The 67,505-nt window shown below is 37.6% G+C and overlaps 5 protein-coding genes across 5 annotated transcripts; 2 read left to right on the top strand and 3 right to left on the bottom strand.

Annotated features, from left to right (window-relative positions):
* Nucleotides 1-22,488: 22,488 nt before the first annotated feature.
* LOC140819500 (probable inactive receptor kinase At1g48480) lies at nt 22,489-25,653 on the top strand. The gene is made up of 2 exons (XM_073179620.1): nt 22,489-24,008; nt 24,759-25,653. Exons 1-2 carry the CDS (start codon nt 22,640-22,642, stop codon nt 25,367-25,369), a joined length of 1,980 nt encoding a protein of 659 aa, XP_073035721.1. The 5' UTR covers nt 22,489-22,639; the 3' UTR covers nt 25,370-25,653.
* Nucleotides 25,654-35,194: 9,541 nt separating this feature from the next.
* LOC140819272 (uncharacterized) lies at nt 35,195-40,435 on the top strand. Its single transcript, XM_073179279.1, has one exon. It carries the CDS (start codon nt 35,195-35,197, stop codon nt 40,433-40,435), a length of 5,241 nt encoding a protein of 1,746 aa, XP_073035380.1.
* Nucleotides 40,436-41,451: 1,016 nt separating this feature from the next.
* LOC140819937 (uncharacterized) lies at nt 41,452-44,003 on the bottom strand. Its single transcript, XM_073180213.1, has 3 exons — nt 43,057-44,003; nt 42,381-42,961; nt 41,452-42,294 (listed from the first exon to the last, which is right to left on the bottom strand). The coding sequence occupies exons 1-3, from the start codon at nt 43,949-43,951 to the stop codon at nt 41,776-41,778; spliced, it is 1,995 nt and encodes a 664-aa protein (XP_073036314.1). The 5' UTR covers nt 43,952-44,003; the 3' UTR covers nt 41,452-41,775.
* A 3,094-nt stretch (nt 44,004-47,097) lies between these two features.
* Nucleotides 47,098-49,674, bottom strand: LOC140820090 (protein indeterminate-domain 14-like). The gene is made up of 3 exons (XM_073180408.1): nt 49,248-49,674; nt 48,704-49,103; nt 47,098-48,124 (listed from the first exon to the last, which is right to left on the bottom strand). The coding sequence occupies exons 1-3, from the start codon at nt 49,348-49,350 to the stop codon at nt 47,347-47,349; spliced, it is 1,281 nt and encodes a 426-aa protein (XP_073036509.1). The 5' UTR covers nt 49,351-49,674; the 3' UTR covers nt 47,098-47,346.
* Nucleotides 49,675-64,564: 14,890 nt separating this feature from the next.
* On the bottom strand, nt 64,565-66,938 carry LOC140819532 (protein BASIC PENTACYSTEINE2-like). The gene is made up of 2 exons (XM_073179662.1): nt 66,800-66,938; nt 64,565-66,422 (listed from the first exon to the last, which is right to left on the bottom strand). Exon 2 carries the CDS (start codon nt 66,420-66,422, stop codon nt 65,484-65,486), a length of 939 nt encoding a protein of 312 aa, XP_073035763.1. The 5' UTR covers nt 66,800-66,938; the 3' UTR covers nt 64,565-65,483.
* Nucleotides 66,939-67,505: the final 567 nt, after the last annotated feature.

The following is a 67,505-nucleotide window of genomic DNA, read 5'->3' as shown; positions in this document are numbered from 1 at the left end:
ACGGATCGAATGAATTCATATTTATAATAAAAAAATAATAGTTTTTCATAAATCAAATTAAATTACATGTTTGTTTTATAAAATTGATTTACGAGACTCTTTAATACATTTTTTTGTGAATTAATAAAATAAATAATTTATTTATTCATAGGCATGTTTGAGCTATGGTTGACTTAGATGAGTTGTAGTAGCCCGAATTCCAAATTGGGTAATTAACGGAGTAATGGTGATTAAGAAGGTTTAAGGTGTAATTTTGGCTATGGTCATGATCGGACGGACCGAAGAGGGTTCGGAAGCACCGAAGAGTTCGGACGATCCGAAGTGTAGTTCGGTGAATCCGATCATAGGTGTCAAGTGTTGATCGACACGTCATTTTCCATGCATGTTCGGACGGTCCGAAGTGTATGATCGGAGGATCCGATCATGAGCTGTCAAGAGCCAATGGACACGTAGCGTTCGGACGTTCCGAAGTGTTGTTCGGAGGATCCGAACATGGCCTATAAATAGTGCTCGGATTTCTCATTTGTGACTTGCCAATTCATGATTTTGCCTCATAGTTGAGAGGATTTGGAAGGTTTCTAGGGTTAGTTGTTGGTCGAGCGATAGCCAAGAGCTGCCAGGAGTAGTAGCGTAGCGGCGCCTGAGTTTCAAGGCAATCGACATCAAAGGGCTGTCGAAGGACGAAGGTAAACCCTAAACCTTTGGTAGTACTAGGGAGTACTGGTTTTGCTAGTCGAGCATGGTAGTATTGATTGAGTATGCTTTTGATGCGTAGGCTTGTGCTAGACCTGATTAGCGGTGTTGCGTAAGGCTAGGCTTGCTGTGATAGAGGTACGAAAGTACTATCCGAGATATCTTGGTTGAGTATACATTCATATATGTGTTGCATGAGTATTTGCTGCATTGTTATATGTCATATGATGCATGCTATTATGTCACGAGTTATGATGCATATTGCATATCATGTTGAGCCGTATCTCCTTCGAGATAGCCTTTACTGTTGAGCTGTATCTCTTTCGAGATAAGCTATATCTTGGGGCCGCTCAGCCCTGTCTTGTGGACGCATGGACACCGAGAGTACACAGTGGCCGACGGGTCGGGAGGGCTTCGGTGGTCCGGGACATTTTAGGTCCACGTCTGTCTTGTAGTGGATGCAGTGACCCAGAGGTTGGACCGCGCGGCACTATCCACTTGGCGCCTCTAGACTGAGCATTTTGAGATCCTTTGTGATTCCTGTTTCTTGACTACCCTGGTATCATATCATAGCATGTGCATTTCATATAGGTTTGTATACTCATACTTTTGTACTGGGCGTTCTTATCGCTCACGTCCTCGGTTTTGTTTATTCTTGGACACCCCATTCCCACGGGGCAGGCCTCAGGTTGGATGGCTCAGGAGGAGCAGGAGGAGGACGTTGAGTAGCTGGTTGGTTTAGTTTTCAGTGTTTTCCATTTGATTCGATATGGTTGTACTGGATATTTCATTTTGAGTTAGTCTAGACTTCGATTTCGATTGGGTTGTATAACTATTGTTGTTGGCCATTTTTCCGCTGTTATCTCTGATTATAATTAATTAGGTTAATTGCATGCTTAGTTTTTGATTAGTAGGTGATTCTGGAACGGGTCACTACATTTATGGTATCAGAGCATGCGTATGATTTTGGGATATAGATTCTGTTTTGGGATTTCCGTTGACCATTTTACCATTTTCCCTATTCTATCTTGTAGCGATGGCTGACCATTTTGATGACGGGAGTAGTCAGGGGAGTGTAGGTCGATGGGGTGACCAGGTCGATCATAGACGTCATCGTGAGCATCGTCATCGTCGGGATGGTCCTAGGCGTTTCGATATGCATCGTTTCATGCAGATGGGGCCTAAGCCTTTAGTTGGCGGTGAGACTCCCGATGATGCGGAGGATTGGTTAGAGCGCATGGAGAGTTGTTTCCGCGCATTCCAGTGCACCGATGAGCAGAAGATGGAGACCCTTAGTTTTCTTCTCGAGGGCCGTGCTCGCAGGTGGTGGCGATCGACTTCTGCTCCGATAGTTCAGTCGCAGGGTAGAGCGACTTGGGTCGATTTCCGTGCAGCGTTCATGCAGCTGTACTTTCCTCCAGCCCTTCGCCAGGCCAAGACGATTGAGCTCCTGAACCTTAAGCAGGGGAGTATGTCTGTTGATGAGTATCAGCAGAAATTCTTTGAGTTATTACCCTTCGCTCCTCATATCAGTGGCAGTTCTGAGGCCAAGTATGATCATTTCCTCCAGGGCCTTAATCAGGAGCCTCTCATTCCTTCATTTCTGCACGATTTGTTAAGCGTCATAGGTTACCCTATGTTTCTCTAGACGTCATTCTTTCTGTTTCTACTCCGATGGGTCATTCGGTGTTAGCGAAGCGTCTAGTGATGGGTTGTCCCTTAGATTTTGAGGGTAACGAGTTGACTGCGAATCTTATGATCCTAGAGATGGAAGATTTTGATTGTATCTTGGGTATAGACTTATTGACTACCTACCGAGCTACTGTGGATTGTTACCAGAAGCTTGTTCAGTTTCGTACGACTGAAAGCTCTAGTTGGTTTTTCTATGGTGAGGGAGCGCGACCTCCGATGCCAGTGGTATCTGCTCTGAAAGCCTGTCGTGCTTTAGAGTCGGGCGGGGAAGGCTACCTCATCTATGCGATTGATTCATCCACAGGTAGTGTTGGTCTAGAGGATATTCCAGTGGTTTGTGAATTTCCTGATGTTTTCCCAGATGAGATTCCTGGTTTTCCTCCGGTTAGAGAGGTGGAATTTGGCATAGATTTAATGCCAGGGACTGCACCGATTTCTCGTGCCCCCTATCGTCTTGCTCCGTCAGAGATGAGAGAGCTGAAGCAGCAATTGCAGGATCTTCTTGATAAGGGTTATATTCGCCCGAGTGTTTCGCCTTGGGGAGCTCCAGTCTTGTTTGTCAAGAAGAAGGATGGATCGATGCGGTTGTGCATTGATTATCGCCAGCTGAATCGGGTGACGATCAAAAACAAGTACCCTTTACCCCATATTGTTGACTTGTTCGATCAGCTTCAGGGTACTTCTGTTTACTCCAAGATCGACTTGCGATCGGGTTATCATCAGATGAGAGTCAGAGATGATGATATTTCCAAGACTGCATTTCGTACTCGTTATGGGCATTACGAGTTTCTAGTTATGCCATTCGGATTGACGAATGCGCCAGCGGTGTTCATGGATCTGATGAACCGAGTCTTCCGAGATTTTCTGGATCAGTTTGTGGTGGTTTTCATTGACGATATCTTGATCTATTCCCACAGTGTGGAAGAGCATGCCCAACACTTGAGGATTGTGTTGCAGATTCTTCGCGAGAAGCAATTGTATGCTAAGCTGAGTAAGTGCGAGTTCTGGATTGATCGTGTGGTATTCCTTGGTCACGTGATTTCCAAGGAAGGAGTTTCTGTGGATCCCAGCAAGATTGAAGCAGTGCTGAATTGGTCACGTCCGACGACGGTGGCTGAGATCCGTAGTTTTCTAGGTCTGGCAGGGTATTATCGTCGCTTCATCGTGAATTTCTCTCAGATAGCCAGACCATTGACGCAACTTACTCGGAGGGATGTTCCATTTGAGTGGTCATCCGAGTGCGAAGATAGTTTCAGAGAGCTTCGTCGACTTCTGACTTCCGCACCTGTTTTGGCGTTACCGTCAGGATCTGATGGTTTCAGTGTTTACACCGATGCCTCCACTCAAGGCTTAGGGTGTGTGTTGACGCAAAACGGTCATGTGATTGCTTATGCTTCCAGACAGCTGAAATCTCACGAGGAGAAGTATCCCACTCATGATCTGGAATTGGCAGCTATGGTGTTTGCGCTGAAGATTTGGCGTCATTATTTGTACGGTGTTCAGTTTGAAATCTTTACTGATCATAAGAGTCTGAAATATCTGTTCACTCAGGCTGAGTTGAACATGAGGCAACGTCGTTGGATGGATTTGCTGAAGGATTATGATTGCGAGATCAAGTACCATCCAGGTTCTGCGAATCTCACAGCTGATGCGCTTAGTCGCAAGGTGAGAGCCTCTGCACTTCAGACTTGTGCTATGACTAGTGCCATCCAGGATAGTTGCTCGTTGGGGTTTAACTTCAAGCATCGGAAAGGTATGGAGAGCATTCGTGTTGCTACCATTTTATCTGAGCCCAATTTGTTCACTCGGATTCGAGAAGCTCAGATGTCTGATCTCAAGACTCAGAGATTAGCTCGGTTAGTTGGTGGTGATAGCAATTTCCATTATCAGTCCAATGGTCTTCTGTGCTTATGTAATCGGGTTGTAGTACCAGAGGATGACACTTTGAGGGACGAGATATTGTCTCAGGCGCATCGAAGCAAGTTAAGTGTTCATCCAGGAAGCAACAAGATGTATAGAGACTTGAGGATGCGGTTTTGGTGGAAAGGGATGAAGCGCAGCGTGTATCAGTTTGTCTCCAAGTGTCTAGTTTGCCAGCAGGTTAAGGCAGAGCACCGTCGACCGGGAGGATTGTTGTTGAACTTACCTATTCCAGAATGGAAGTGGGAGCATATTACGATGGATTTCATTACTCACTTGCCATTATCTTCGAGGAACAGCGATGCTATCTGGGTAGTGGTGGATCGACTCACCAAGTCTGCTCATTTTCTGCCGTATAATCGTGATTTCACTTTCGATCGTATGGCTCGATTGTACATTCAGGAGATTGTACGTTTGCATGGAGTGCCTGTCAGTATTGTTAGTGACAGAGATCCTCGTTTTACCTCACGGTTTTGGGGTAGTTTCCAGTCAGCTTTGGGTACTACACTGAGTCTGAGTACTGCTTATCATCCGGAGACTGACGGTCAATCAGAGAGGACTATCCGTACGCTTGAGGATATGTTGCGAGCCTGTGTTATGGATTTCGGACCCGCTTGGCAGGATCATTTGCCTTTGATTGAGTTCGCGTACAACAACAGCTATCATCGTAGTATTGGTATGGCACCATTTGAGGCGTTGTACGGGCGACGTTGTCGTACTCCATTATTCTGGGATGAAGTCGGGGAACGACAGGTAGAGGGACCGGAGTTAGTCCAGCAGGCTATAGATAAGGTTACAGTAATCAAGAAGCGGATTAAGACTGCTCAGGATCGACAGGCTAGTTATGCGAACACAAAGCGTCGACCTCTTCATTTTCAGCCAGGTGAGAAGGTGTTTCTCCGAGTTTCGCCTTTTCGCAGGATTTTGAGATTTGGTCTCAAGGGTAAGCTGTCTCCGAGATTTATTGGTCCATTCGAGATACTGGAATGTGTGGGAGATTTAGCTTACAGACTTGCGTTGCCGCCGTACCTATCAAGTATTCATGATGTGTTCCACGTATCCTTGTTGAGACGTTATGTAGCAGATGAGTCGCACATCTTACATCCATCTGAAGTTCAACTTGATACGGATTTGTCTTACGTGGAGCGACCAGTTCAGATTCTAGATCGCAAAGATAAGGTGTTGCGGAATAAGATCATTCCTCTTGTCTTAGTGCAGTGGCAGCGTCGAGGCACTGAAGAAGCCACTTGGGAGTTAGAGAGTCGTATGCGTTCGGAGCATCCAGAGCTCTTTTGAGTTGTGCTTTGTATAAGTTTGTGTTTTCAGTTGTAATCATAGTATCAGTTGTATTCAACAACAATTGAGATGTATTAATGATGTTGTTATTTCGTTTTGTTCATTCTCTAAGCCTGATTTCGAGGACGAAATCTTTTAAGGGGGGGAGAATGTAGTAGCCCGAATTCCAAATTGGGTAATTAACGGAGTAATGGTGATTAAGAAGGTTTAAGGTGTAATTTTGGCTATGGTCATGATCGGACGGACCGAAGAGGGTTCGGAAGCACCGAAGAGTTCGGACGATCCGAAGTGTAGTTCGGTGAATCCGATCATAGGTGTCAAGTGTTGATCGACACGTCATTTTCCATGCATGTTCGGACGGTCCGAAGTGTATGATCGGAGGATCCGATCATGAGCTGTCAAGAGCCAATGGACACGTAGCGTTCGGACGTTCCGAAGTGTTGTTCGGAGGATCCGAACATGGCCTATAAATAGTGCTCGGATTTCTCATTTGTGACTTGCCAATTCATGATTTTGCCTCATAGTTGAGAGGATTTGGAAGGTTTCTAGGGTTAGTTGTTGGTCGAGCGATAGCCAAGAGCTGCCAGGAGTAGTAGCGTAGCGGCGCCTGAGTTTCAAGGCAATCGACATCAAAGGGCTGTCGAAGGACGAAGGTAAACCCTAAACCTTTGGTAGTACTAGGGAGTACTGGTTTTGCTAGTCGAGCATGGTAGTATTGATTGAGTATGCTTTTGATGCGTAGGCTTGTGCTAGACCTGATTAGCGGTGTTGCGTAAGGCTAGGCTTGCTGTGATAGAGGTACGAAAGTACTATCCGAGATATCCTGGTTGAGTATACATTCATATATGTGTTGCATGAGTATTTGCTGCATTGTTATATGTCATATGATGCATGCTATTATGTCACGAGTTATGATGCATATTGCATATCATGTTGAGCCGTATCTCCTTCGAGATAGCCTTTACTGTTGAGCTGTATCTCTTTCGAGATAAGCTATATCTTGGGGCCGCTCAGCCCTGTCTTGTGGACGCATGGACACCGAGAGTACACAGTGGCCGACGGGTCGGGAGGGCTTCGGTGGTCCGGGACATTTTAGGTCCACGTCTGTCTTGTAGTGGATGCAGTGACCCAGAGGTTGGACCGCGCGGCACTATCCACTTGGCGCCTCTAGACTGAGCATTTTGAGATCCTTTGTGATTTCTGTTTCTTGACTACCCTGGTATCATATCATAGCATGTGCATTTCATATAGGTTTGTATACTCATACTTTTGTACTGGGCGTTCTTATCGCTCACGTCCTCGGTTTTGTTTATTCTTGGACACCCCATTCCCACGGGGCAGGCCTCAGGTTGGATGGCTCAGGAGGAGCAGGAGGAGGACGTTGAGTAGCTGGTTGGTTTAGTTTTCAGTGTTTTCCATTTGATTCGATATGGTTGTACTGGATATTTCATTTTGAGTTAGTCTAGACTTCGATTTCGATTGGGTTGTATAACTATTGTTGTTGGCCATTTTTCCGCTGTTATCTCTGATTATAATTAATTAGGTTAATTGCATGCTTAGTTTTTGATTAGTAGGTGATTCTGGAACGGGTCACTACATGAGTTGTTTAAATCAGAATGATTATAAATTTATGTCACGATATAATAAAAATCCTTTGTCTTGTATTTATTATTTTATATATATATATATATATATATATATATATATATATATATATATATATATATATATATATATATATATATATATATATATATATATATATCAAATATAAGTCATAACTACAAAAATATTTTATATTATTGAAGGCGTTGAAAATATAAAATATATATGGTTTGTTAGGATCGAGAAAGAGTTAAGAGGGGGAGTGAATGAACTCTTTCACATTTTCTTATTTAAAATGTATTTTCAACTGTTTTTAGGCGGTTCGAAAAACTCCTTTCTCAAACGGTCGAAAGAGGTGAACCACTAAAGTGTGCGGAAGACGGTTCACTTCCTTTTGACAGATATTTCTTAAAGATTTGACAATCTAAACAACAAGGATATGAATAACAGATAGCAGTTTGCACAAGATAAGAGACACAGTATTTTTATGGATGTTCGGATATTGAATACTCCTACGTCACCCTTTCTTCCTTTGGTAGGAAGGATTCCACTAAAAGACTTTGACTTTACAAATCGTTTGTAACAGCCCAATCCAATCAGGACTTATTCCATTGTATGTTTTGGAACTCCTAGTGATCACTTTACACTTCTGGATTTTTAAGAACCCTTAGTTCACCAGACTTCCAAACTTTAATCAAATAACCACATGTTATTGATAGAACAATAGATTGTTTTGGTAGCACGAAAAGATCCTTAAATGATCAAATATGTGTCTGTGGAGCTGCGTGCAAAAGAGCGATAATGGAAAATGTAGACTGTGAAAGCGCTCAAAGATCTCTATGAAGGCAAGCTGAGAAACTTTTTCAATCGATGTTAGAGTTGTGCAGCTTGCTTGTGAATAACTTGCATTCCTCCCAGATGATATAGCTAAAAGATCTAACGGTCAGAAAGTACTGTTAACGTAAACCTGAGCTCCTGAAACAGATAAGTCGCTTTCATATTTATGAGCAATAAATGTCCGCATTTAATCTTTCTTTTGCTTATCATAAATTTGAGGCTCTTTACTTGAGGTTTTCTTCTTTAGGCGACTGTGCATATATCATCATATCATGAAAACTGTCTCTGAACTTCCTTTCTGGGAAGGAGAGATAAATGCACATCTTCCTTGGAATCGATGTGAGATTGTTGACTTCAAGGTTTTGAATGCATACAACCGGTCAGAGAATGTCGTTTAGCAATAAGTAAGTCTCTTAAATGAATCGGCTGAAATCTAAAGAATAAGCGGTTGAAAATCAGCGGTTGAGAATTTCCAACCGCGGTTGATTTCTAATTTGTCATACACCAAAATTCCTGAAATTTCATTTCTTAACAATTTTCCCCTTTTTGGTGATGATAAAACTGAGCCGAAATTCTGTTAGCCAAATCAGAGACAATATTGTTATTTCTTAGGTTCTGATCCTTTGGCTTCCTTTTTCTTTAGAGCGGCCAGTTCCTTTTGAATAAGCTTTTCTTGCTCTCTTTCCCCTTTTTTGACATCACCATTTACCAGAAAGTCCATAATTTCTGTAAGTTGAGCCCCTTGGGCATCCATTCTTTGTTCAATACGAGTGATTTGAGATGAAAGACCAAGGCACATATTGACAGTAGTCGACTGAATGTTGGAAACCTTTGAAGTGATGGCAGCAAAATCCTTAGATATACTGCTCTTGATAGTCTGTAGATCCTCTTTTAGATCAAAATGTTTGCGGTTTAGAGCGAGGATAGACTGATCCATATTGACAAGTCGGCTTAGCAGATCCTGATGAAAGTTTGCTTCGACAACTTCTTCTTATTCAGTGGCGAAAATTTCTTCGTCTTCAGGTGCTTTGGGATCAGCAAGAAGTTTCCCCTTGAAAGCAATTAATTTAGATGAGGTTGCTTTGGCAGATGAAGGCGAGGGGTCAATGTCAAGGGAGTAATCCGCGATATTCTCAATAAATTTATCAATTTCGTCAGTTGATACAAAAGATGCTGACCCAATGAGCTTGGATTCCTCTGGTTTGTCAATTTGATCATTGGCAGAGGAAGGTTTTGAGGAGATGTTTATCTCTGCTTTCTGAATGTCTGCCGAAGAAGCTGAGGGCTGCTTTTGAAGTTCCATTGGAGCAACAACCTGAAGAGGATCTGGTGAAGATACAATAGAGTCCTGATATGGTTGAGCAGCATCAAAGTCAGATAGAAATTGTTCTGCTTCATCGACTGAAAAAGCTGAAGCTTTGATTGACTCAACAGAGGGCTGAGAGGCAATGATACCAGTATCAGAATGTGGTGACGAAACAACTGGTACAATTGAAATATCTAGACCGCATTGTTGTTCGGGAAAGGAATAGTCTTCTTTCAGAAGTGTTTCAGATGGTGTAGGAACCGTGTCTTCATGAGTTCGTTGATTTGTTTCAACAATAGCCTTGGGTGATGCAGATTTATCATGTGTATCAGATAAAACATCTCGACAAGTGGGAGAGGCTAGCTGTTGTTCTGACCGTTGAGTGTCCTGAATAAGATTTAGCTCCGGTTGAGCTGTTGTCGAAATGCCTGGTGAAGTGAGTTTGGAACTAGTGCAAGGTTGTGACGAAGAAGCCTTCTGAGAGGCAATTGGTGGAACTGGTTCTGTGCTGAAGTCATCATGAATATCCATCAAAGAGTCAAACTTATTCTGATTTGCACTAGCTGGAAGATTGAGCGTATTTCGCATGAGAGCGACTGATGTAGCAAGAGACAGGGCATCCATTTCAAGTTGAGATATGACTGCAGAGTCATCTTGAGCTGTAGGACTAGATGGATCAAAATTTCTCCTTTTTAACTGTATGATGATTCGAAGAGTGCTTTCTTTCATTTGAATTTCTATGAAATCACATCTTTGAAGAGCGGTTGGAATGTCTGTTGTTTCTGCCCATTCCAAAATGGTCCATTCAAGCTTTGCAGCAGTCTTTATTTTCCCCGTTTCGATGAATGAATCAAAAGAGACAGCAGTGCGATATTTTACCCATTTATCAAACTTCTTGATTTTGGACTCAACAGCTTCATAAACACGCTGACTTGTGAGAACGATTGCCGTATGAACTGCATGGTTTTGCGGAGGATTGGTACTCATAACCTGTTTGCCTTTGTCTGATGAAAGAATAATCGGAACTCCTGAATAAGATGATTGGATATCCTTTTCTGTAATCTGAATACCTTTTAACTTTGAAACCGAGACTGATGGGATATGTGCAGGAATAAGTGTTGCAGAGATATGCTTGATCAGCTTAATCTTCGTTGCTTTGGCAGGAGCGGTTCGTTTCTTTTTGAACACTTGTGAAACCGGAATGTCATCCTTAGTTTCTTCATCAGAACTGGATTTCAGAACCAGCTTTCTTTTTGTTTCCTTGGGAGTGGAGGCAATCGCTTTCTTTTGTTTCACAAATTCAACCCCAGTTTCTGTTTTGACTTGGACGAATTCTACATCCGTCGGTTTGTTTTTCGAAATGAATTTGTCAACCGATACCCATGAGAACAGCTTGGTTTTACCAACTTCAATCATCTCAACTGGTTGAGCACCGGCAGAAATTAGCATGTGGCAAATTGGAACTGCAAATCCTTGAGATTGGTTGTCTTTCTTTACCATGGCCACCAGAATGTTGAAGAGGATATCAGACCAGTTGATTCCTAGTTTAGAGGAGATGGTTGCCATAACAAGAAATTTTTCCAGAGTAATTTTATCATAAGCACCAGCTTTAGCAAGAATTCCTTTAGCCACAATATCAGCCAACAGTAGATATTCAATCTTTAGATCTCGCTTTTGGCAAGTTGGATGAGAGATAGGAGAAGCAGTGAGTGAGAAGGTTTGACGCCAGATATCAATATTACCATCTGGTAGTGTAGAGAAGTCAGTGACACCTGCCGTAGGTAACTTAAACAATTCAGCAAACACCTTCTGGGTGAAAGTAAAGTGTTGGTCCTGAACAGAACAGAGAATTTATCCATTTTTCATGTGAGCAGTTTCAAAGAACTCTTTCAGTAATATTTCAGAGTATGAGTACTGACAGCCCAGAAAAGTTCGAAGCCCAGATTCTTCAATTGTACGGAACATGGCCTTCATTGGTTTGTTGGGCATAGAGGAGACAGATGGAAAGTTGATAGCCACTGTATTCTGTGAAATGGAGGCAGCCATTTGATGATTCTTGAAAGGATTCTGTAAACTGGTTCATGTATAGTGAGCAAGAAGAACAATGAGGTGAGTAAGGGTATGTATGTCCGGTTCAAGGACGTACTAACAGGTCCACGTGGAGGACTGTTGGTGGAGAATTTTAAAAGAATATTTGAAATTTTTGGACGGCGGCAAAATGAGTGTTTTTCAAATTTCAAGGAGATAACCGTCACTTCATATAGGGGCAGTCGAAAAAGTCTTGGGTGTGGTTTACGAAAATGACGTGGATTAATTATGTCCACATAATATGAACCGGATCATTGATATTATTAGGTGGAACCGGTTACAGAAAATGATAATCATTCTTAACCATGTTCCCCCAAAAACACGTGCATGAATGAGAGTGAACCGTCGGTTGCGTATGATAAAACTCTTCACATTTCCCACCAGAGTCATGATGACATAAGCCCTTGACGCTTGATTTTCATCTATAAGTATCAGCCAAGATGTTAACACTATACTTCAAGTTAAAAATATGGATAGAGATAGCAGTCCAGACTTGGCTGAGGAGTTCATGAAGGATGCCGTGGCTTCAAGGAAGAAGACTATCATGGATAGAGTGCATGAGAAGCCGCTGGCCATTTGGGCAAAAGTTCAAAGATTACAGTCCGTCCTTGAGAGCGGAGAGGCTCTTTCTTCCAGAAATAAGGCGGCATTAAAAAGATATAGGCGACGGCTTCGCGTCGCTGATAACGCTGGAGTCTTTTCTGATGACGCTGTTTATCTTCTTATGCTGCTTAAGGAGAGGAGAGCTCTGAGAAAAGTAGCCATCTCAGAGGAGTTCTCACGTATTGCCGTAGGAGGGATGACTGGATGGTTAGCCCTTTGGAGGTTGTACGTAGATAAGGAGATTAGGAGTGTTCGCCTCCGCCTTTGTTGATGTACTATTCTCTCCTTGCTAATGATATACTATTTTATTTTACTTACAGATGCTTGTCTTGTTCTTTTGTTTTCTGCAAACTTAACCTGAACATTCACAATAAATAAACACATCATGATAAGTCAATCAAACCAAGCATATTGAGAAAATGGGAGAACTTAGCCTCGGGTAATGGTTTTGTAAAAATATCAGCTGTGTGTTGATCAGTATGAACATATTCAAGCCGTATTTCTTTCTTCATCACATGCTCTCGAATGAAGTGGTGTCGGATATCGATATGTTTTGTCCGAGAGTGCATAACAGGGTTGTATGTTATAGCTATTGCACTTGTGTTGTCGCAAAATATAGGAGATTCAGCCGCTTGGATTCCACAGTCTTTTAACTGTTGCTGAATCCATAACATTTGAGCACAAGAGCTTCCAGCTGCTAAATATTCTGCTTCAGCGGTTGATGTAACGATAGACGTTTGCTTCTTGCTGGCCCATGAAATAAGTCTTTCCCCTAAAAATTGTCATGAACCGCTTGTGCTTTTTCGATCAATTTTGCATTCTGCATAATCTGCATCTGAGTAACCTACAAGGTTAAAACTTGAATCTTTGGGATACCAAAGACCCACATTTGCGTTTCCTTTCAAATATTTGAGTATGCGTTTAGAGGCAATAAAATGAGATTGCATGGGATTAGCTTGAAACCGTGCACATAGGCATACATCAAACATAATGTCCGGTCGACTTGCGGTTAGATATAGTAGAGACCCAATTAGTCCTCTGTACATTTTTGTATCCACCGAAATTCCCCCTTCGTCTTTATCCAATTTGATTGATGAACTCATTGGAGTGCTGGCCGAAGAGCAATTTTCCATGCCGAATTTCTTTAACATATCTCGAGTATATTTGGCTTGATTAATGAAGATACCATTTTCAGACTACTTGACTTGCAGTCCTAAAAAATAGTTTAATTCGCCCATCATACTTATTTCAAATTGTTCCTGCATCATCTTTGAAAATCTTTCACACAGCTTAGTATTAGTTGATCCAAAAATAATATCATCTACATATATCTGAACAAAAAGTAAATGATCATTCTTGGAGAATGTAAATAAGGTTTTATCGATTGTACCAATAGAAAATCCATGATCGAGCAGAAATTTGGTTAGTGTATCATACCATGCTCTTGGGGCTTGTTTTAGTCCGTATAAAGCTTTATCCAATTTGTAAACATAATCAGGAAAGATGTGGTTAACAAAACCGGGTGGTTGTTCTACATAAACTTCCTCATTTAACATACCATTCAGAAAGACAGATTTAACATCCATTTGATATACTTTGAAGTTTTTAAATGCTGCAAACACTAGAAATATTCTAATGGCTTCTAATCTAGCAACCGGGGCAAAAGATTCATCAAAGTTTATTCCTTCCTCCTGTCTATATCCTTGAGCCACTAGACGAGCCTTATTTCTTATGATTAAACCACTTTCATTCATTTAGTTTCTATAAACCCATCTAGTTCCAATTATATTAGCATCATTAGGTCGAGATACTAAGTGCCATACTCTGTTTCTTTCAAACTGATTAAGTTCTTCTTGCATGGCCTCTATCCAGTTTGTATCTAGAAGAGCATCATCAATTTTCTTGGGTTCAATTTGAGAAACGAAAGCAGCCTCCAAAAATTCACTTATCATTTGATTTCTAGTTCTAAGAGGAGCAGTAGGATTACCAATGACCAGCTCGAGTGGGTGATCTTTTTTCCACCGGAGACATGGTCCATATTGATCTTCCTCGGTTGGTTGAATGATGTCATTTTCTTGTTCTGTTGCCTCTTCTGCCAGTGGTGTGTTTTGCGGTTGATAGTTGTTCTCTGGATCATTCGTTTGTTGACAGTTTTCTTGACCGGTTGGATTTTCTTTAGAAATTGTTTCACCTGTTCTTCGTATGTCTATTTCATCATCATCATTGCTAGCTTCAAGGTTAACAGCTTCAAAATTATTTATCAGATCATGCATGTTGCTATTGCTATTGTCATGACATATAGATGATTCATCGAATACAACATGTATGGATTCTTCGACAGTGAGAGATTTTTGATTATATACTCTATATGCTTTACTTACTGCTGAGTATCCCAGAAAGATGCCGTTTTCAGCCTTTACATCAAATGCAGTGAGATGTATTTTGCCATTTATGTTAATAAAACACTTACAGCCAAAGATGCGAAAATACCCCACTTCTGGCACTTTGCCGGTCCATATTTCATATGGAGTCTTTTCATGATTTTTATTAATCATAGATCGATTCTGAGTAAAACAAGCTATGTTAATGGCTTCAGCCCAAAATCTTTGCGAGATACCGGATTCATCCAGCATGGTTATAGCTGCTTCTTTCAGTGTGCGGTTTCTTCTTTCTGCTACTCCATTTTGTTGAGGCGATCTTGCAGCTGATAGCTCGTGTTTGATCCCATGATCTTCAAGGTAGGATGCTAGATATTTGTTCAGAAATTCAGTTCCTCTATCACTTCTGATTCTGTTGATGTTTTCCCTTTTCTCATTGTGAAGTCTCTTGAGCAGCTTGATTAGATGATCGGCAGTTTGATCTTTGGAGCCAAGGAATAGTACCCATGTAAATCTAGAATAGTCATCAATAACGACCAGAGTGTATTTCTTTCCCCCTAAGCTCATCACCGGGATTGGTCCAAAAAGATCCATGTGAAGAAGGTCTAGACATCTAGTTGAAGAGTTTCTTCCTTTGCTTTTGAAAGTTGATGGAACCTGTTTTCCAAGCTGACAAGCATTGCATACTTTATCTTTGGCAAAATCAACGTTAGGCAGTCCAGATACTAGCTTAAGCTTACTAATGGTAGCAATGGATTTGAAATTTAGATGATTTAATCTTTTATGCCATAGCCAATTTTTATTTCCATTTAAAGCAACGAAACAGGTAGATGCATTTAAATTTTGATCATTCCATTCTACTCTATAGGTATTTTGACTTCGATAACCAGTCAACACAGTAGAACCTGCATTAGTTTTAACCATGCATTTTTCTTTATGAAATTCAACCGTGTACCCATTGTCACAAAGTTGACTTATACTGATCAGATTGTAACATAAGTTTTCTACTAGAAGAACATCTTTGATGATGATTTTGCCATGAGTAATCTTACCCTTACCCATAGCTTTACCTTTAGAGTTGTCACCGAAGGTGATTGTTGGTCATTTGAGGTCTACAACTTCTGACAAGAGATCTTTATTTCCTGTCATATATCTTGAGCATCCACTGTCTAAGAACCATGATGACTTTTCTATGTTTTTCTTCTTTAGTTCCATTTCATCAGTGGCTTCTTGATCTTCCTTGGCCATAAGACATTCGACTCTTTCGTCTTCACTTTCACTCGAAGATTCTTCAGAAGAAGAATTTTCTGACTCTCTTTCAGCCCATTTGCCTTTGTCTTCTTCTGCAACTAAAACTTTCTGATTCTTTTTCTTGATGAATTTCTTGTCGTTTTTGAATCGTGTTCTATTCTCCTGTTTCTTTTCATCCTTCTTTGGCTTATTGCATTCTGCAATAAAATGTCCCTTCTTTCCACAGTTAAAACAACCTTGACCATCCTCAGTGTGGTCCTTTTTAAAATAAGGTTTATTCATTTGAGATTGATTTTTGCGCATAAATTTACCAAATTTTTTAACAAACAGAGACATGGCTTCATTGCTTAGTTGCTCAGCCGATTTCTTACCTGTGGACTCTTCGACCGGAAGAGTCACTGTAGCCGCTGCCAAGGCCTTTGTTTGTTGGGTTGTGGACGGCTCTTCTTCGGTTCGTATCCCGAGCTCAAATTCATATGCTTTAAGATCAGCAAATAGATCATGGAGTTCCAGTTTGTTTAGATCTTTGGATTCTCGCATGACTATAGTTTTCACATCCCATTCTCTAGGAAGAGCTCTCATGACCTTTAAAGCAATTTCTCTGTTGGAGTACTCTTTTCCAAGTGAGGTGAGTTCGATGATAATGCTGCTGAATCGCTCATCAAATTCTGCAAGAGTTTCTCCTGGCTTCATCTTTGCATTGTCGAATTTTTGAATAGCCACTGTCATTTTGTTTTCTTTGGTCTGATCATTTCCTTCGCACAATTGAGTGAGTTTTTCCCATATTTCTTTTGCAGTGGTGCAGGTCTTGATTTTGGCGAACATGTTCTTATCCAGAGTCTTATAGAGAATATCTTTTGCAACGTTGTCTAAGTTTGCTTTCTTTTTATCTTCAGCGGTCCATTCAGATCTGTGCTTCTCTATCATTTGAGGAGCACCTTCAGTTACACCAACAGCTGTGTTTGCTTTCATTATCTTCATTGGTCCATCAGTAATTACAAATCACATATCGTCATCTTGTGCTGCTAGATGTGCCTGCATGCGAATTTTTCAATCATCATAGTCTTCTTTGGAGAACATAGGGATTTTATTGAAAGATGCCATATGATTCAAAGATATCAATGTTTGAGAAGATCCTGCTCTGATACCAATTGTTAGGATCGAGAAAGAGTTAAGAGGGGGGGGGGGGGTGAATAACAGATAGCAGTTTGCACAAGATAAGAGACACAGTATTTTTATGGATGTTCGGAGATTGAATACTCCTACGTCACCCCTTCTTCCTTTGGTAGGAAGGATTCCACTAAAAGACTTTGACATTACAAATCGTTTGTAACAGCCCAATCCAATCAGGACTTATTCCATTGCCTGTTTTGGAACTCCTAGTGATCACTTTACACTTCTGGATTTTTAAGAACCCTTAGTTCACCAGACTTCCAAACTTTAATCAAATAACCACATGTTATTGATAGAACAGTAGATTGTTTTGGTAGCACGAAAAGATCCTTAAATGATCAAATATGTATCTGTGGAGCTGCGTGCAAAAGAGCGATAATGGAAAATGTAGACTGTGAAAGCGCTCAAAGATCTCTATGAAGGCAAGCTGAGAAACTTTTTCAATCGATGTTAGAGTTGTGTAGCTTGCTTGTGAATAACTTGCATTCCTCCCAAATGATATAGCTAAAAGATCTAACGGTCAGAAAGTACTGTTAACGTAAACCTGAGCTCCTGAAACAGATAAGTCGCTTTCATATTTATGAGCAATAAATGTCCGCATTTAATCTTCCTTTTGCTTATCATAAATTTGAGGCTCTTTACTTGAGGTTTTCTTCTTTAGGCGACTGTGCATATATCATCAGATCATGAAAACTGTCTATGAACTTCCTTTCTGGGAAGGAGAGATAAATGCACATCTTCCTTGGAATCGATGTGAGATTGTTGACTTCAAGGTTTTGAATGCATACAACCGGTCAGAGAATGTCGTTTAGCAATAAGTAAGTCTCTTAAATGAATCGGCTGAAATCTAAAGAATAAGCGATTGAAAATCAGCGGTTGAGAATTTCTAACCGCGGTTGATTTCTAATTTGTCATACACCAAAATTCCTGAAATTTCATTTCTTAACATGGTTTGATATTCACTAAAGGTTCATCAATTACTCATAATTAAATGCATTTCTAAAACGCTAAACAATTAACTTTTACAAACCAATATTCCATAAAATAATAATAATTATTGGATATTATTATTCTCCAGCTCAACTTGAGCTTTAGATAATAATTATAATAATAACAATAATAATAATAATAATAATGAAATCTTCATTTGACTTATTTATTAAATTTTTTGAAGATATTTTTTTATTTATAATTTCATAAATAAAAAAAACGATCCAAAAAAAATTTAAATTATAACAAGGTCTCAAATTTAAATTCAAAAAAAAAAAATCTACTCAAATTTTGTATATAGTTATCTTTAGGTTTATCGACCTGTTTATTTTTAATTACACTTATCCGAGGTTTATTTCTTTAAAAAAAAACTCTCGTGAGACGGTCTCACGAATCAATTTCGTGAGACGAATCTCCTATTTAGATCATCCATGAAAAAATATTACTTTTTATTGTGAATATCGTTAGAATTGACCCGTCCCACAAATAAAGATCCGTGAGACCGTCTCATAAGAAACCTACTCTATTTTTTTTCATTTAAAAAAACTTTGCAAGTAATAGTTTGTATGATTTTGATATATTATTATAGAGTGAGTCTCATGTGAGACCGTCTCACGGATCATAATCTGTGAGACGGGTCAATCATATCCATATTCACAATAAAAAGTAGTACTCTTAACATAAAAATTAATACTTTTTCATTGATGACTCAAATAAGAGATCCGTCTCACAAATACGACCCGTGAGACCATCTCACACAAGTTTTTACCATTATTATATTTATTTTCATGTTTATGAACGAAGTGACATTATATGCTAAAAATGTGACGAACATACACCGTTTCATAGTTTGTATATTATATATAAATTATGAATAATTTTTTGGTGAGATAGTTTCACAAATTTTTATTTATGAGACGAGTTAATCTTACCGATATTCACAATAAAAAGTAATATTTTTAGTATAAAAAATAATATTTTTTCATGAATAACCCAAATAAGATATCCTTCTCATAAAATACGACCCGTGAAACCGTCTCACACAAATTTTTGACATAAATTATTGGTATTTGATTTTCAAAAATGGGCCACTTTAAAATCTAACCCTGAGCAAATTATAATTTTAAATATTAACTTTTTAGAATTCAAAATTTGATAAATAACATTCACTTTAAAAAATAACTAATTAATTAAAAAACAAAAGAAGCATACAATACAAAACAAAAAGTGGAGAAAGGAAATATGTTCTTGTTCTCTCCATTCTTCTCATCCTTCTCACAACGATTCTTCTTTTCTTCATCATTCACTTATGGGTCTTCTCTTCAAATTTTTTTCTTCCTCTACATTAAGCAAGAGATTATTGTAGTCATTTGTTTTCCTAAAAAAATTTCCATTTTTCTCAACATTGTCAAAGATTTTAAATCAGGTGTAAGTTCTAATGTCATTTCAATTTTTTTTATCGATTTATCGGTTTTTATTACAATATATATATTGTAAATATAATTTTTCATATATTTCATTCTTGATTGTTTGTTCGCCCAAACATTATGGGTTCAGTCGCCTAATTCTGTTTTCAGTCGCTCAATTGTGTTTTAGTCGCCCACTTTGATATGTTATGTCATCCGATTATATATTAAATCATTTAATTTTTATGACATCTTTATTGCTTATTTTATACTTTTACTAAAAATATTGTTTTTTGAAAGTGGATGGTTGGATGTATTTTTTTTTAAATGTAATTGAACATTAATGATTTAGTATGAATGAATCGAAGATATTTTGTACTATTCAATGTATAAAGGTGATCAAGTTAATGTTTTGTGGACTATTTACTATATTATACTATATTATAATCGTGTGAGTATAAAATATAAAAGTGACATAAAATAATTCAAAAAGCGACTGAGAGCGACTGAGTGATATGTGATTCTTATAATAGAAAATACGAGAGCAACTTCATGTTTAGGGTCTATTTACTCTATTTTAGTATAGTATAATGGAGTGAAGTGTAAAATATAAAAATAATGTCATAATACAAAGAGCGACTGAGTGATATATGAATTATCTAATAGAACCAGTTGATGTACTATAAAATATTGTTTTTTGGAAATGGAATGTTGGATGTTTTTTTTTTAAAAAAAATATGTAATTGAACATTAATGATTTAGTATAAATGAATCGAAGATATTTTGTATTATTCAATGTATAAAAGGTGATCGAATTGATGTTTTGTGGACTATTTACTATATTATAGTATATTATAATAATGTGAGTATGAAATATAAAAGTGGCATAAAATCATTCTAAAAACGACTGAGAGCGACTGAGTGATATATGATTCTTATAATAGAAAATACGAGCAACTTCACGTTTGAGGTCCTATTGACTCTATTTAAGTATAACATAATGGAGTGATAGTGTAAACTATAAAAATAATGTCATAATACAAAGAGCGACTGAGTGATATATGTGTGGATCTAATAAAACCATTTAATGTACTAGAAAATATTGTTTTTTGGAAGTGGAAGGTTGGATGTTTTTTTTTAAATGTAATTGAACGTTAATGATTTAGTATGAATGAATCGAAGATATTTTGTACTTTTCAATGTATAAAAGGTGATCAAATTAATGTTTTGTGGATTATTTACTATATTATAATCGTGTGAGTATAAAATATAAAAGTGACGTAAAATAATTCAAAGAGCGACTGAGAGCGACTGAGTGATATATGATTCTGATAATAGAAAATACGAGCAACTTCATGTGTGGAGTCTATTTACTACATTTTAGTATAGTATAATAGAGTGATATTGTAAAAAATAAAAATAATGTGATAATACAAAGAGTGACTGAGTGATATATGAGTGATCTAATAGAACAACTTGATGTACTAGAAAATATTGTTTTTGTCTTATTTCACACTATTTTATCATTTTATAACCTATTATCTATAAAAGTATATCATAATATATTAAGTAGCATATAAAACATGAATTTGCTCACTATTTTTTACAATATAACTCAGTCGTCCATTCAGTCGCCCTAAGTCATTTTTGCTTATTTCACAATATGTTTAATTTCGTAATTTCTTATACATGAGAACATATCATAATATAGTAAATAAGATAAAACACGAATTTGCTCACTTTGTTTTTACCATATTACTCAATCGTCATTCGATCGCCCTCAATCACTTTTTAGCTTATTTCACATTGTTTTTCATTTTATAATCTCTTATCCATGAAAATATTTATAATATATTAAGTAGGATATAAAACATGAACTTGCTCACTATTTTTTACTATATAACTCAATCGTCGTTCGGTGCCCCTAAGTCGTTTTTGCCTTATTTCACACTATGTTTAATTTCATAATTTCTTATCCATGAAAACGTACTATAATATAATAAATGTGTTATAAAACACGATTTTGCTAACTTGTTTTTACCATATCACTCAATCATCATTCGATCGCCCTCAATCGCTTTTTAGCTTATTTCACACTATTTTTCATCTTATAATCTCTCATCCATAAAAATATATCATAATATATTAAGTAGCATATAAAACATGAACTTGCTCACTATTTTTTACTATATAACTCAGTCGTCATTCAGTCGCTCTCAGTCATTTTTATCTTATTTCACACTATGTTTAATTTCATAATTTCTTATACATTAAAACATACCATAATATAGTAAATAGGATATAAAACACGAACTTACTCACTTTGTTTTTACCATATCACTCAATCGTCATTCGGTCGCCCTCAATCGTTTTTTAGCTTATTTCACATTGTTTTTCATTTTATAATCTCTTATCCATTAAAATATATTATAATATATTAAGTAGGATATAAAACATGAACTTGTTCAATATTTTTTACTATATAACTCAGTCGCTATTCGGTCGCTCTCAGTCGCCATTCGGTGTCCCTCAGTCATTTTGCCTTATTTCACAATATGTTTAATTTTGTAATTTCTTATCGATTAAAACGTACCATAATTTAGTAAATGTGATATAAAACATTAATTTGCTCACTTTGTTTTTATCATATCACTCAATCGTCATTCGGTCGCCCTCAATCGCTTTTTAGCTTATTTCACACTATTTTTCATCTTATAATCTCTTACCCATAAAAATATATCATAATATATTAAGTAGCATATACAACATGAACTTACTCACTATTTTTTACTATATAACTCAATCGCCATTCGGTCGTGCACAGTCGCCATTCTGTCGCCTCAGTTATTTTTGTCTTATTTCACATTATGTTTAATTTCGTAATTTTTTATCAATGAAAATGTACCATAATATAGTAAATATGATATAAAACACGAATTTGTTCAATTTGTTTTTACCATATCACTTAAAATAAGAAGAATAAATGAGCAGCCTAAGGAAGAAGAAGAAACGTTAGTTTAGGTTCAAAGAAAAAAAAGTTTAAAAAATATATAAAATAAAGGTAAAATGGACATTTTAAAAGTAAGTGTTAGTTTTTTAAATTTGTTGGTGTGAAGAGTTATTTGCCTAAATTTCCCTTCAAAAATAGAATCCCCTTATTCCCAGCTAGGATCACTCCGTCTCAAGTCTTGAATAACCTTCTCTCTCTCACACACACACACACACAAACAGCTTTTCTTTCTCTATTCATTCATGGCGTTCATTAACTTCATCCCTCCCAACCAAAACCCTCACTCGCTGACCGCTTAACCACATGCTTCATAATGGAGCACTCAACCAAATGATTCGCCGCCCTTTATCTTCTTCTAGATTAAGCTCACAATAATTCAGTAGATTACACAATGGGGGCACTGGGTTCACTGAAGTTTCCTGAAATGTTGCTTCTCCTTTTCTTGTTCTTCTCTTTCACTGTTTCCTCGGATCTGTCGACTGATAGGGCTGCCCTCTTGGCCTTCCGGTCCGCTGTCGGCGGCCGCACTTTGCTTTGGAACACCACCCTTACCACCCCATGCACTTGGCCTGGTGTTCTGTGTGAGAACAACCGGGTTACGGTCCTCCGCCTCCCAGGCTCGTCTCTATTTGGTTCCATTCCTCCCAACACTTTGTCCGGTTTAACGCTTCTTCGTACTCTCAGCCTTCGCCTCAACCATCTCTCTGGCCCACTTCCTTCTGACCTCTCGCAGCTTTCTCAGCTTCGGAATATTTATCTTCAGGGGAACCAGTTTTCCTGCCCTGCGCCTGAATTTCTTTTTTCCCTTCGGGCCCTTGTGCGGTTAAATCTGGCTTCGAACAATTTCTCGGGTCAAATTCCATCCGGGTTTAACAATTTGACCCGTCTGCGTACGCTTTACCTGGAGGATAACCAGTTCAGTGGCGTTTTACCCGACATTGATATGCCTCTTCTTGCTCAGTTTAATGTTTCTTTTAATAATTTAAATGGGTCGGTGCCGAAAGGACTTGTGGGGAAGCCCAAAGATGCGTTTTTGGGAACTTTGCTTTGTGGGAAGCCTCTTGATAATGCATGTGCTGAAAACGGCGGGAAAGTTCCGGCTGCCTCTCCTGAAGAGAACGGAAATGGGAGTGGAAACTCGGGAAATGGTGGGAAGAAGAAGTTGTCTGGTGGTGCAATTGCTGGAATCGTTATAGGATCTGTTGTTGGATTCATTTTACTGCTATTTATTGTTTTGTTTTTGTGTATGAAGAGGAGCGGAAAGAAGGCTAGGTCTGTAGATTTAGCGGCGATCAAAAGCCAAGAAAATGACTCGGGCAGAAAACCAGTGGAGGCTGAGAATGTGGGGATGGGCAATGGATTTTCTGTGGCCTCCGCAGCCGCTGCTGCAATGAGTGCTAATGGAAATGGGAGGGCAGAAAATGGAGCTGACATGACAGCTGCCAAGAAATTAGTATTCTTCGGTAACGGGTCGAGGATGTTCGATTTGGAAGAGTTGCTGAGGGCCTCGGCCGAGGTTTTGGGGAAGGGGACGTTTGGTACATCATACAAGGCCGTTTTGGAAGTGGGGACTGCGATGGCTGTGAAAAGGTTGAAAGATGTTACCACTTCAGAAAAAGAATTCAAGGAGAAAATTGAGGGGGTTGGAGCCATGGAGCACGATAATTTGGTGCCTCTTAGAGCTTATTACTACAGTAGAGAGGAGAAGCTTCTTGTATATGATTACATGCAAATGGGAAGCCTTTCTGCGCTTCTTCATGGTGAGTCAGATTTCTAGAGTTCTCTGCTTCAATTTAGTTTATGATATATTTATATTGATCTTGGCTCAAATATACAACGTGAATTTTCAAGGCTACAAAATTTCATTAATCTTCACTGAACAAATCAATTCTGGCCTTTCTAATTGGTTAGTGCTTGCAAAGATAGTATCTTTTACAATGATACTATGTAGGATATGGATTTTTGCTTGTAATAATCATTCATGATCCAAAGATAGTATCTATTACAGTGAGAATAACTTGTTTATAGATTGCCGGTGACGTGTACCGGAGGCTAGAACTCCAGCAAACATCTAAATTTGCTGTTATGAGATTGCTGCTCCTGATTTATCAACCACTTAGCTTAAATTGGCGATTGTAGCAAATGCTGGATTAAAGTTTTTATCTTAGATGAAAGTTATTTTACACAAAAAAACCATATCAAGTCATATCTTAAATAAGAAACTTGGTAGAGATTAGGTATCAATCTATCGCTTTTATTATTCATTCAAATTCATCTATGCTGGCAGTGCTTCATATGCAATCCTCTCACATTGGAAGTTGACTTTATTCGTTTTCTCGTTGTGTTTAATTAATCCTTGGTTATATTGGTAAGAGTTGGTAGTTTGGTGTGTTCCACCAAAAAGCATAACCTTTAACCTCTAAATTCAAGTAATTGCTTTATTTGGCGATAATTTACTAATTTAGCTGCAGTAATGGGCTTTCTTACCATTTTAACCATACTCTGCTCAGGAAATAAAGGGGCTGGTCGAACACCCTTAAATTGGGAAGCGAGATCAAGCATTGCACTTGGAGCTGCTCGTGCAATCGAGTACATTCATTTTCAAGGTCCCAATGTGGCTCATGGAAACATTAAATCATCAAATATCCTTCTTACCAAGTCCATTGAACCTAGAGTCTCTGATTATGGACTGAACCATCTAGTTGGTCCTTCATCCTCTCCAACCCGAACCACTGGATATCGTGCGCCGGAAGTGACTGATCCTCGCAAAGTCTCCCAAAAAGCTGATGTTTACAGCTTTGGTGTGTTGCTCTTGGAGCTTCTTACAGGCAAAGCACCCACACACACCCTCTTGAATGACGACGGAGTCGACCTTCCAAGATGGGTTCAGTCTGTAGTTCGAGAAGAGTGGACTTCTGAAGTTTTTGATCTTGAACTCCTCCGGTACCAGGACGTAGAGGAAGAACTAGTGCAAGTCTTGCAACTCGGTATCGACTGCACGTCCCAGCACCCAGATAATCGGCCCTCCATTTCTGAAGTTGCGAGAGGGATCGAAGATCTTAAACTATCAACATCACGTGACACAATAGGTCAGATTGATCATGTAACTGAAGCTGATTAAAAAGTTCTATGGAGAGATTTCCAACCGAGAAAATTGATCTTTTTCGAGCTTAGTTGTATTTGTTTGTTGATTTGAGCGTGGTTCTTAGTCGTCAAGAATTAACAGCTCATAAACTTCCCCCTCCCCCCCCCCTCCCATAGGAAGGAATATGGTTGCTGTAATTATTGCCTGTACCTTTACTCTTTTTTTTTCTTTTGCTTTTTTTTAAACTTCATTTTTTCCCTTTGTGTTGAATTGATCAAGAGCCTGTAGTTACTTATTGTGACTCAGTTTGCTGCATACAACTGAACTTGGATTCGAGACGAGCCAATACAGCGACTTGACTCGTATCAAACCGCGGCATCAATCGATTTCGATTCGAATCCGTCCATCAAATTACTGTCTGGAGCTGGGAACAAATTCTCCAAAACACCAATAAATATAATCTTTCAAATTTGAGCCTTGGTGAAGGTGACAAATACCTGCAATCCTCACAAGTAACGAGTGCTGGTAAGAGTCACAAAGTGTGACATAATGTCATGTAAAGTACTGGTGAGGGTCACAAAAGTACTGCATGTAATTTTGAAGGTAGCCCACCAAAAAATATGAGTATAATTTCAAAAGCACTAAATGTGGGATTATCACAATTGACCAAGAACACAATAACTCATTCCAGTTTTACAACTTTTCGTGTCAGATAGATTACAAGTCATCAGCCGCGACGCGTAGCCGGAAACATAGTAAACTTTAGCATTGTATTCTATTTGATGTGTTCAAAAGCGTTCACGTGACTCAAAAATATACACTAAGTCGTCATGGAGGACGACGATCATGGTTGTGGATGTGTTCTTTTTTTCAATATGGTGATTTAAACTCACATCATATCCATAGTCACTGAAAAAGAAGGACAAAATTGATCTCAACAATTTTCAATATTTTTTTAAAAGGTTGATAATTAATGCTAATTCAAGTGAAAATGACATCCAACACACAACAATATACATGCCAACTAAACTTATAGGTCAAATGAATGGTGTAACATCCACAGACCAAATCCCAATCGGCAGTTAAAGCCTGAGGGACATTAAAGAATTAAGATTGATAATGGTTATGAAATAAACATCCAAAAAATGTCAATTTTAATCTTGCGTGTATTTCGATATGATATTTTTAGTCTGATATCTTTAATTGAATCAGCTATAATCCGTCATATAGCCATATTTCGACAAACATTTTTTATTTAACCAGTCTCATAAAATCATGTAATTAAATAGTGCAAAAACTTCGTGAGACGGTCTCGCGGATCATATTTTGTGAGACGAATATCTTATTTGGGTCATCCATGAAAAAAATATTACTTTTTATGCTAAGAGTATTACTTTTTATTATAATATCGATAGGGTTGACCCGTCTCACAGATAAAGATTCGTGAGACGATATCACAAGAGACCTACTCATTAAATAACTAAAATATTACATTTTTATGATTGTATGGTTGAAAAAACGCTCGTGACACGCACATGTACTTAACAATGTCGTTATAGAGTTTTAGTTATGATATTATTCATTTAATTACATGATTTTGACAAAAATGATTAAATTCGATCATCAAAATGTAAGTACTTTCTATAATTGACTCAACGAATGATATCAAACTAAAAATATCGTACATGTTACGCATAGCAGGTTAATTATTGACATTTTCTCTTTGAATTGTGTTCTTTCCTTTCTTCAAATAAAAGCGATTTTGGTGGCCCATTCTCTCGTGAACATTATAAGGCTATAGCTTTGTTTTAAATCACACCAATGGCGGTCTTTTCCAACAGTCTTGACAATTATCTTTTTGAAGTCAAATTGGCATAGTTTTTTTTTTCCTCCATTTCTGTCTAATCTAAGACGACCTTAGATGAATCGAGTTGTTTTAAGAAGTTTTCGAGTCGACTCAATTAATATTTGATTCATATTTGAATTTGTCGAACTCGAACATATTCGAATTTGAGCCGAACTCGAGTTAAAATTATTTTGTTCGATAGAACGTGAGCCGCTCGCAACTATTAATATTTTATTATTGTAATATAATTATATATTCAATGTATATATTCTGAACTTTCGAACGTTTCAAATATTCATTCTCGAACCTTACTGTTCGAACAATAATTCGAACAGCTCGTAAATAGGTTCGAAGATTTTGAGTCGAACCCAAACATCCGAGCCGAACTCGAGTAAAATAATTAAAAAAATTCGAGCCGAACTCGAATATACTTGATTTGAGCCGTAAATTTTTACTACTAATCGGCTCGACTCTGTTCGTTTACATCCTAGTCAAACAAATTGATTGATTAAAGTTGGTTATTTTGATAAATAAGTATCATAATCAATTTTTTAAAAATGAGTCTCATGTGAGACCGTCTCACGGATCCTAATCTGTAAGACAGGTCAACCCTACCCATATTCACAAGAAGAGATAATAATCTTAGCATAAAAAATAATATTTTTTCATGGAAGACCCAAATAAGAGATCCGTCTCACAAATACGACCCGTGAGACCATCAAACACAAGTTTTTGCCATTTTTTAATAGAGAAAACAACAAATATTACAAGACGAAATCAACCTAATAACTTAATATTAGAATATACCAGCACTAAAAAATGCTTGAAGATTTTTTAAAAAGTATAAGTATTATTTACTCTTTTTTAGGGTTATTGTGGAAAATATAACGATTAACAGAAACTTAATTAATAAAAAACAATATTGATAAAATCGAAAAAAGTAAAAGAAAATCCTTAATTCTGTCTTGCATAATAATGCTAACCAAATCGGATCCGGTCCAGCCCGTTTTTAACCTGGCCACTTTAATATGGATCTTCATATTCTACCCTCCAATAAAAGAGGCCTAATTTCTGGAAGCCCGTTTTAATCAGATCGGCATATTTTGGGCCGTTTGCAGCCTTATCGCCAATATGGGCCTTACCTGTTGGGCCATCATTGATTCACTGCCGAATATTCAATAACCAATGGGCTTCTAATTCCATCATTTTAGCCCACATTAACTAGGTATAATTTATAGCCCACTTGCTTCACTTTTATGACGATTCCCTGAGCTCGGGCTTCGTTCGATTTCGACTCGAATTCGAATATATACGACATAAATTAAATTAGTGTCAGCCCATTGTCGAGAATTGTTGCCCTTAGATACTTACAAGTCTTTATCTAGCACGAATTCTTGCATTATACGTTAGAAACAACCATTTTTGGCTCATTAATTGCTTCTCCTCATTACTCCGATGTATGTCCTAAATCGGTACTCTCTTGTCTACACTACGTGCCGACAACATTGGAGCCACTTATCAGCCAAAGAATTTGAATTTATGTATTATGTTTCACAATCGAATCACATCGCGAAAATAATGAATATCACTTATTTTTTTGATCCGTAAATAAACGAATATACACACATATTAACCCGAGAAAAATAATGTCGTATATACATTTTGAAGGAGCATGTACTATCGACGTTTCCTCGTACTTTTAAGAAAAATTTAAGCAGACGTATATTTTTAAAGTATTTATCCATTATTAGTTTATATATATATATATATGTATGTATATATATATATATGTATATGTGTATGTATAATTGATGATTTAGTTTGGAATTATGTGCATTTCACTAAAATAAAATTGGGGGCAACAAGAAGATGTGCATGTAAAGCATTTGGGGCAAAAACTCAATCATGGCAAATGGTATACATACAACAAAAACGACCAACTATAGTGTGGTCTACGTTAAACTTTGTCACTTGTAATAAAAACCTTGTTATGTGTATGTGTGTGTGTATACATATATATTTTTTGAGAGTATGTCTCTTGTGAGACGGTCTCACGAATCTTTATGTGTGAGACGGGTCAACTCTACAAATATTCACAATAAAAAGTAATATTTTTTAATGAATGACCTAAATAAGAGATCCGTCTCACAAAATATGACTCGTGAGATCGTCTCACACAAGTTTTTGTCAAATTTTAAATATTCGGTACGTATAAATTTATGCTCGATTATCGATTTTATTTTCGCGATTTGTTGGTGTAACGATAATAATAGTAATACTAAAAAAAATTATATGAAATACTATCACATAGTTTAATTTAAGTTGAGTGGGTGCTATCATAGTATCATTTAAGATAATATTTACATCTAAAACTTTTGATTCTCAAATAATTTATTATGATAAGTATGCCATTAAAAAAATAGGGTTGAAACTTGAAAGTACATTTACCCATTAAGAGAATGGAGCATGGTTTGTTCCTCTTTTTATCTCTTTATAATTTTTTCATCCCTTTTTCTTTTTTGGTTGCAAAGTGGTAACCTTTTTTGAGAATGAGACCTTTTTAGCCTCCATGTGCTCCCATCAACTTCATCTCCAATAGTGGGTTCATTTCATATGAAAGACAAACACATTCACAAAAGAAAAAGATGGAAGTTCCCACAATCAAAAGAAATCTTAAAGTTTCTTTGATTAATCTTCCATCATACATAACTCAAATTTGCCAAATTTCCTTGTATCCCTTGGTTATAAATTTATATGATGCTGTATATATTTGTATGTGTGTATATGTGAGAATTGAGATGGGGGGGGGGGGGGGGGGGGGGGTAACATGTCACACACATACACTAGGAAAAGGAATAAAGTTAGCAAAGGTCCTATTTACAACCAAAAAGCTTATTTGAAATGACATCTGCTTTGCTAGGAAGGATCTAAAGAAAAGAGGAAGTGGTGGTATTTTTTTTTTTTAATCTTATATGATGTAACAATATAGATACAGATTTAGATCATCAACCAACTAACCCTAATCATCATTCTTTGAACAACATGGGGTCCAATTTTATTATTGTTACTACATTTTGGAATCTTTCATTGTTTTATTTTTACATAAAGAAAGTCTCAGCTCATGAAGGAAGTAAGTATTGTGAATTGTTTTGTTGTTTTTTACAGGAGTATATTCGTAGCGTTTAAAATACTTGATTCTTGATTCGAGTTCATTACATTTACAAGTTTCCGGATGTGTAATTTTGGGTCTGAACATAACTCATGTTCAGTTTAAGATTGAGATTTGAACTCCATCGATTCACTTAATTTCTAGTGGATGCTTTTTTCATAACTTTTTGTCAAGAGACAATTTGCTGAGGGTTAGGTAATCTTGCTAGCTATAAACATGATGTTAGTTAATTCCCATTTATTTTGTAAAAGATGAAATTTTCTTTTGATTCCAAAATGAAACACAATTATTATTTTTTTTTTTGAAAAATATACTCCTCTTTTCTATACTTTTTAAAGCATCAACATATACACAAGCACTAGCTCAATGGTATATCTCGCAATTTTAAGGAGATAATATATGACAAACTTGTGTGAGACGGTCTCATTAGTCATATTTTATGAGACATATCTCTTATCTGGGTCATTCATGAAAAAATATTACTTTTTATGCTAAGAATATTATTTTTTATTGTAAGTATCGGTATGGTTGACCCATCTCACAGATACAAATTCGCGAACTCATCTCACAAGAGACCTACTCATAATATACTTAGTGTCATGATTCATTTGATTTCACTAATAATGATGGGACCATTGATTTATTCAAGATGACTTGAAATACGACATACAATACATCATATGTATGATCTCATAAAAATGACTCGCAAAAACAAAAATAAATAAAAAATCAAGCATGTCTTATATCTTAAAGACTCAAACATAGATAAATAAATAATTTATAAACCCATGTTAGTTAAGTAGATATTAATTAATTAATGAACATGTTTATGTAAACAATAAAGTTAAAAAAAAATTCAATATTAAATAATAATTGAGCTATCCAAGAATGATAGGAATTGCATTGAGGGAAAACAGAGCATGTGGGTAGGGTAAACCACACAACTTTAAATCCAAAAAGAGAAGTTTCCCTGAGAAAGTCAAAAGTCAAAGCATCAAATCTAAAAGATTAAAAAGCGCCTTTCCAAAGAATCAAAGCGTGCAATTATACGTTTTTAGTCTTCATTTTTTTGTAACAAATCAACTGTAGAGTACGTATATCTTTGTTGTTGTTATTATTACTTCTGGATCTCTACCTCTATCCCAACAATCCCTCGCACACAAACATATATATTAATCCTATGATGCACTCGTTGCTTGTTTGTATAATGTTTCGAAATTTTTTCAAACTCTCCCAACCCCACACACATATATTTACACACACATTAATACCTTAATATACGCGTTGTGTGCTTGTACAATTTTCTTTTTGAGATTAATAAATGTTGAAAAATAAATTTGATATTTTGAATAAAAAAATATAACACCAAGTTGTTTGTCTCTGTTTAAGTACCTCAAGCCCAACAATCATATATATATATATATATATATATATATATATATATATATATATATATATATATATATATATATATATATATATATAACTTACCGATATTCGCCATAAAAAGTAATACTCTTTGCATAAAAAGTAATAATTTTTCATGGATAATACAAATAAGATATATATCACAAAATGCGACCCGTCAGTTGCGTGCTTGTATATATATGTGTGTATGTGTGTTGCGTTTTTCGAAATTTTTGCAAACCCCTTTACCTCGCACACATATATACGCACATACATATTAATATTTTAATTTACGCGTTCGTGTTTGTACAATTTTTCAAAATTTGTATGGAGTTTAATAAATTTTGAAAAGTAGATTTGATATTTTGAATAAAAAATATATTATTACACCAAGTTGTTTGTCTGTATTAAATTTTATATATATTTGCTTATAAAAGACTATTATTATTTTAAGTCGTGAGCACGGTACAGAGCATGTTAATTAATTAAAAAGTTGGAACACAGCTGTGCATTTTGTATTAAATCAGAGGTACCTGGGGACAGTGGGTAATTTATTTAACATACAAGGAATTTATATGACTATACCAACCTTGAATGTATGAGAATTTCTGTTATTTAGGAGGAAAAAAATTTGTATATATTTATTCAAAATTTAAGTTTTATTCATTTTAATAATTATATGTTTTAGTTTTATCTTTATTTTCCGGTTTTACTTCAGCATTATGACCCGAAAAGAGACATATACTAACATTATACGAAACTTAAAAGGAAAAAAAATTGCATATCCTAAGATCAGAAAGGCTCGAGATGACTTCTTTTTTTTGTTTTTTGTTTTTTTGTAGGGATATTGTTGGGTGCAATAATTGTCCCTGCTTGGTTGAGCGATCGAACCGTGGTGCTTGAGTTGTTGTGCAGTTTAAAATATTTGAGTTGCACCATTACCACTAGCTATTGGTAAAGCGGTAAGAACTCGATCCTACAATTGATATCAGAGCCAAGGTCACGGGTTCGATTTCCATTGATTGCAAGGAGTGCAATTATTGGGAGGGAGATTGTTGGGTGCAATAATTGTCCCTGCTTGGTAGAGCGATCGAACCGTGGTGCTTATGTTGTTGTGCGATTTAAAAGATTTGAGTTGCACCATTACCACTAGTTATAGCTATTGGTAAAGCGGTAAGAACTCGGTCCTACAATTGGTATCAAAGCCAAAGTTACGAGTTCGATTCCAATTGATTGCAAGGAGTGCAATTATTGGGAGGGAGATTGTTGGGTGCAATAATTGTCCCTGCTTGGTAGAGCGATCTGTAAGGAATTGTTGTACAGGAAATAAATATAAAACATTATAATGTGTGTATCAGAAGTTAGTGTTGTGCCCGATGTTGTCAACACAGCACACAACACGACAGCGTAAATTAATTATTTAACACACAAATATAACTTTAATAAATTAACACCATATTTAAATTATGCACAAGTACGAATACTTGTGCGGTGCCTCATGGCAAAAAATTCACTAGAAAAATTATGTAAATCGTTTACACAAAAAACAACTATACTAGTGAGAAAACAAAACCAAATTCCTTGACACTCCAAGGAATTAAAAATGCATCAAAACAAACCAATAAAAACTAGATGCATAAAATAAAAAGCGTGTTGCTTAAAACCAAACGACGACACTCCTCGATCAACACTTTGCGTCAGTTTTGTTCTTGAGTGTTGGCAACACCAATCGGCAATACGGTATAACATTGAATCAATCACACAAACTTTTCACAATCTGAACTCTGTGTGTGCACTCTCGAAAAACCTCCAGCAGATCATCTATACAACAAAGTGATCACACAATCACACAAAAACGCCTCAACAAAATATAGGTTCGGCTTTTGTATTTTTCTTCTATGTATGCGCTTTTCTGCCGACCTCACGAAAGAGTCACAGCAAAGGACTCACACGAAAAGCTTCAACTCTCCAACTCTCTCCACAAAACTCTGCTGCGGCCGTCCATCCTCTATGTATATATATCCAATGCTTGACCTAGAAACACTTCCATAAAAGAGTCCTAAAAAATATGGAAACAAGATTTCATTAGATATAAAACTCTATTAAACAAAGATAAAATATCTTGAAGATAAAAATCATATTAAAACAAATCATATAATATCTATACATATATCAATCAAGATCTTATCATATAGAAATTAGTAAACCAATATATTATCATTTAGAAATAAATCAAGTAAAATCTTTTTAGTTTAGAAAGGCAAAATCTTAAATTGATATTATCAATTTAAAAAAATAATAAAGGAATAAAATATTCCTTTCACGATCGAATCGTGGTGCTTGAGTTGTTGTGCGGTTTAAAAGATATGAGTTGCACCATTACCACTATTTATAGCTATTGGTAAATCGGTAAGCACTCGGTCCTACAGATATAATATTTTGAATTTGAATAGGAGTGTTATGTCTCATTTTGCCGGTTCCCGTCGATAAAAAAGTTTATAACGAGATCTCGAGTTCGAATTTCATTTTTTTAGTAATGTTCGTTAGAACTTATTTTAAATTTTTTTCATATTCTACGTGGACTTTTCAAATATTTTAAACGGGAGCTGATGATTTCTTTGAAAAGAACTGAGACATATAGTCAAACCATCATGTATGCAACATTTGTCTTCAAGTTATATATATATATATATATATATATATATATATATATATATATATATATATATATATATATATATATATATATATATATATATAAAGTTTCATTCTTACTGTGGGAGAAAAGATACATTTGTTGTAATAATTACAAAAATATATATATATATAAAGTGCCATTCTTACTGTGGGAGAAAGGATAAATTTGTTGTAATAATTACAAAATTTGGCATATATATATATATATATATATATATATATATAAAATAAAATTATTGGCCAAGAAAAACCAATTTGGAGTTCCTGTTCAACTAATTATTTACAAAAAAAATTGGAAAATGATTTTTTTGTTACATTTAGTTTTGTGTTTTAATCAATTAAGTTCTTGATACCCCATGGATGAGACCATCAAGATCTGGCCCAAACCCTCGGCCCATATCTAAGGCCCAAAGGTAGCCCACAGGTGAAGGGCCCATGTCAAGCCCATGTATTCTCCTATAAATACCAGGTTTGAGCGTATAATTTTTCATTCAGTATATTGTTTTCAGCAGCACCCTTAGCTGCTCCCCCCATATATCCTCAGTCACTGACTTGAGCGTCGGAGGGGCTACGCCAGGACACCCTCCTGGCCCCCTCCTAACGATCTTATTTGTGATTCCAGGCTCAGGGTAGTTTCAAAGCCCACGTCTGAATTAGTGACGCTTGCGTGGATCGGACCCTAAATTTCCCGTGAGTATCACTTGGCGCCGTCTGTGGGAACAATCTGAGTTGAGACGTAGAGATGGTAGGCAGGAGAGGAAGCAGAAGAGTTAACTCAGCGTCATCGCGTCCTCAGAGGGGACCCGAACCGTCTCATGTTGAGGCGAGGCAGGAACAACCTCGTCAAGAGACAAGAACTGAGCAGCCCCGTCACGAGACGAGGGTTGAGCAAACCCGTCCTAATGAGAACGTGGGAAACTTGACCTTGGAACAGTTGGGCCAATTCATCGCCCGTACAGTAGATGAGGCCATGAGGAGGAACCAAGAGTCTATGAGTGCTGGGGAACGGGCCCATCGTCAGGAGCGTGAGGAAAATGTTGAAGTCCACCAGAGCAGGGTTGAAGAGACGCAACCACCTCAGAGTGGAGAAATTAGTGAGATGGGGGAGATGTGGAAGGAGATACAGAGATTGAGGGAGCAGGTGGGAAGCAGGGCGCCGGTACCCAAGAGAGGAAGCCCTTTTTCACTAGCCATCTTGGAGGAAGGGCTCCCTCCGAATTTCCGACAATCAAACGTTGGAGAGTATGACGGACATACAGACCCTGAGGAACACTTGGGGAGATTTGAGAATGCGGCTCTGTTGCACCAATATTCGGACGGAGTCAGGTGCAGGGTGTTTCTGGGCACGTTGGTGAGGTCAGCCCAGCAATGGTTTAATACCCTGCAGCCCAACTCCATACAGTCGTTCGAGGATTTCTCTGCAGCCTTCTTGCACCGATTTGCCAGCAGCAAGAGGCATCAAAAGAACTATTTGAGTCTATTTGTGATGAAACAACAAGAGGCTGAAACATTGCGGGACTTTGTCCAGCGCTTCAACACTGCAGCACTAGAAATACCAGCGGCTACCCCGGACATCATGATAAGCGCCTTTACCCAAGGGCTGAGGGGGGGAGAATTCTTCAAATCGCTGGTCAAGAAGCCTCCGTCGAGCTATGATGACTTGTTAGCTCGGGCGGAGAAATACGTAAACTTGGAGGATGCTCAACGATACAGGAGGATGGAAAACCGGCCCGGAGGAAGTAGGGTGGAGGGAGCCGAGAGAGGTGGAAAGAAGAGGGGTGCAGGGGAAAGAGATGAGGACAGAACCAAAGGTAGAGGACAATTCTCATCACATGTTCCTCTGAATAGGAGTCGGGATAAGGTGATGGAAGTGAGGGAGTCAGGGGAGAGGGGGGAGAAGTCGCAGAGGGTTGAGAGCAATGCTCGACCTCCGTCGCAGGGTAGACAAGAAGGATCCTCGTCCAGGAGTGAACTGAGATCTCGCCCATCTTCTAGGCGGGGTCGAGGCCCTCCATGGATACATCAGAGGATCGAAGAGCCGAGAAGAGAAGGGCGGGGTCAGGATGCTCCTCGGGAACCTGTCGAAGCGAGGAGGAGAGCAGATGGAGATAACCACCCCACAAGAGGGATGATTCATATGATCTCGGGGGGTGCTACTGATGGGGATTCCGGGCGAGCGCGGAAGGCCCATGGGAGGAGGTTGGAGAATTTTGAAATATCGAGGAGTGCGAACTTACCCCAGGATCCTGTCATCAGTTTTGGACCGGATGACCTCCGAGGCGTTGTGGCTCCCCATAACGATGCCTTGGTGGTGACAGCCACCGTTGCCAATTACGATGTGGCACGAATTTTTATTGATAATGGAAGCTCTGTTAATATCCTGTTCAAGAGCACCATGGATCAGATGAAGGTGGAGGGATTTGAGTTCGAGCCGATCTCCACTCCTCTATATGGATTTGCAGGACATGCCATCCCGCCGCTCGGTCAAATTGTCCTTCCTCTATCTTTGGGACATGAGCCTCGGCGGGTAACGAAGATGACAACCTTTACTGTGGTGGACACCCCATCCGCTTACAATGGAATTCTGGGGCGACCAGCCCTCAAGGATTTCAGAGCTGTAGCGTCCACCTATCATCAGAAGTTGAAGTTTCCTGTCGGGAGGGAGGTGGGAGTCTTATGTGGGGACCAGAAAGTCGCTCGTCGATGTTATGAGGGGATAGTGAAAGAAGAGGGGAAGAGGGCACGTGTGGAGGTCAATATGATTAGAAGGGGACGAAGCGGGTTGCCCGTGGTAAAGAGGGAGGTTCATGAGGTGATGGATGAGAAGCCGGAGATCGTGACATTGGGGCCTGACCAGAAAACTCTAAGAATAGCCCCTGACCTTGACCCAGAGGTAAGGGAAAAACTTATTACTTGTTTACAAGCTAATCTCAACAGGTTCGCTTGGTCTGCCCAAGAGCTCACAGGGACGAGTCCAGAGGTAGCAGAACATCGGTTAAACATCTTACCGAATTCCCGTCCCGTGAAACAGAAGAAAAGACACTTCGGGCCCGAGAAAGATATAGTTATAAAAAAGGAGGTGGGAGAGTTGCTCAGTGCCGGGCACATTCGAGAGGTACAATTTCCTACTTGGCTCTCGAATGTCGTTCTTGTTCCGAAAAGTTCAGGAAAATGGAGGATGTGTGTGGACTTCAGAGATCTCAACAAGGCATGTCCTAAAGATTGTTATCCTTTGCCGCGGATAGATCAGTTGGTGGACTCCACAGCTGGACATCAGTATTTGTGCATGCTGGACGCTTATCAGGGGTACCATCAAATCCCCTTGGCAGTGGAGGATCAAGATAAAGTAAGTTTCATCACCTCGGAAGGAACTTTCTGTTACGTGGTCATGCCCTTCGGACTCAAAAATGCCGGAGCCACGTATCAGCGGTTGATGGATAAAGTCTTTTCTAAGCAGGTGGGGAGGAATGTGGAAGTGTATGTGGATGACATCATGGTAAAGTCTAAGGATTCGACCCTGCTCATACCTGACTTAGTGGAGACATTTTCCACCCTCAGGTCCTATGGGCTGAAGCTGAACCCTCAAAAGTGTATATTTGGGGTGAAGAGTGGGAAGTTTCTGGGCTATATGGTGACAGAGAGGGGGATTGAGGCTAACCCCGAGAAAGTTCAAGCCATCCAGGGTATGGTCTCCCCTCGGGGGCCCAAAGATGTTCAGCAGTTGACAGGGAGGATTGCTGCGCTGGCACGTTTTATCTCGAGGTCCGCCCACAGGAGCTTACCTTTCTTCCGGACCTTGCGAAAAGCAAAAAAATTTGAATGGGGGCCGGATTGTGAGAAGGCTTTCACAGAATTGAAGGAGTACCTGGCCGGGCTTCCCGTCCTAGCCAAACCGGCAACGGGTGAGCCTTTATGGGTATATTTATCTGCCACTGAAGGGGCTGTGAGTTCAGTCCTTGTTAAGCTGGATGGATCAGTTCAGCAGCCGGTGTACTATGTTTCGCATGCACTCAAAGGGGCAGAGATCCGATACTCCGGGTTGGAAAAATTGGCTTTGGCTTTGGTAATGACAGCCCGACGCTTGAGGCCTTACTTCTTATCTCATCCGATTGTGGTGCTCACCAACAGTCCATTGGGTAGAATCCTCACTCATTCTGATATATCCGGCCGCTTGGTTAAGTGGACTACGGAATTGGGAGAATATGACATTCAGTATGAGCCGAGAACAGCTATTAAAGCACAGGCCTTAGCCGATTTTCTGGCTGAGACTGTTCATCAAGAGAATGAAGACCCTTGGAAGGTGTATGTGGATGGTTCATCGTCGAAGGATGGAAGTGGAGTGGGAGTAGTACTAATTTCACCAGCTGGGGAGGAAGTGAAGTTGGCTGTAAGGTTGGACTTTCGAGCCTCCAATAATGAGGCAGAGTATGAGGCTGTGCTGGCCGGACTTCGAGCAGCCAGAAATGTGGGAGCTACCCGAGTACTTATTTTTTCTGACTCGCAGTTGGTAGCACAACAGATGAAGGGGATGTATGATGTGAAAGATGAGAAACTTATTGAGTATGCTCGAGAAGTAGACAGAGTTAGAGAGAAATTCACGGAGATTACATTTGAACAGATCCCCAGGAAAGAAAATGAAAAGGCGGACGCTCTAGCCAAAATGGCTGGAACAATGGGAAGTTGGAAGAATAGAGATGTGGTATTTCAAATCGAATTCGCACCTCACACGAGTTCACCTGCAGTTGAGCAAGAAGAAGAGGATTGGAGGACTGGCATAATTGATTACCTGAAAGAGGGAAAACTTCCTGCTGACCCCAGAGAGGCTCGTAAGTTGAAGACAAAATGTGCACGCTATGTAATGGTGGGGGACGTGTTGTTTAGAACGTCTTTTGCAGGACCGCTTCTTCGGTGTTTGAGTTACCAAGAGGCTGATTATGTGCTTCGAGAAGTTCACGAGGGGTGTTGTGGAAATCATTTGGGAGCTTATGCATTGGCAAGGAAGGTGCTCCTCGCCGGTTATTCTTGGCCCTCAGTGCTGCATGATGCTCAAGAGTTGGTAATGTCTTGTGATAGTTGTCAACGTCATGCGCGGTTGAGTCACCGACCGGCCGCGATGATGAAGGCTGTCACGGCCGCCTGTCCCTTTGACCAGTGGGGAATGGATATCGTGGGACCATTTCCTATAGCTCCGGCTCAGAAAAAATTCCTACTGGTAGCAGTTGATTATTTTTCAAAGTGGGTGGAAGCAGAGCCTTTGGCTAGAATCACTGAGAACGACGTCCTGAAATTCTTGTGGAAGAGTATAGTATGCAGGTACGGGGTACCTAGGAGGCTGATATCCGATAATGGGAGACAGTTCCAAGGGGCCAAAATCGAAGCTTGGTGTAAGGAGATGAAGATCCAACAAGTCTTTACCTCTGTAGCTTACCCGCAGAGTAATGGCCAGGTGGAGGTGACTAATCGGACGCTGGTACAGGGTCTGAAAGTTCGACTGGGCAAAGCTAAAGGCAATTGGGTGGATGAGCTACCAAGTGTCTTATGGGCATACCGAACCACTCCGAGAGAAGGAACCAAAGAAACTCCTTTCGGTTTGGTTTATGGTACTGAAGCAGTGCTCCCGGCTGAGATCGGGTTGGAATCGGCAAGGGTGATGTTTTATGACGAGGACAATGGTGCGAGACGCGCTACTGACCTTGATCTGTTGGAGGGAAAGAGAGAATCTGCCAGCATTCAACTGGAAGCTTATAAGAACCGCATTGCACAGTCTTATAATCGGAGAGTCGTGCAGAGAAACTTTCAAGTGGGTGACTTGGTCCTAAGGAAGGTGCAAGAAGAAAAGAGGGGAAAACTGGACCCAAAGTGGGAGGGTCCCTTCAAGGTGGTCGAGAGACTGAGCTCTGGAGCCTATTACTTAGAGAATACGCAAGGCAAAGCTTTGAAGAGGCCTTGGAATGCTTATCACCTCAGAAAATATTATTCTTGATTCTGTCATTGATGTATTTTATTTCCTAAATTTTCCTATGTAATCTATTGGGATTCAATAAAATCAAGTTCTTCCCTTTAGTTCATGAAGGTTGTTATATTATGAGAGTGATAAAATAATTCTATTTTCCTACTAAGGCATCGCCTAGTAGAGGAGCAGCGTGAATAATTTTTATTTTCCTACTAAGGCATCGCCTAGTAGAGGAGTTAGAGGGTGAGGGTGTTGATTTTTATTTTCCTGCTAAGGTGTCACCTAGCAGAGGAGTTAGAGGGTGAGGGTGTGGATTTTTATTTTCCTACTAAGGCATCGCCTAGTAGAGGAGTTAGAGGGTGAGGGTGTGGATTTTTATTTTCCTGCTAAGGTGTCACCTAGCAGAGGAGTTAGAGAGTGAGGGTGTGGATTTTTATTTTCCTCCTAAGGCATCGCCTAGTAGAGGAGTTAGAGGGTGAGGGTGTTGGTTTTTATTTTCCTGCTAAGGTGTCACCTGGCGGAGGAGTTAGAGTGTGTTGATTTTATTTTCCTGCTCAGGTGTCACCTAGCAGAGGAGTTAGAGTGTGGTGACGTTAAAATTTTATTTTCCTACTAAGGCATCGCCTAGTAGAGGAGTTAGAGAGTGAGGGTGTGGATTTTTATTTTCCTCCTAAGGCATCGCCTAGTAGAGGAGTTAGAGGGTGAGGGTGTTGGTTTTTATTTTCCTGCTAAGGTGTCACCTGGCGGAGGAGTTAGAGTGTGTTGATTTTATTTTCCTGCTCAGGTGTCACCTAGCAGAGGAGTTAGAGTGTGGTGACGTTAAAATTTTATTTTCCTGCTCAGGTGTCACCTAGCAGAGGAGTTAGAGTGTGGTGACGTTAAAATTTTATTTTCCTGCTAAGGTGTCACCTAGCAGAGGAGTTAAAGGGTGAGGGTGTGGATTTTTATTTTCCTACTAAGGCTTCGCCTAGTAGAGAAGTTAGAGGGTGAGGGTGTTGGTTTTTATTTTCCTGCTAAGGTGTCACCTGGCGGAGGAGTTAGAGTGTGTTGATTTTATTTTCCTGCTCAGGTGTCACCTAGCAGAGGAGTTAGAGTGTGGTGACGTTAAAATTTTATTTTCCTGTTGGGATGTCACTTAGCAGATGAGTTAGAGGGTGGAGATTTTATTTGCCCTAGCGGGTTAATAATATCGTATATAAACTCGGAAGAAACCATAAATACGAATGCAAAATACTCAATGTTGCATAAAGCGAGTTCATACATGTCAAAAGTGCGCAAAAGGAAATAGCCAAATGTAAACGTCCCAAAAGTCGCATAATCCTATGGAAAATAAAACAATGCAGAAAATAACATAAATAAAGGATCTCAATCTAGGAATCGGGGGGGAGACTCGATATGAAGCTCTCGAAGTCGATAAAGTCAGTAGGGGCGCCTGGCGGAGGATAGCCCTGAGCATGGAAAAGGCCGACTGCACCCTCGAAGCCCACCCCCAGGTAGTGAAAAGCTTTCGGGCCACAGATCTCGACAAATTCTTCGGATTTGAGAAATTCCTCTTTGAAGGAGGAAACTTCTGCAGCGTGTCGCACCTTGGCATCTTCGAGCTCAGCTTGTGAATCTTTTAAATCTGTCTTTAACTTCTGGATGTCTTTAGCTTGGTCTTCTGTCAGTCGCTGGAGCTCGTGTTTCTCTTTCAGAAGCTCTTGTTTTTCCTTCAGAAACTCGTCACCTCGAGCTTGGCACTCCGAAAGCTCCTTAGCATGTGACGCTTTCATCTCATCAATAGTAGCTTGAAGCTGTTCACGAAGAGCCATGCCCTCGCGCAAGTCTTGGCAGGCAGTAGATCGAGTGGTGTTGGCACGCTCCACCAACTCCCCTATGTACATCATGCCCTGGGTAAATAGACAAGAGTGAAAAGATGACAAGGAAATCATACATGTATTGGACATTAATCTAGAGAGTATAAAGAGAAATATACCTCAGTGATGCTGCTGCATGTCCGACGAGTAAGGTCAGACCACCCCAGTGAATTAATGAACGCCGCATCCGCTTCGGAAGGAAGCTGATACATTATCTTTTGAGCCAGCTGAGTAGGACCCCGCCCCACAATGGCTGTATCTGGTGTGTATAGAGGATGTACCCCTGATGCAGGGGGAAGCTCCTCATCCGACCCTGACCCTTCTGGAGAAGAGACCGACACGACTGAGATCTCAGAAATCTTGCGCTTACCAGAATGCGGGACTGGCGGGCTAGGATCAGTGGATGCATTTTGCTTGCCAGACGGACGAGGAGACTTGGCACGGGGAGGGGGAGAGGAGGCTCGCTTTGGGGCAGAGGAGGAGGAGCCTGTCTTCTTCTTCTTCGCGGCAGTAGGGGAGCTAGCAGGCCTCTTCGCAGTAGTAGAGCAAGAATCTGTTTTCTTTTTCTCAGTAGCAGAACAGTCTCCCTTTGTGCCCATCGTGACTGCCGGAATAAGTGACTTCTGGGGTGCTGATGAGGAACCCTCGGCCTTCTTCTTGGAAAGCTCACGGAGAAATAGAGCGTTCATGACTCTAATACCTGCAAGCAGAGACAAGGAACCGAATAAGAATTTTATCAAGTAACATAATAAACAAAATAAAAAACAAGAAGTATGAAAAAATGAGAGTATCTACCAGCATTCTCCTTTAGCTTAATTTCCGCGGGACTTATCCCGGCGTGACACAGAAGATCTTCAGATAGAAGTTTGGGAATGTTAAAGCATCGATCTCCTAGTACCCTCATTATCTTCAGATACTCTGTATCTTTCTTATAAATCTTGGAAAATTTTGGTTTAGTGAAAGAAGGGCACCAATCGGTAGAGCAAGTCAATTCCTCGGGTGGCTGTACGAAGAAAAAGTATTTTTTCCAGTCCTTCACATGACTGGGAGCCCCATCGAAAAGTTTGTGGCTAGACCGGGAGGTTACATAAAAAGGTCCATCTTTTGATCTGGACAGAACTAAGAAGTAAGAGAAGGTGGTGCAATTTAAAGGGAGATCTAAGGCCCTGAATAACACGGCGAAGCAACTTATTAAACGGAAAGCATTGGGCGTGAGTAAACCTAAATGCACCTTGTAGTACTTGCTTAATTCTTGGAAGAAATCGCACAAAGGGAAACGGAGACCTGCATCAAAGTGATGCTGAAAGAAGGTATAATAACCCTTAGGGGCTAGATAGGGCCGGTCCTCTGGGCTAGGAATGATAATCTGGTGGGAGGAAGGAATGTGCCATAAAGTTCTAAGTTTTGGTTCGCTACCGGAAGGGATGTGGGATGACAGATGACCATACCACAAGTTGTCTGCGTTAGATATGTTCATCTGTTGGGTCACGTGACGAACTTCCTTACCCGGACGACTATGAGTGGTGACTTCCTCCTCAGGAGGATCAATGGTAAAATCAGGATCGGCTAGGGAAATCTTACCCTGGCTAGACTCGCTGGACTTGCTAAACCTGCTGGACTCGCTAGACTCGCTAAACCTCTCAGAACCACTCGAAGAACTAGACTCGGAATCGGAATCTGAAGAAGACATAGGTGCTAAGGATAATTAAACAGGTAAAGGGGAGAACTGACCCGGGAGAGGCGTGACAGAATACTCGAAAAGTCGCAAGGATGAGCCGGAGGTGAGCAAGTACGGTGCACGCTCGTGCGAGGCAATCGGGCGAGTGTGCAAGCGGGGCGCTCGGGTGAGCGTGCAGGCGAGGCGCTGGCGTCTGGACGAGCGTGCAGGGGCGCTCGGGCGAGCGTGCAAGCAGGGAGGGGCGAGCTCGGGCGAGCGTGCAGGCGGGCTCGGGCGAGCGTGCAAGCAGGGCGAGCGGCGAGCGTAGCTGCGGCACTGGGCGAGCGCGCGAGGGGCGAGCTGCGCGTGGGGCAGGGCGCTCGGCTAGGGCAGGGCGAGCGTGGGCGAGCGGCGAGCGTGGCTGCGGCACTGGGCGAGCGCGCGAGGGGCGAGCTGCGCGTGGGGCAGGGCGCTCGGCTAGGGCAGGGCGAGCGTGGCTGTGGCACTGGGCGAGCGCGCGGCTGGGGCGAGCGTGGCGCTAGGCTGCGGGGCGCGCTGGCACGGGCGAGCTTGTGCAGTGAGGGAGGTGGCTGCGTGCTGGGCGAGGTGCTGGCAAAAGGGCGAGCGTGAGTGGCAGGGGCGAACGGGCGAGCGGCGAGCGTTAGTGCAGGGGCGAGCGTGCGCGGGGGGTAGGGCGTAGGCGACGCTCGGCGAGGTGGTGGTCGGTTGTGGGAGGGATGAGGTGTAAACGAAGGAGGATTATAGAATGTATCGTAGGGGTAATTCAGAGGGAGAAGTGAGAATGAGATGGGGAAGGAGTCTATATTTATAGGGGGAGCCCGAATCTTTCTTTTCAAGGCAGGATTCTGATTTGATTTCCTCCCATCCAGGAGAAGATTACGATTCGATTTGTGTGATTTCTCTTGCGAGTGATTGTGGGATTTCTGAAAAAAATTTATGGGGGCGTTGCCCGGGCAGGTCGATCCCCGCGACCTGACCGGGCAGGTCGATCCCCGCGACCTGACCGGGCAGGTCGATCCCCGTAATAGCGGTGAACACCGTTCGTTAACGACAAACAAAATTATCTGGCACGGTCCGTCCTCATCGCCGATAAACCAAGGACAACACAATTAATCGAACTTTGAACCTACAATTCAGTTCGACTCGGGAGGGGGAGACTGGTGATACCCCATGGATGAGACCATCAAGATCTGGCCCAAACCCTCGGCCCATATCTAAGGCCCAAAGGTAGCCCACAGGTGAAGGGCCCATGTCAAGCCCATGTATTCTCCTATAAATACCAGGTTTGAGCGTATAATTTTTCATTCAGTATATTGTTTTCAGCAGCACCCTTAGCTGCTCCCCCCATATATCCTCAGTCACTGACTTGAGCGTCGGAGGGGCTACGCCAGGACACCCTCCTGGCCCCCTCCTAACGATCTTATTTGTGATTCCAGGCTCAGGGTAGTTTCAAAGCCCACGTCTGAATTAGTGACGCTTGCGTGGATCGGACCCTAAATTTCCCGTGAGTATCAGTTCTCAAAGTTCGTTTTCATATACTAATTTCAATTTTAAGTTATTTTGGTCTGATTGTTGATTTCATATATTAAAATTGACAATTTTCGATATCGTGTCAGTATTTTTCGAGACACATATCATCGATATATATGTATGTATATTGGGGGTACGGTGTCTGCTAAAATGGAAAGATGCCTGCGTGAATCGGCCACTGAAATTGATGGTATTGATTGAAATGAATGGGAGTTTGTAAGTGAAAGGGACGAGTCCATCCCAACCGTGGCACTGAAAAACATGCTCTCTTTCATTAACATTTATATGCTCTCAGACCTCTTCCGGTAAAGGACTCTTACTACCTCGCCCTTTTCTTAATAAACAATATTTTTTTCACATATACATACATCTATACACACAACGTACCATGCTCCCATGCACCTACCCCCCCACCCCCCACCCCCCCCCATGTTTTGTCTCTATACATTTGTCTATTCATACGTCTCACATGAGTTCATATGAATTGCTGTGACACAAATTCTTGAATTATATATATATATATATATATATATATATATATATATATATATATATATATATATATATAATCATCATATGTATGTAATAATAGTGATTATGGGAATGCCCGGGTTGGGACAAGGGGTGTCACCTTCACATTTTTCTGACCACCTCAGCCAACAAAGATCTTCTAATAGTCCAAATACAAAATCTATCACACCCAAAAGTCGAGAGTGCCCAAATAATGTATTCAAATCTTATTTTCCATTATTATATATATATAGGGTTTTTGTGACTTGGTTAACTATTTATATTTGAAGGGAAAATAATCAATTTGGTTTGCTATATTGTCATTTTTCTATTTTCGTTTTTAACTTGTCAAAGTTGAGTTTAATTTTGTAACTTTGGTTTTTTGTGATTTTTAATCTTATTTCGTCGAAGGTTGACATTACTTCGTGCACGTAAGAAATTTTATGGTGGTGCTATATTAGTATTTTCTGATATCATGTAAGTAATCCGACCAAATAAGGTTAAGAACAAGTTACATGATTAACATCCAAATTCAACAAAGTTAGAGCATGATGAATTTTTCATTTTTCTCTAAATTTGAGTGTGCCGTTGGGATGGCCCTAGGATCTTCAAATCTTTAGACAAAAAATAAAACCCTTCCAATGTTCAAATGGCCAGGTAAGGTAACATAGGTGAAATCGCCACTTGAAAGATTAATGAATTGGTGGATTTGAAATGCACTTGATATCAGTTCATCTCGACAAGCAAATGGATTTGAAATCCACGACTTCAAATCTCTTAATCAAACTATATTTTGAGTGATGATGGATTTCAAATCTCTCGATCCAACCATACCCTCAGTGACAATTGCAACGACTTTATATTTGGCAAAAACTTGTGTGAGACGGTCTCACGGGTCGTATTTTCTGAGACAGATCTCTTATTTGGATCACCCATGAAAAAATTTTACTTTTTAAGCTAAGAGTATTGTTTTTTATGGTAAATATCGATAAGGTTGACCCATCTCACAGTTAAAGATTCGTGAGACAGTCTCACAACAGACATACTCTTATATTTTTATTGACAAACAAAAAAATTATGGATCACTCAATATCTTATTTCTTTAACATAATTTCATACATTATTAAAAAAAACATATTTGCATAAAATTTATGGGAAAAAACAACTAATTAATCATATCATACTTAAAAAGTACTAAGAGCACATCTTTGACATTATCACGAAACCTGATGCACTTGAATTTCTTCTGCTCCCATGACTACTGCAATGTGGAGAGAAGAAGCTCATAAGATTTACCGTAAATTAACGTAAATATCACCGAACGGACAATATTAATAAATTCTGCATGATCATCCACAAAATTCAAATCAATTTTGGTCGCTTTTCTTGATTTCCCATTCTCGAAGAGCAGCTGAAATGTAACTCATTCCCAGCAAATTCTCTGGAGAAGAAGAAGCTTCTGCAAGCGGCAATGGAGTCGCCGAATTACTTTGCTTGAAATTAAGCTTGCAAGAGCTGCAAGTTATTTGCAGTAGAATGGAGTTCATTTGCTTCATCGCGTGTTCTTTCAGAACTCGCGCCTTTTCCAACTCCCCTAAGGCCTGTTGCCGGATCCTTTTCGCGTTGGCGAATTGCTGCTCCGCCACCTCAATCTGTCTCCTCGCTTGTCGCCTCGCCTCTTCCGCATAAGCTTTCTCCGCCACGGCTACTCTGAGCTGCTCCTGCACCAGCTCCATCAGCCTCGCGGTCTCCGCCGCTGAATTGGGTTTTTCACTAGTACTGCTGCTTCCCCTCGGCGAGCATCGGTAATTACCAACGTTTCTACGGTCATCGGCTTCGTTCTTTTCTATGTTCTCGGATGACCCAATCGACAGCTGTAGCTGTGTAGAGTGATCCTCGTCGAGTTTCGTCGAGTAATGATCGGGAATGTAGAAGGTGGTACTGGTATTGCGTTCAGTGAGGAGCTGGAGTTCAAGATTCGGCTGGCGAGTGCAATTACTATTCATGTTGGCCGCGCCGCCGTTGGAGGGGATGGGGCTCGACGCTGTTCGAGATAAGCAAGCCGGCGGCGGGTGTAGATGGTGGCATTCCGACTGGAGCTTCCCCACGCTACAAGCATCTTGATGTTCGATGAAGCTCTCCACTCTTCAAAAATCAAGTACCAACTATAAATTATATATACATATATTTTATAACATTTCAAAATTAAAAAAAATTAAAATAAAACAATACTAATCCCTAAAATACTATTGATATATTTGAATACGAGAATGAGAGAACTTTTGAATCAAATTACCCGAAGCATTTCCAACCAACTAAAATGTAAGAATTATTTCTTAGAAGCTCTCTCAAAACATAGGAAAAGTCCATTTTCAACACTTCATGAAATATATATACAAGTATATATGTCAAGCTTCCATGCATAAACACGTAAATGCTTCTAAACTATGATTTTGAAATAAATGGAATTGAAATAATCGTTAATAAATTATGTTTCACATAAAAACATACTCTTGAAAAGATAAAAAAAGGTGAGAAAATAATTTAATTAATTAAATCCTCAGGAATTGTACCAAAAAACATTCTGCACTGAATACAATGTAAAAATCTTTTGAAAAGACACGGTACTCGCAGATTTCGTTTTTCTGCCACAGAATCTTTTACGAGCAAGGTTATCGAGTTAAAAGGATCAAAGATTTGATGAAATTTCTAGAGAAAAAGAACCTGGAAAACACACGGCCACAGTCGCAGGAATGCCCCCGAGTCCCACAGGTCTTGAGATGGGCCTTGTAATCGGACTGGACGGCGTAGCCTTTCGAGCATTTCTCACAGACCCATTGCTTGTGATTGCTGTGTTTCCGCCGGAAATGCTTCTTGATCCCCACGAGATCGCCGAGGGCGTGGCATGGATCGTGGTGCAGGCAGCTGGGCTCGGGGCAGACGAAGACACGCTTCCTAGCTATCGGAGTCTCGCGCTTCAGCAATTTCCATGGGACCTTGTGCCTTCTCCTATGCATCTGCAGATTCTGGTCACGTTGGAACCCCTGGTTGCAGATCTCGCACACGTATCGATCGGATTCAAGAAGGGTTTTTGGAGATAGTGACACCACTTCTGCATCTGGATCTATTAAAATAATAAAAAAATCCAAAACACGAGAAATTATTAAAATATCACAATAACGAAAACCCTCGATTTCCTGAACTTGGGAATCCCGTAAAATTAGAAACTTTTATTACACACACAAGGGCGATTTTTTTTTTTAATTACCTGGTGTTCCTGCGGGTCTTCGTTTTCTTTTACTGATGCTTCCATCTTCTGGGGACAGGAATGGCTCAGAAGAAGGAGAAGGGTCATTAATGGAGCTTAACATTAATCAAATCGAAAAATTATTTATTTAACAGTGTGGATTCCAAATGGATTATAGGCCTAAAAATGCAGCTAAAAGAGAATTATTAATACACTAATCAAGAACTGGGATTTCTGTTTTCTTGATTAAAGAAATCCAAGATTGGATGAAGATGGGGCTACTGAATATACAGCTACAACCATGGGAGAAAAGAAAAATAAAGAAAAGGCTCTTTCTTTCGGTAACATAATCTGCTTTAAGCTTTCAGCTCCAACTTTTTTATAATATGGAAAAAAAAAAATTATATATATCAATAAATGATATCTTTGTTGCTATCTTCCCCTCTTTAATCTTCAGCTTCATCAGGTTAGTTGTGAAGTCACCCTTAATAAAAGAAACAATGAGAGAGATAAAGAGCGGTGTCACCAATCTTTATCTGTGATATGACATTACAGCAAAAAGGCTAAAAGACAACGGATCGTTGGTAATTTATAATTTTTGTAATTAACAGCGTTGTTGAAAGTGCATTCAACGACAACGATATTAAACCGTTGTCGCAACAATCATATTGCGACTTTTCTTCAAAAATCGTCACCAGCGACGGTTTATGATATATATATCGTCGCTAAAACTAACGACGGGTCTTGACTAAGCCATTGCTCATTAGCACGGTTTATCTTAAAACGTCGTAAAATTAACGACGGTTTTTGATTAAGCTGTCGCTAATTAGCGACGGTTCAGAGTGACACCGTTGTTAATTAGTGACGGGTTAGACATTATCTGTCGCTAATTTTTTCAGTAAAATAAAAAAAAATTACTTTTATAATTTAATAAATCTACTTTAAAAACTTACAATCTGAATAAGCTAACAATATTCACGATCTTAACTAATAATTAAAAATTTAGCAAGAATTGAAGCGCATAAACTTATCTTAAATCGAAACTAAAATTGTGTAAAAGAGAAAAAATTATTGTAGATGTGAAGCAGTGTGAGGAAATTGGACCGAAAACGCGAATATTTATAGACAATTTACGACGATTTTTGCTAAAACTATAGCTAGTAGCAACAATTATTTATTAAACCGTCGCTAGTATATTAAAACGTAGCTATTAGCGATGGTTAAGATAAAACTGTCGCTATTTTGTTTAAATCATCTCTATTTTAAAAATTGTGACAGTTTTAATAAAACCATCGCAATTTTTAAACTAGCGACAATTTTTTATTAAACCGTCACTATTTGAAAAATTGCGTCAGTTTTAATAATATCATCGCTAAATATTCTTTAAAACCGTCGCTATTTTAAAAATTGCGAGAGTTTTAATCGTTAGTTTGAAAATTGCGATAGTTTTAATAAAATCGTCGCAATTTTTAAAATAGCGACTATTTTAGAGAATATTTAGCGACGGTTTTATTAAAGCCGTGGCAATTTTAAATAGTGACGGTTCAAAAAACCGTTGCTAAGTATTCTCTAAAACCGTCGTTGATGAACAACGGTTCGCTAAAACCATTGTCGTTTCTCCAAACAAACATGCTAATCAACAATGGCTAGCTAAAACCGTTGTTGTTTTTTCCAAAAAACACGTTAATAGACAACGATTTTCTTGTCCAAAAAATACGCTAATCCACAACAGTTTTAACAAAAACCGTTGTCGTTTGTTCAAAAAACACGTTAATCCACAACGATTTTTGTTAAAAGTAAAAATACAACAGTTTCTCAATAAAACAGTTGTTTTTTGAGTGTTGTTTAGGTATATTTTTTGTAGTGCAAGTCAATCCTGTTTATATTTATAATAATAATAATATTTTTGACATAAATTTTTTTTTTTTCATGGATAACCTAAATAAGATATATGTCTCACAAAATTAACTCTTAAGACCATCTAACACAAATTTTTTCGTAAGAGGAGACCAATGAAAATATTGAATAAAATATGAAAAATTGATTAGAGTGATAGTTCTCACAAAGGAACAATGACACATTGACTGTGATTATGATTTTTTTAGGACATAGTAAAATTCTGCATGCATATATCTATATGTGTATGTATATATTATGATATATACTGGAAGTGGCCAAATTTTTATATATGTACACGTTAGGGTGGGGGTGCTATTTTTTGTCATTTTCAGATATGTGCAGTACGTACAGGACTAGCATCCGGTGAAATGACCGGTTTAGCCTTATTGATCATTAATATTTCATCACCAAAAATATATATTAATTGGGGTATATTATAATTTATATTATGTGATGCCCTTCTCCGACGTCTTAAAAATAAAAGATTTAAAATTAGTTTATAATAACTTACAATGGACTTCTAGAGCAACTTGAGTTAATCATTTTCATAAAACGAGGACAAATACGAAGTAGTTGCTATAGGGATCCATTGTACAGTCACGCAAGCACGAGCCCGGGCTCGGAAAGTGACATATTATATAGATCGTTTAAATATAATATGTTTGGATTAAAATGTATTTGTTTAGTTGGACATTATTATTATTATTATTATTATTATTATTATTATTATTATTATTATTATTATTATTATTATTATTATTATTATTATTCCTTTCTTTAAAAATGTATCTAAGCAATGAATCAGAACATATGATCTTTTAGTATATGGATTTCATAATTTATGTTAAATATTTGATTCTACCCGAATTACATGCTTATGCCTTGACGACATCAGCTCATTTTAATTTTAATTTTTTTTACGTACGTGAAATATTTGAATTTGCAAGTGAAATAAGAGCTTAATGATATATATATATATATATATATATATATATATATATATATATATATATATATATATATATATATATATATATATATATACACACACACTTTTTTTATGATATGAGATTTTCAACTATTTGCTTTATTTCTGTTTTCTCTATATATATTTATATATAAATAAGTTAAAAAAACGAAGTACTAAATATATAAGAGTTAGTAGGGTAAAAATACTGAAAATTATAGTTTTTTTCCTATAACACAATCTATTTTAATTATGGCAAAAACTTGTGTGAGACAGTCTCACATATCGTTTTTTGTGAGACAGATCTCTTATTTGGGTCATCCATGAAAAAATATTACTTTTTATGCTAAGAGTATTACTTTTTATTGTGAATATCGGTAAGATTGACACAGTCTCATATATAAAGATTCGTGAGACCGTCTCACAAGAAACCTACTATTTAATTATATAGTATAAAAGTACGGAATAATAGCGAATATTTTATATATATAAGACCTGGAAAAAATATCATAAGCATGATAAAAAAAAAAGATTTGTGATCCATACAAAGTCTATAATAATAATTAAAAATTGTGTGGATAAAATAATTTTTTTTTTTAAAAAAAAATAAGATATTTGAATGTGGACAATTGCATCAATATAAGAGCAGGAAACAAAAGCATTATCAAATGCAAATGACCTGTGGAGATGGGTTGGGTTTAGGACTGGGCCCTTTTTGCCAAATTTCAATTTTATCCCACTATACGCATTATTAGCCTAGGCCACTCCAATATTATATATGTATACATACATATATATATATATATATATATATATATACATATATATATATATATATATATATATATAAATGTGACAAATATGAATCAATTATTACACAAAATTATTTTTAAATTGGGTTTTTTTTTTCATATTTCAGAATATATGTAATTTCAAATATTAGAATAAAGACGTGCAAATTAATTTCTTGAATAAAGACATGCAAATTAATTTCTTGAATAAATCTAAATCAGTAATGGTACAAACAACAATCATGAAACGCAGCCAATAATGTTATATGTCGGATTATAATTTTTTTTTTTAAATGTTGACATTATTTCATTTTACACTAAAAAATATATTAAAAAATTGTATTTTTGTCACATTGATTTTAAATTATATATTTAAATTGTATTTGACTTGATTACTGATGTTTTTACACAATTTTATAATTAAAAAAACCACACAGTGTCCGGATGAAAATTGTTTTAACTTTTGGGATTTAGTTAGGTTCAAGTCTTAATCTTAACGTAATATCAGAGTTCAGGTACTACCATTATGTGTTGTACCCCCATAGTTGGGTCATTTGTTCTGCACATAGTAGGGTCATTTGTAAATTTCACGTTCCACATATTTATTCTTAAACGTGAGGTGAGTGTGATGTTGTCGGAGTAAGTCTCTTGTGCGACGGTCTCTTGTGAGACGGTCTCACGAATCTTTATCTATAAGACAGGTCAATCCTACCGATATTCACAATAAAAAGTAATATTATTAGCATAAAAAGTAATATTATTTCATGGATGATTCAAATAAGAGATCCGTTTCACAAAATATGACCCATGAGACCGTCTCACACAAGTTTTTGCCTTGTTGTCGAATGGATAAAATCTCTGGAAGTTGCATATATGAGCTCGAACAATCGCTCCATGTGAACTAGTTTTTGAGGTTGTGTCAAATCCAAACTCCAATTTTTACAAAAAATTATATAGAATATTTTACTTTTATATATTTGATATAATGTTCATCAATTGTGTTTTTTTTGTATCTATCGTTGTGATGATTATCACATATTGGATGTATTAATCATATCAAAATTGTATATTTATTACGTGAATTTTATCTCTATAGTGGACACGATTGATATATATATTTATTGATGCGATTTTTATAGGGAGTAAAGATAAACCAACAATAAATTTTAGAGTATTGTAGAGTCGCATCAAATTTAAAATGTGCCTCAAAGCTTCTCCAAATATTTAATTAGAGGACCCTTTCCTAAATTCTCTCCCGTTTTTCTCATTTAATACCAAACATATCCTTATTTTATTTAATATTAAATTATAAAGAACCTCTATTTTTGTAAATTCATTAGCATACAAAACTAGCTAAATTTTATCAGACTTAAATAAACATATCAGTTTTCATCTAAAAAGTTATTCTAAATGTGTTAAATTGTTATTAAAAACATTATAAAATATATGTCTATATAGTTTTAGATTTCAACATGATCTACAAATATTATTATAAAAGTATAATTTGAGTGTATGCATCGTGTGCCAAGAAAAACTAGTTTATATTACATTCAGAAATTCTTAAAATGTTCATTTTATTTAAACAAAAATCTTTAAACAATAGATTCTATTTTGAATTAGTTATTCAATTTTTTTAGTACAACTCGGGTTGGGGTGGAAGTGAGTTGTGTTACACAATATATCTAATGATATAGTACAGAAAGCTTTAGAAAAGAAAATCAGCGAAAAATATAGAGAATGAAACAATAGTGAAAAGATTGAAATGATCCAAACCGAGGTCTGTACGAAGTACTTCGTACAACATGTCCTTAAAACATATTCGTCACCTCCGATATGTGCTTTGAGGATGCACTTGAACGTCTGTTTCCTAGGATACAACGGAACAATAAGCAGTAATCTAGCACGAAGCACCACAACGTCAAACCGAAAGATACTTGAACTTTATCACGATGGCAAAGGAGCAGCAGCAACAACAGTCGAAAGAACAAAGAAGAGTGCTGAAGGAACGAGAATGAAGGGGAGTGTGTGTGGTGCTTCTGAAGGACTTGAGACTGCCTCTATATATAGGCACTCGGGTTCCATATGGAGAGTCATTGCTGGCCATCCGAGGTCAGTTCAACTAGAGCACCAAAGATCAGTCCAGCTGGAACACCAACATGCAGACCATATGGAGAGTCAGGCAGATGGAAGATCATCCATAATAGAATTTTCGAAAATAAAAAATAGCAAAAGCCAGGTGAATCTTGGTGGGAAATTTTGCCTTTGTCACGCCCCGAAACTCGAGATTTGACATCGGCATTGTTTAACAATCACACAATTGAAACAACTAGCCTCGTAGCATAGTATAAACTGAAATACCAGTTTATTAATCATAATCTCAAAAACCAAAGTCTTTACAACTGAAATAACTAATGAAATAAATGCGGAAACGTTTTTACATAAAACTTGAGTACCAAAATTCAGAAACCTCTTTACTAGCAACTCTCGAAATTAAAACAATTCACCAGCCCCAAAATTGTTCCGATTCTTCTCCTTCAATCTGCTCTTCGGATTTATTTGGGAAGGTTGTAAGGGGTGAGTATTTTGGGAAATACTCAGCAAGTGGGGGCCGTTCGAGTACAACAAAACAACATGCAATTTCAAAATATACATACCATGCAAACTTAATTCTTATCACGTGCGCATCATTAACCCGACACTGAGATTCATCTACTTTCAATGGTTTACTGATATCAGTCCCTAATTTTTACTCCTCTAAGGGGACGAGGCCATATAGCGGTTATCTCCCCCACCACGTAAGGGTACGTATGGTTGGGATTCCCACCCATATCAAGTTGAATTCTCACAGTGTCAAAACATTTATTCATGCAAAATATCGTAACCAGAAGGGTGTAGAAGAAGAATTGTACTCGCCCGAATTTTTATAAAACCGAAAATATATGCATCGAAATTCAATAATTTAAAACAAGCCCACTTACTTTGAATTCTTGATGAAAAACGTAAAAAGGCTAGGGTTCTTCGAAATTCCTACTTCACTGGTTAGACGGCGGCAGGGCTTCGCTGCGTTCGAAAATTCCTAAGGATACTAGAGCACAAATTTTCGAAAATTTGTGTGATATGAGGTGTGATTTTTGAGTCTACAGGGCCCTCTTATTTATAGGGGTTGGCTGCTATCGGGATCGCGTGATATCGTTGAAATCTGACTTAAATCTTTTATCTCAAATCGTGATCTATCCGTGATATTGTTCGAAATTTAAATCTTTTATCCCATACAAATTTCGAAATTTGCATATATATATACATTGATTAATTTCGAATTCTAGGGATTTTATTATCATTTGCCTAATTTTTATCCCGGTATCTCCATATCAACTCAAATCTTAGACATTTATCTGCGAAATTTCAAATAATATACACGATCTTATTATTATTATTCACTCAATCTTACAAATCTCACATCTTAAAATGAGATAAATCCTGATATAAGATTAAATGATAAAACTTAAAATTCTTGGATTTTACAGCCTTGATCGATCCAACATTCAACGTACTCAGGTCGCACTCGTACGCTTGCACACAAGTCAAGCCTTTTTTCAATGCAAATCGGGCCCAAGATTTGCACCTCCTGCGCTGGCGTGCGTGAGATAGGCTCTTTTGACCTATAATAGTATTTTTGTCTCATTATTTTAAATTATATATGACTTGATTACTGATGTTTTTACATAATTTTGTAATTTAAAAAAAATCAAGCGGTGTTAGGATGAAAATTGTTTTAATTTTTGGGGTTGATTTAAGTCTAAATCTCAATTTTAACATAATATCAGAGTTTAGGTTCCACCATTATGTGTTGTATCCTCAAAGTTGGGTCACTTGTTCTGCCCATAATTAGGTTATTCGTAAAATTCACGCTCCATATGTTCATTCTTAGGCGTGAGGTGAGTGTGTTAGTTGTCGGTTGGATAAAATCGCTGAGAGTTGCATATATGGACTTGGACAATTACCACATGTGAGCTAACTTTTGAGATTGAGTTAGATTCAAGCTCCAATTTTAACAAAAATTTATATCAAACATTTATTTTTATATATTTGATATAATGTTCATCAATTGTGTCTTCTTTGTATCTATCGTTGAAATGATTATCCATATATATATATATATATATATATATATATATATATATATATATATACACACACACACACACACCAGACCAACACTATTAATAAATATTATTTTGTACGTCAAAGTATTATTATTTTATTGTAAAATATAGATCAGCTCAATTTGTCTTGAGAAAATAGATTTGTGAGACCGTCTCACCGTGTAGATATCATTCAATTGGTTTGATAACGATCATTAACAAAAATAACAATCAATTTAATCCCATCCAACTCAATTCTATTTAACTTAAGCTTTCTTAGAATATAAAAACTCCTGTGATATGACTTTTTTATTCGACTGAACTCATGAAATAATATTAGTTTTCAAGTTCAAATATTATTTTTCATTATAAATATGAAACGAATCAACTCATCTCAAGGATTAAAATTTATAAAATCGTCTCACAAAAGACATAATATTCAAAACCATTATATTGTCGTGTACTTTGGTACATTTTGTTTTCATGGTTAATTTTCGAGGCATATTGTGTTACATAGTTACATATATTGTTATCCTTTCAGTAATCGGATACTTTTCATAAAATTTAATATATTTTCATTACGAAAAAAATCGGTTGGTCTAATTTGATTTGAAAGAAAAAAGATCAGATAAAATAAATTTTAAAAAATTAAGTGATGTTGTACCCCAAATCACTCTCGATATTTGTACGTAACAAAATATAAAGAACTAGGCCATTGCTTTCTGCGTGCATGAACATTAACTTGCGACAATAATCATTGTACACGATATAAAAAATTATTTAAATTAATTAAAGGGCAATTAGCTTTTAAATCTTTAATCCCAAATATGAATGTGTGTATTCATTTCTTGACAGAAAAAAAAGTTTTTTTACGATTCGATTCACATGAAAAAAATTCTGCATTTTTTGGGCCTGTATGTCATTTTATCGACAAAAATAATACAAAATATTAAAAATATTATATTAATATATGATATTTTGATATCATCTGTTGTAGATCTAATAGAAAAGATAAGATTTGAGTATAAAATTTGAACATCTATATTAATATCAACCAGTTCTACGCTTATTTGGGTATTTAAATATCATATATGAGTTTCAGATCCGAAAGATTTTATAATCTGGTATTATATATTAGTAACGTACACATTTTCTATGTTTTATACCGATTTTTATCTGAGAAAAGACACGTATTATTAATATTAATACTTGTAATATATGTTTGGATACTCAAAATCATATATTAATACAAGATCTGAAACATTTGATAATCAAATATATTAGTATCTTATTATACATGTTTATGTACTTTTTGGTGGCTGCCCGAATATAAAAGAAGTGGGCCCTCAAGTACAATTCCTTCATCAATACCATCATATGTCACACACCATTCCTAATTTTTATCCTTACTTATTTATTATTATATATACATAAAATTTTAATAAACAGTAAATCTATCGTACACAACCATGTGAACGTCAATAAAATATCATTCACATATTAAATATATAGTTTTCAATATTTCATCACGTCCAATAAATAAGTGACACATTATCTTTGTTCGCATAAATATGTACGATAAATGTACAATATATCAAAATCATATATATGTTTGGGGTTAGAGGTTGTGTCGCTTAATTACCCTATTTAATTGTCAATTAAGTAATATTTATATATAAAACCGTGGAGTTAACAAGTTCATCAATGCAAAATGTCAACTCCTATGATCTCATTTAATAACCGTATATTCGATTTAGTGATGTAGAATTTGTTGGGAAAATAGCATTTTTTTTCTTCCATATGTTTCATTTCTTCTCGATTTCGTTGTTTATATTATCAAATTTCACTGTTACATTATTTATTTATAATTTTAGTTTTTTTTTTCATTTGAGTGATATGGGACACTACATATTTCAGCGTTGCCATATCACCTTCACGTCAGAAAATGAACTAATATTTTAATTAACAACATAAAATATCAAATGCACAAAATAACATGACCAGAAATATGGTTTTCACTAATATTTAGAAGTGTATTTAAAGAATAATTGTCATATATATATATATATATATATATATATATATATATATATATATATATATATATATATATATAGGTGGGCATAAAACCAGACAAACCAAAAAAACCGACCGAACCGAATAATTCGGTTTAAATGGTTTGGTTTTATCGGCATTTCGATCGGTTATGGTTTTAAAATTTATGAAATTCAGTTTTTGGTTCGGTTTTTGGTTTTAATCCTCAAAAAAAAACGAATAACCGAACCGGTCATATTATTGTTAATTGTAGGGTTTTTATGTATAATGGACCATATTATTTTTAAGTATAAGATTTATGTATGATGAGCCTATTAAGATTGAGGAACTTAATATCATTAATCCTCAATTTTCAATCTAATCATTTTCTCTTCTCTCTCATCACTCACCAGTCAACGTTTTCTTTTCTTTTATGTATATATTTCTTTAAGATTGGTGTTATATATATGTGTGTGTGTGTGTGTATAATATAAGATTAAGTTCCACAAATTAAATGTTTGAAAAATACTATGATTTAGATTTTAAAAGTATAAAGTGACGTATAATTTTATTTCTTAACAAATTTTAGCTAATCGTATATAACCGGCCGTATAAATCGAACCGTATTACAAAAAAACCGAATCGAACCGTAATAAAATGGTTTGGTTTTTGACCAGAGATATTCAAAACCGAAATCGAAAACCGAAAAAACAAACCTTTGTAGAGTAAAACCAGACCAAAATGGTTTCATATATATATATATATATATATATATATATATATATATATATATATATATATATATATATATATATATATATAAATTGTAAAAATTTTATGGCCCATGTAATAAAATAGACATGAAAGAATGAAGGACTGGGGAAGATGATTGCTAAAGAATTTATATCATCTTTGAGTTATTGGGATTTGGGACCCCTCTTAGCTAAATTGATTTTTTTATATGTATAGTTTTGGGGGATCCGGACGCTAATCATGTTCTTAATCATCATTGAGACTAATTAATCAATTATAATAAACATGGTCTAATTTTTTTATTTATTTTTATTTTTTACAATTCGGAACGTAGTGACATAAAAACATATATATACATCTCGGTATATAAAAGTACAAGTCATGTACCACATATATTTATTCAACTGAGGTTTAACATCTAATGTCAAGTGTCCAACCCTATCTCTAATCCAAGTCCGGAGCCTCCACTCTAATAACGATCTCTCTCATCTCTTGGACCATGAACCTGTCCCACCTGTTGTCAAGTACACATACAAACAAGACAACAGCCGGATAACTCCGGTGAGAATAAATCCCAGTATAAATCAACGATACATGCAATCATATGATAAACATAAAAGCATGGACAGATAACAGCAATATATATCAAAAGCTGAAATATAATCAATATCAAAATGTCGACAATACTCGTAATTCCACGACTCAGACTAGACGCAATCCTAGCCTAGGGATCCCGGTTTCCAGACATTGGCATTCCATATCAACCAACAGTAATAGAAAAGACTCCAGTTCTATCCACGTCGATATAGCATCGATCACCAGTAATAGAAGAAGCTCTGATTCTATCCACATCGGTAAAGTATCGATCACCAGTAATAGAAAGAAACTCCGATGCTATCCACATCGATATGTCATCGATCATCAGTAATAGAAGAAGTTATAATTCAATCCACATCGATACGGTACCGATCACCAGTAATAGAAGGAGCTACAGTTCTATCCACATCGATAGCCAATTATCCGGTGACAGACTATGACACTATCGCCAATACACTATCTCATGACATCGTGCAATGTGCCAGTGGCGATCCCACCACTAACAGACACTTCTGTCATAAGATTACTCTTCTAATACCTGCTATCTATAAATCAAAAGAACAAGTACATCAATCAAATCAATGCAGTATCAATGCAATAAAGTAAAGTATGTGATTTAGGGAAACTCAAGTCTAAACCGACTCAAGTCGATCTCCCGATACCACATTGACTTATACCTTCCGTTTGTAGTCCCGGTCTGAAGCAATATCATTCTGAACTCAAGACTGTCTCTGTAAATCTGAAATGACATATTGATAATCACAATATCAATATTTCATTCTCACTTCAACACTGAATCTGATTAATCTAGATTCAATTCAAAATCAACGGCATAATGGTACCATCTCAGTATCCCCGTCAATACAACATCACCAGATAACAGTTACAATCCATAACCCATATCTAATATGATCTATAGTCCAGTCACAATTCAAATATGTCCGGTATAAATCAATATACCGTGAAAATTCACAACAATTCCATGATCAATCTGTTTTCAGTCTGACTTCGATTCTATGATGTCCAACATGTCAAGATCATCATATATGAACACAGTACTAAAGTCAGATTACCAATCAGACGGACGGATCAAAATATAAAGGCGTGAGGATTTTTCACGAAGTTTCTCTGAAGCTTTCTCGATCTCTTCTTGTTTATTCTGAAGGAAACTATTTACATATATCTCATTGCATGAAAAAGAAACGTGGCTTCTTTCCACAATTCTTAAGCAGCGCTCGGGCGGTCGATCATTACCGCTCGAGCGCGGAACCCTCTGTCTGAGACTTACATTTGATATCCACTGGCGCTCGGGCGATAATATTCTACCGCTCGGGTGCCATACTGTAGTAGCCCCAATTCCAAATTGGGTAATTAACGGATTAATGGTGATTAAGAAGGTTTAATGTGTAATTTTGACCGTGGTCATGATCGGACGGACCGAAGATGGTTCGGTAGCACCGAAGAGTTCGGACGATCCGAAGTGGGTTCGGTGGATCCGATCATGAGGTGTCAAGAGTTGATCGACACGTCAGTTTGCATGCAAGTTCGGATGATCCGAAGTGTAGGTTCGGTGGATTCGATCATGAGGTGTCAAGAGCCGATCGACACATAGGAGTTCGGACGTTCCGAAGAGGGTTCGGTGGATCCGAACATAGCCTATAAATAGTGCTCGGATTTCCTCATTTTGCATTGCAAATTCTTGAGTTGTGTCTCATATTTGAGAAGTTTGGAAGGTTTCTAGGGTTAGTTGTCGGTCGAGCGATAGCCAAGAGCTGCCAGGATTGGTAGCGTAGCGACGCCTGAGTTACGAGGCAATCGACATCAAAGGGCTGTCGACGGACGAAGGTAAACCCTAAACCTTTGGTAGTACTGGTTTTGCTAGTCGAGCATGGTAGTATTGTTCATTGGGTATGCTTTTGATGCGTAGGCTTGTTCTAGACCTGATTAGCGGTGTTGCGTAAGGCTAGGCTTGCTGTGATAGAGGTACGAAAGTACTATCCGAGATATCCTGGTCGAGTATACATCCTTATATGTGTTGCATGCTTAGTTCTTCATTAGTAGGTGATTCTGGAACGGGTCACTACACATACTTTCTGTCCGAGCACTTTTCTTGTTAAACACTGGCGCTCGGGCGGTCATTTCCTACCGCTCAGGCGCCAACAGTTCTGTCTAAAACTTGCACCCTTCATAAGTTTTGGCCAATCTGGTCTCGTAATAGCCCGTCTATAATTATATCTATTTAAATTCAATAATCTCATATTAATAGAATCAAAATCTCGGGCATTACAAGTTTGGTCTAGAAATATGTGTTTTTATAAATTTATTCGAGAATTCTAACCAACTTGACTAACCCGATCAACTCACCAATCCGATTTGGTTGTTATCATTATTATTTAACAAAATAATAAAATAAAATTATAAAAACAAAACATATAATAAAAAACATTTTAATTTAGATACATGTTTATCTAAATATGATAATTATATTTCGTGCGTTTAAATATTTAAATTGAGAAGTCCAATTTTCTAAATGATTAATTACTCAAAAAATAATTAATATTTAGAAAATTCAAATATTCTACAAAATAAATATCACATATTAAAGTTTTTTAAATTCATGATATTAACATAGACAATAAAAGATCTTCGAATAAAAAATAATTTCATTATTTCAAGTTTCACTTCTTGATCTTTGTACATTTTTTTGCGCTGGTCAAACATTGATCTTACCTAACATATTTTTCGGATCAGATTTCAGGTCCAACACGATCTAATAACCCTCAACCTTGACCTGAAAATTTTCAAATCGATCTGAGTCTGGTTGACGGGTCGAGTTCATTTGTGACACTAGGAGAGAAGTTTTAATTGGTTAATATCTCTTTTTTAAGTGATGAATTGTTGAAGTTATTTAATTGAAATGGGCTTTGGCCCAATTTGTCAAACTGGGACAGATCCACCCATCTAGCCAAATAGACGGGTTGAGTCGACAATTTTTCGATTTTTTCAAATGGCAAATTACACGTCAGCCTGTCTTAAATCGTCTAATAAAGCTAAAAATTGGTTACGCCCGACAGCTCTAGTTGGGACATTAGATTATATATAACATTTGATTTTATTTCAAGAATTAAGAATATGATTTCGAAATTGAATCCAATAATTTTGATTTAATATTATGTGCGAGAATGTAGAATTCTAAATAGAAATGGTACATAGAGTCGTCCATAATTTAGAACTCAACCAATCCAATTCATTTTCAACATTCTCGTACCACAACCAAAACCAAAACAAAAACTAAGGAAACAAGAAAAAAACATTCCAACCTGTCCTCAACCTCTCCCCGACCGTCGAGAGCCAGTCTTGATCCCTGTTCGCGAGAATGGTGGCCGATTGAACGTATGCCGAATAGAGATATTCGAGTAACTAAACGAGTGTCGCCATTCCTTACCTACCCGTTGCATGCTGTGGAGATGGGCTTCATATTATGTCTTTCAAGCTAGTGTATCTAGGAAGGTCATGTTCCGAATCGTTGCAACTGATTGTCGAGTCGAATCTAAGTTCAAACGAAGGAGAGATCTTTAGTTTCAGAAGCTCTTCCTCCATAAGGAGTGGAGTAGGGTTTGAATCATTGATATTTAGTTGCCAGTTGAAAGGGTTTGATTTTGAATGTAGGTTAGTTAATTATCTTGAAATGCCCACAAATTTAGTTATGCTAAGATTGATGAAATTTGTAAAACCTATCAAGTCCAAATTGAATAAGGCAAAAACTTGTATGAGACGAGCTCATGAGTCGTATTTTGTGAGACGAGTTTCTTATTTAGTTCATCCATGAAAAAGTATTACTTTTTATGCTAAGAATATTACTTTTTATTGTGAATATCGGTAAGATTTATCCATCTCACAAATACAGATTCGTGAGACCATCTCACAAGAGACCTACTCGTTGAATAATTAAGGGCCGAGTTTTTAGCAAAGTCTATGGGGATTTAGGAAAATATATGGACGATTTTCAAAACTCATCCTAACATTTAGGAAAATAAATGGATTTTTTTCCCTTTTGTGAATACTCTTATTTTGTCTAATCCAAAAGTATCATTCACATTCATTTCCAATTTACAATATACCATCAAACTTTATCGTTTGCAAGCATTTCAATAAGAGCAGCAGACATAAAAACTAAATCTTGAATGGAGTTCATATTCAACTCACGTATAATCCCAAATCACCACCTACCAAATACTAAATGCTTGCTTGTTTTTCACAAGCTTGATAACAAGAACCAGTGTTCACGATGCGGAGTAGGAGTCGATCCTCCCAAACCGGAAAGAAAAAAAGAAAGAAGATTAATATGTGATGTGATGATTCGAATATCACAAAATTCACACTCCATGATCCATTAATCGGCCCCAACTTCCATCTCAGCCCCTCTCCCGAATTTTCGGACTTGCACAAAATTAGATCTCCTTGATCAAAATGTTGAGCATTACTTCAAACCCGACTAAATATAGACAATATATACCAAAACATTTCCTCCCTGAAGCCTAAAAGCTCTCCATAACCTCTCTAACTATTTGGTTCCAGAATAGTAAATGAATACTGTACTTTAAAGCCAACAGCATTTGGAAATATTTAGATTCAATAGCCGATATGACCATCATTAGTCATGTTTTAATTAAATTCCGAATCTAATATTGTGAATCTAGTAACCGAGTCATGACCAATAAAAACTAATAATTGTATTTCTATTGTAAGAAAAAAAATTAAGGATCGAAGCATAAATGTTACATTAAAATAAAGAGCAGCCAAACTGCATTAGAATAATTCTTAAACAACCATCCTCATCACAGTAACTAAGACCAAGTTAATGTTTCCTTAAACAACAAAATGTCAACAATAAAGAACATTTAGTTCAAGGTGCTCCAAAAGGCAAAATTTTTCATGAAAAGGGTAACTCACCTCTGGGATTTATCAGTTAGAAACTAGCCAAGGAGCCTCTGTTTCGGCATCCATTATCTACAGCAGGAAAAGAGATTGCATGCATTTAGGAGCCCTCAGCCACTTCACCTCCAACAAAAATTTATCTGATTGTCACAAACTTATTTGTACCATGCCTAGCCCAGTAATTCCTCAAATCAATCGGGTCTGAAAAATCATAACCTTCTGATGCAAGTTTTTCTAAAACTTTCTTAAAAGCTCCAATACTCATCTTCCGTCCTGCTATCCTGGCACCCCGTCTCTTTGTGCTCATAGGCAGAGGATACATCGACAAGCCCATAGTACAACATGCAGACTGCCACCCACCAGAACCCCACCTGTAACACTGATGTGGGTTGCCGGTGCATGAGCAAATCGGTATAGGGATATCCGAGATATCCATGTTGATTCCGTTGATCACAACTTCGGCACGTTTCTTGGGAGCCCTAGCACGATGGACCACAGGGGTAGACTCGTCTTTTGGGGCCCTAGGAGCTCTGGTCCTTGGTTTCTTTTCTTTTGGTGGAGATTTTGTGGCTTTTTCAACTCCTCTTTTCTTACCAACGTCAACACCTATACCGATACCGATATGATTATCAATCTCCTCGCAAGCCTCTTCCATCTGAGGTATCGAATCTTCATTTTTTGGTATATTCATTTGCAGAGGGAGTTGAATGGGATGAGTCATTGCCACTGATGACTCAGGTAAAACTCCATAACTTGGTTGATAATAGCCATTGTGATGATTCCCAGGTAAAGCATTAAGATACTTGTCCCTATTGTGATTCATCCAATAGTCCATCGGAATATGTGTCTCAGGAACCCCACCGACTCGATGGTGATGGAATGGCCCACCATTGGTGGAAGGCATGACAGAAAATTGTAAGGGATTGTAAGGATTATCTTGAACACTGCCACCACCGTAAATGGGCTTTTCAACCACGGAAGACATTAGCTGAAGCCCCAGATGGCTCTTAAGCGAATTAGCCTGCTGCTCGAGAAACCCCCAATTCCTCAAATTTGTTTGTCCATTTCCATCCATCTAATGCCAAGAAACAGAAAAAATCCTAATTTCAGTACAATAACCGCATGTTCATCACAATTAGCCATAAATTTATCACATTCTACAGCTCCACAACTATTACATTGCATCATAGAATGCTGTTCATAATTCTAACTGTACATCCTATAAAAACCCCAATAAGGAAACACGTACAAAACCACAAAAAGACTACAATGCGGACAAAATGGAACCCGAAAAACACATATAAAAACACAAACGATAAAAAAAACGCAAAGGGTTTCGCGATTTAAAGTCAGATCTCTGTAAAATGACGAAGAAAAACATAAAAAGCGAATCACTATACTGTACATATGCATCAAAGACTGTAATTTTGACAGCAGATGGAGCGAACTTACTGAGAAAATGAAGGGTCGGTCGGCTTGTTAGGGTTTTTTCCAGATTGGAAGCCGTTTCCTTGGAATGGGAGCAGGAAAACTGCGCACATAAATAGAACCAAATGTCATGCATGACAAGTACACATGCCACTCTTTTGCGAGAAGCCATTAATCCAGGCTTGTACCTTGATGTACAAGGATTTTAATATTTTAGTTTTTATAATATATCCTTTAGTTTTTATAATATATATATATATATATATATATATATATATATATATATATAGTTTAATGATATTATTGATATAAGGTAAAATGTAATTTTAGTTTTTTTATGTATTGTGTTTGTGATATTTTAAATCTTATATCTCTTGTTGATTCAATTATGTTTCGATTTATCACTTTTTGTTTTGTTTTCCTCAAAAATAATATAATTAAATTACAAATATTATTGTTACATTTTTACAATTACATGATTAAAAAATTCTTCATGATATACACATATATTTTAAAAATATAATTGTACAAATTTAACAATGGTGTTAGTCATTTAATTAAAATATTTTGAGGAGAATGACTAGGATCAATCTTCGTGACATAGTTACATGTTCATAATCGATTCAACAAAAGATATAAAGCTAAAAATTTCACGACACAATACATACAAGACTCATAAAATTGACATTTTGTCTTCATATTAATATAAATATTTTGTAAATCTCATTTT

The sequence above is a fragment of the Primulina eburnea genome, chromosome 18, assembly GCF_022965805.1.
Source record: "Primulina eburnea isolate SZY01 chromosome 18, ASM2296580v1, whole genome shotgun sequence".
Taxonomy (NCBI): Eukaryota; Viridiplantae; Streptophyta; class Magnoliopsida; order Lamiales; family Gesneriaceae; genus Primulina; species Primulina eburnea.
This window is presented reverse-complemented; position numbering and strand designations above follow the sequence as displayed.

What these genes read in the sequence shown, in the direction of transcription:
- LOC140819272 (XM_073179279.1), top strand. Translation starts at nt 35,195, where the DNA reads ATGGTAGGCAGGAGAGGAAGCAGAAGAGTTAACTCAGCGTCATCGCGT.
- LOC140819500 (XM_073179620.1), top strand. Translation starts at nt 22,640, where the DNA reads ATGGGGGCACTGGGTTCACTGAAGTTTCCTGAAATGTTGCTTCTCCTT. An exon ending in CCTTTCTGCGCTTCTTCATG is followed by an intron (nt 24,009 to 24,758) that starts GTGAGTCAGATT and finishes TACTCTGCTCAG; the next exon opens with GAAATAAAGGGGCTGGTCGA.
- LOC140819532 (XM_073179662.1), bottom strand. Translation starts at nt 66,422, where the DNA reads ATGGATGGAAATGGACAAACAAATTTGAGGAATTGGGGGTTTCTCGAG.
- LOC140820090 (XM_073180408.1), bottom strand. Translation starts at nt 49,350, where the DNA reads ATGTTAAGCTCCATTAATGACCCTTCTCCTTCTTCTGAGCCATTCCTG. An exon ending in AAGACCCGCAGGAACACCAG is followed by an intron (nt 49,104 to 49,247) that starts GTAATTAAAAAA and finishes TTATTTTAATAG; the next exon opens with ATCCAGATGCAGAAGTGGTG. An exon ending in TGTGGCCGTGTGTTTTCCAG is followed by an intron (nt 48,125 to 48,703) that starts GTTCTTTTTCTC and finishes TGATTTTTGAAG; the next exon opens with AGTGGAGAGCTTCATCGAAC.
- LOC140819937 (XM_073180213.1), bottom strand. Translation starts at nt 43,951, where the DNA reads ATGTCTTCTTCAGATTCCGATTCCGAGTCTAGTTCTTCGAGTGGTTCT. An exon ending in TAAGCTAAAGGAGAATGCTG is followed by an intron (nt 42,962 to 43,056) that starts GTAGATACTCTC and finishes CTCTGCTTGCAG; the next exon opens with GTATTAGAGTCATGAACGCT. An exon ending in CATGCAGCAGCATCACTGAG is followed by an intron (nt 42,295 to 42,380) that starts GTATATTTCTCT and finishes CTATTTACCCAG; the next exon opens with GGCATGATGTACATAGGGGA.